Raw genomic sequence first — 72,089 nt, forward strand, 5'->3', positions numbered from 1 at the left:
ATGTGTTTCTGTATCAGGTAACTATAACGTCTGTTATATATATAATTGCTGTCTTTCCATTTATATGTAAAGAAATTCCAGCAGCGGAATACGGAGTAAATATCTCCCGATTGATACGATATTTCCTATCATGATTTCCTTGAAAGAGTATTGCTGCTCCAAGGAAACTTATAAACCAAGAGTTCCAAATTAGGAAGTTTGAATCATTTCTTCGTCAATATACGGACCAATCACGAGTTTGTTGGCCATTATGGAAAATCAGTTTCACAGATGATAGCTGAAATGTTCTTTATGTCATGACTACAATTCCGTTCCTTATTCAGGAATGTGACCTACCGAATTAGACTTATTACCGGTTTTGTACTAAAATGAGCAACATGCGGGTGCCACATGTGGAGCAGGATCTGCTTACCCTTCCAGAGCACCTGAGACCAACTCAATTTTTTTTGTTTAGGTTTGTTTTGCTTAATCTGTATTTTTCTATGTTATGTTTCGTGTACTATTGGTAGTCTTTTTGTCTTTTCCTTCTTCTACCATGACGTTGTCAGTTTATATTCAATTTATGAGTTTCAGTGTCCTTCTGGTATCATTCGTATCGACAAACGGGTAGTGGCTGTATGGCAGATATAAAAAAAAATACACTCCACAACTCAATATAATGAAATTTCTAGATCACATGAAACAGTGCATAACATTATTCTCTTCTTTACAAGCCATACACAAATTTGAGGAAATGTAAACAAAACGTGTCATAAAATTTCATGCTACAACTCAATGTCAGATTAAACCTCCTTAAAAAAAACAGTTTGGCGTTTTAATTTTGAGTCGCATTTTACCTAAGATTAATGACACCCCAAGATTAATGAAACCCGAAGCCAAAAACATTCCAACCAGTTAATTGAAGTGTCATTAGAAAGTACATTGATATACATCATATTTTTTAACTGGTTTGATCGATACCCGGCTTGACCTGTAAAATTCCCGATAGTGGACTACTCCTAATCGTACTCAATTTAACATAATCTATATTCGTATTCCTGATGATGCACATTAGGTTGATATTTTCTAGATGTGCTTAACTATAAAGACATAGTCACTTCCCGTATGCACAACACTAGAAATAATAGCAAACATTGTCTACTTCTTAGTCACAGTCATATGTCTTGATACATAGGTATGTCGCATGCAAACTGTAATTTTTTTTTCAAAGAAGTCAGCACTTCTCTGTTGACAGCAATTTACATGTATATGATTATTGTGATAAATTAACTGTTCATAAAACTCTGAAGTATTAGAAAGATCGAGAATTGTCTACTGAAAGAATAGATTGCCTTATCTGCATTTGGCAAGACCTTATCGAATTTTGTAACCTGAAAGCTTCAAAACTTCGTTCCATTTTTTATTTATTCGAGCGTTACTGATGAGTCTGCTGGTGTAGACAAACGCGAGAATGAGTTTTTTTAACCCGAACTTGAAATTCATAAGACACATCGGTGTAAGTACAAGTTAGGTTGTACATTCTTTTAATCGTACCGTACAATGCAATCACGTTCTTTTTTTACCAATTTCCATGCGTGTAACTATTATACTAACCAATAAAACCCTATTGTAAGAGCTAAAGAGTCATCTATCATTTACAATGGATTAGTGACTTTTGAACAGCGGTATACTACTGTTGCCTTTGTCAATTTACGAAAATTATCAACATATGGTGTTATCAAAATTTGTTACCGTGTATAATGTTCTATAGGTAATATGTATATTTCATATTCAAGAACGAATATACACCACTGTCCAAGGTTAAGGGGAAGGTTGGGATCCGCTAATATGTGTAACCCCTCGACAGTCTGTATGTATGTGCCTGTCCCATGTAGGGAGCTTGTGATGCAGTGGTTGTCGTTTGTTGATGTGTTACATTTTTGTTTTTCGTTCATTTATTTGTGCATAATTTAGGCCGTTAGTTTTCTCGTTTAAATTGTTTTACATTCGTCATATAGGGTCCTTTCTAGATGACTATACGGTATGGCTTTGATCATTGTTGAAGGCCGTACCGTGACATATAGTTCGTGTTTATTTATTGTTAAACACAATTTGTCCCTAAAATTAAATTTGGGACCAAAATTGGTTTCCATTTCATAATTCAACCGATATATATATATTTGTCATTTTTTTCAAATCCAAGCATATATAGATGCTTCTCAAGAACAAAATTTTGTCAAACATTTTACATTCCCAGGACCAATTTGGACTAGTATATCATATATAAGTATCTCAAAACTCGATATAGATCTTCCTTTTAAAGATGCATGTAAAACAGTTTGTTTTAAAGACTTTGTAAATATAGAAATTAAATAAGGCAATTATGTTTTATCATGCGTTATAAAGTGCTGACAACGGGACACACAAAGAGTGATTATCATATAGCACCACCGACTAGCCAGTTATTACTTACTACTAAAAAAAAAACAGATTCAATGTCATTAAAACCTCATAGAACTATATGTTTTCGGAAGTCATTCAAGTCACTTATTGTGCGTAACCGATAACAATCATTGCGCATACCAATCTAACTGCAGATTAGACTGTTTTACAGAATGTTGGTAAAAAGAGACATCTGAGCATTAATGGAGGTTATATGGTACATGTGGTAAGAGCCATGATTTGCCATAAACATTGAAATATTATTATAATAATATACCAATTTAATTGACAAATGAACAAAATAACTTCGCTTTACCCTGATGTAAAGTTCGTATAATATGTTACAAAGGTATCAAATACATGTTGCAATTCATTAAGTTTAGAAAGAAACGATATGAGCAGCAATCTCACCATTTAAGATAGTGTTCCATTGAAAAAAGAAGGATATGTTGTATGATTACCAATGAGACAACTATCCACCAAAGGTATATGAAGTGGATGAAGGCAAGTATAGGCAATCGTACACCAAATATGATGAAGAAAATCAACACAGTATAATCGACTTTTAAAGGCCTCGACAAGAAAAATTTTAAAAAAGAATTCCATTGAAAAAACTAATGGCCAAAAATACATCGGAATTCTCAAAAATTCTGAATGTTATTTTCATTTAAGATACAGTACCTGCAGATCTTATTGCAGTGTATTAAATATTTATTAATTGATTGTTGTGGTTTTAACGCCATTTTAAAGCGCCCTTTTGTTTGTGGTTTTTCGTGGCGGACAGTTTTTATGGGTGGAAAACGCGAAGTGCCCGGAGAAAGAAAGAATAGATTGCCTTATCTGCATTTGGCAAGACCTTATCGAATTTTGTAACCTGAAAGCTTCAAAACTTCGTTCCATTGTTTATTTATTCGAGCGTTACTGATGAGTCTGCTGGTGAAGATAACGCGAGATTGAGTTTTTCTTAACCCGAACTTGAAATTCATAAGACACATCGGTGTAAGTACAAGTTAGGTTGTACATTCTTTTAATCGTACCGTACAATGCAATCACGTTCTTTTTTACCAATTTCCATGCGTGTAACTATTATACTAACCAAGAAAACCCTATTGTAAAAGCTAAAGAGTCATCTATCATTTACAATGGATTTGTGACTTTTGAACAGCGGTATACTACTGTTGCCTTTGTCAATTTACGAAAATTATCAACATAGGGTGTTATCAAAATGTGTTACTGTGTATAATGTTCTATAGGTAATATATATATTTCATATTCAAGAACGCATATACACCACTGTCTAAGGTTAGGGGGAAGGTTGGGATCCGCTAATATGTGTAACCCCTCGACAGTCTGTATGTATGTGCCTGTCCCATGTAGGGAGCTTGTAATGCAGTGGTTGTCGTTTGTTGATGTGTTACATTTTTGTTTTTCGTTCATTTATTTGTGCATAATTTAGGCCGTTAGTTTTCTCGTTTAAATTGTTTTACATTCGTCATATAGGGTCCTTTCTAGATGACTATACGGTATGGCTTTGATCATTGTTGAAGGCCGTACGGTGACATATAGTTTGTGTTTATTTATTGTTAAACACAATTTGTCCCTAAAATTTAATTTGAGACCAAAATTGGTTTCCATTTCATAATTCAACCGATATATATATTTGTCATTTTATTCAAATCAAAGCACATATAGATGTTTCTCAAGAAAAAATTTTTGTCAAACATTTTACATTCCCAGGACCAATTTGGACTAGTATATCATATATAAGTATCTCAAAACTCGATATAGATCTTCCTTTTAAAGATGCATGTAAAACAGTTTGTTTTAAAGACTTTGTAAATATAGAAATTAAATAAGGCAATTATGTTTTATCATGCGTTATAAAGTGCTGACAACGGGACACACAAAGAGTGATTATCATATAGCACCACCGACTAGCCAGTTATTACTTACTACTAAAAAAAAACAGATTCAATGTCATTAAAACCTCATTGAACTATATGTTTTCGGAAGTCATTCAAGTCACTTATTGTGCGTAACCGATAACAATCATTGCGCATACCAATCTAACTGCAGATTAGACTGTTTTACAGAATGTTGGTAAAAAGAGACATCTGAGCATTAATGGAGGTTATATGGTACATGTGGTAAGAGCCATGATTTGCCATAAACATTGAAATATTATTATAATAATATACCAATTTAATTGACAAATGAACAAAATAACTTCGCTTTACCCTGATGTAAAGTTCGTATAATATGTTACAAAGGTATCAAATACATGTTGCAATTCATTAAGTTTAGAAAGAAACGATATGAGCAGCAATCTCACCATTTAAGATAGTGTTCCATTGAAAAAAGAAGGATATGTTGTATGATTACCAATGAGACAACTATCCACCAAAGGTATATGAAGTGGATGAAGGCAAGTATAGGCAATCGTACACCAAATATGATGAAGAAAATCAACACAGTATAATCAACTTTTAAAGGCCTCGACAAGAAAAATTTTAAAAAAGAATTCCATTGAAAAAACTAATGGCCAAAAATACATCGGAATTCTCAAAAATTCTGAATGTTATTTTCATTTAAGATACAGTACCTGCAGATCTTATTGCAGTGTATTAAATATTTATTAATTGATTGTTGTGGTTTTAACGCCATTTTAAAGCGCCCTTTTGTTTGTGGTTTTTCGTGGCGGACAGTTTTTATGGGTGGAAAACGCGAAGTGCCCGGAGAAAGAAAGAATAGATTGCCTTATCTGCATTTGGCAAGACCTTATCGAATTTTGTAACCTGAAAGCTTCAAAACTTCGTTCCATTGTTTATTTATTCGAGCGTTACTGATGAGTCTGCTGGTGAAGATAACGCGAGATTGAGTTTTTTTTAACCCGAACTTGAAATTCATAAGACACATCGGTGTAAGTACAAGTTAGGTTGCACATTCTTTTAATCGTACCGTACAATGCAATCACGTTCTTTTTTACCAATTTCCATGCGTGTAACTATTATACTAACCAAGAAAACCCTATTGTAAAAGCTAAAGAGTCATCTATCATTTACAATGGATTTGTGACTTTTGAACAGCGGTATACTACTGTTGCCTTTGTCAATTTACGAAAATTATCAACATAGGGTGTTATCAAAATGTGTTACCGTGTATAATGTTCTATAGGTAATATATATATTTCATATTCAAGAACGCATATACACCACTGTCTAAGGTTAGGGGGGAGGTTGGGATCCGCTAATATGTGTAACCCCTCGACAGTCTGTATGTATGTGCCTGTCCCATGTAGGGAGCTTGTAATGCAGTGGTTGTCGTTTGTTGATGTGTTACATTTTTGTTTTTCGTTCATTTATTTGTGCATAATTTAGGCCGTTAGTTTTCTCGTTTAAATTGTTTTACATTCGTCATATAGGGTCCTTTCTAGATGACTATACGGTATGGCTTTGATCATTGTTGAAGGCCGTACGGTGACATATAGTTCGTGTTTATTTATTGTTAAACACAATTTGTCCCTAAAATTTAATTTGAGACCAAAATTGGTTTCCATTTCATAATTCAACCGATATATATATTTGTCATTTTATTCAAATCAAAGCACATATAGATGTTTCTCAAGAAAAAATTTTTGTCAAACATTTTACATTCCCAGGACCAATTTGGACTAGTATATCATATATAAGTATCTCAAAACTCGATATAGATCTTCCTTTTAAAGATGCATGTAAAACAGTTTGTTTTAAAGACTTTGTAAATATAGAAATTAAATAAGGCAATTATGTTTTATCATGCGTTATAAAGTGCTGACAACGGGACACACAAAGAGTGATTATCATACAGCACCACCGATTAGCCAGTTATTACTTACTAAAAAAAAACAGATTCAATGTCATTAAAACCTCATTGAACTATATGTTTTCGGAAGTCATTCAAGTCAATTTTTGCGCGTAACCGATAACAATCATGACGCATACCAATCTAACTGCAGATTAGACTGTTTTACAGAATGTTGGTGAAAAGAGACATCTGAGCATTTATGGAGGTGATATGGTAAGAGCCATGATTTGCCAAAAACATTGAAATATTATTATAATAATATACCAATTTAATTGATAATTGAACAAAATAACTTCACTTTACCCTGATGTAAAGTTGATATAATATGTTACAAAGGTATCAAATACATGTTGCAATTCAATGATTTTAGACAGAAACGATATGAGCAGCAATCTCACCATTTAAGATAGTGTTCTATTAAAAAAAAGATGTGTTGTATGATTACCAATGAGACAAAAGAGGGACGAAAGATACCAGAGGGACAGTCAAACTCATAGATCGAAAACAAACTGACAACGTCATGGACAAAAATAAAAAGACAAACAGACAAATAATAGTACAGATGACACAACATAGAAAACTACAGACTAAGCAACACGAATCCCACCAAAAACTGGGGGTGATCTCAGGTGCTCCGGAAAGGTAAGCAGATCCTGCTCCAAATGTGGCACCCGTCGTGTTGCTTATGTTATTACAAATCCGGTAAATAGTCTAATTCGGTAAGTCACATTCGTGAAAAGGGACCAATGAGACAACTATCCACCAAAGGTATATGAAGTGGATGAAGGCAAGTATAGGCAATCGTACATCTAATATGGTGAAGAAAATCAACACAGTATAATCGACTTTTAAAGGCCTCGACAAGAAAAATTTTAAAAAAGAATTCCATTGAAAAAACTAATGGCCAAAAATCAACGGAATTCTCAAAAATTCTGAATGTTATATTCATTTACGATACAGTGCCTGCAGATCTTATTGCAGTGTATTAAATATCTATTGATTGATTGTTGTTGTTTTAACGCCATTTTAAAGCGCCCTTTTTTTTGTGGTTTTTCGTGGCGGACAGTTTTTATTGATGGAAAATGCGAAGTGCCCAGAGAAAACCACTGACCTTCAATAGGGAAGCTAGCAACATTAGTGAATTAAGATTGGAGTGGAGCGGGGTTCGTTTTCACTGGGAAGTGATTACTGTGAGTGAGTAGTAACTACTTAGACCACTCGGCCACCGAGACTTCGTGTATTAAGGAGATATATACATGTTGATCTATCATATAGATAAATTACGCTGTGTGTGTATCAATGGTAGCTGGTTAGTTATGTTGAATAATTTCTATCAATTCTTATTCGATATTTTTATTAGATCATATTCAATGTTACACGTTAACATTGTTTTTAAATATAACATGATCAGTACAATTATGTACACATAATGTACAATTAACTGTTAAAATCGAACAATTAATGTTACGATTCTAATGTCTTTTCTCTTTTTCTGTTTACTTTCCAGCATCTAAAAAAGAAAGAAAATAAATAGATGCAATTCCCATGTTTTACAACCAGAGGATTCCGAATATCTGGCAAAAATTAAAAGCAAAATGAGCAAACATCAATAAAAAAAGAAATACGCCATGGCAGCCGTAGATTTATTTAATCCCGGTTTGGACATTTATATTCGATCGTTTCATGATAGTGAGAGGTCAAATACGAACATAAATTACCAAATTATTTCTTTCTTGACTTTGTTGAAGTATCAGATATGTTGATTGATTGATCGTTAGATTACTGTTTGCTAAAGGTAGAGACACATTTAAACCCATGAACAATAAAAATTAAAATCCCAAAAAAATCAAAACGGAAAGTTCCTAAGAAAATGGCAAAATCAAAAGCTCAAACACATCAAACATATGGATAACAACTGGTATATTCCTAAATGATATAAAGAATAAGTGATCGATCAATTTGAAATGCTTAATCTGGAGATATTTTTTTTCCATCTAATATCTTATCTTATCTTCGCATATTTGTACAAGAACAACCTGCGCGCTATGATTTTTAATTTCAAAGGTCAAAACCTGAACTTATAGACCTATGATTGATATAAAGTCGCCTCTCTTCATTAAAAAGTAAAGATACATTTGATTGGCTGTTATAAGCTTAGCATTCATTGGAAAATATCTCTTGAATATTGGTCATGACAGTAAAAATAAAGTAACACTTACTATATGCACCAGCTTGAAGGAAACTATCATCAATGGCAATATCACCGACTTCTCCATCACCAATGGACCCTACTATGGTGATCTGAACAAAAATAAAAATATATTGCTAGGTTAAGACACCAATTTCATTAATTTGTAAGCCTTTTTTTCATTTATTTCTTTTAAAATCAAAACTATAAAAAAAGGATTGCACCTGATATAATCAATCTTTAATTACCTACTATATCATGTACTGCACTTCCATAGGACAATCAGTAAATAAAGGAAATAGTAGTATACTGCTGTTCAATAGTCATTGATGCATTCAACTGAAACAAATCCGGGTCACAAACCAAACTGAGGGAAACACATCAACTATAAAAGGGAACAGAAACCTTGAACTGCTACAAAAACAAACGCCAACATACATAGAAACGGACTCTGTGATAACAACTGCCGTATTCCTGACTTGGTACACGACAAAGTTATGTGCAATTTACTTCACATTATGTCTATAAGAGGTCGGTCAATTCAGTATAAATTCGATCGTAGGAGAACTATTAGAAAGAAATACCGAGGTGTACAATTTTCATTAATCATATAAGTAACTGACCTCGATCATGTTTGTACAGTATAAACTTCGATGTACATGTGCATAAAGTGACTTCCTGATCACATCTTCTTTCTCGGGAAGGTAGTTAGATTCATAATCAATACCTAAACATCGGGCATGGACCTTTCATCCAAGATTAGTTTTTGACAAATGGTTAGGATTTTTTATTATTTTTGATTTAGGTTTACCCATCAAATTTTATTTGATATATAATTTATATAATATAATACTTACAACAAGATTACTAAATTGTGGTATGTCCATAGTTCCAGTGTTCCATTTAACGGGATCTTGGGTTTGTGGTCCTATTTTTTTCCAGAAACTTGTCAGAGAAGATGTCTTATCCCCAGCAAATACTTCTAATGATCCTATTGCAACCCCTCTCATATGGTACTTGAAGGACAGACAATAAGGACATGCTGCAATAATAAAGCTTATAATCAAATCACTGCTAAAAGATCTAATAGAATAGATATGCATAGGTTCAACCACTGCAACAAGTGTGTTATGATATTTCTCAACTGAAGATAGTTAAATTTTAATATTTACGCGTGAGACTTGCGTGTATTTTGAACAACTAAAATTTAACTGTTGAGAGTGGACAAATATCATAGTATCATAATGGTTACAAATTCTAATGAAGAAAGATACAAATTAAAATTATGTTTTTTGCCAAATTCACCAATTTACAAAGATGTTGTTCTCCTATTTCATATTTGTGACGGTTAAAAAAGCTTGACAACTTCGCCAATATTTTGCCGCCTTAAGGAGGTTGGCTACTCAGTTTCAAAATAACAAGCTGTTCATAACACTAGAATATATTGATAGGGGATGATTAAAGGAACAAAAGAGCAAAAAAAAAAAAAAGGTCAATGTGCTTGTTTTCGTCATATTAGACATTGCAATTTTGGCTGGAAAATGTTCTCTCTTGACTTTTCATAGCTTTATCATTGACAAGTTTAAGGTATTAAAAACTATTAAAAAATAACAAAGATTTTACAAGACTTTTACAGATGGCTTATAAATATACATGTAAAAGATTTATAAAAAGAAAATTGGGGGTCAATGGGCAAAATTTTATAAGGCATTCAAATGGATAAAACCAAAGGATTTCGAAAATCTGACAAAAAATCCAAAACATGACAAGCGACCCTCCTTAAACTGATTCTGAACAATGAACAATTTGCTTAATCGCATATCATTTTCACGAGACATGTTTACAAATCTCATAGAATATGTTATACAACATTTAGACATTATCTGTGATACGATTCATTGAAAATAGTTGATTTTTGAAATTTTTGAAACCTCCTCGATTGATTCGTTGTAGTCGTTGCTTTGCGTGAGGTCAAGGCTTTGGTGATGACTTGCTTAAGACACACGCTGTCATTTCCGTCAAGCAGAAGGTATGAAGTAGTTAGAAAACATACTTGGCAGCTCAGAGTCCACACAAATATGTCAGAGTAGGGAAATATCTTGCTGCAAAGTCTGACTCCTGTGGTTTTTATTGTTATTGTCATCAGTATCTAATTAAAGTAGCTGACTAATTAGCAGCCAACAATCAATGGTGGGTTAAATCTGGTTGTAGTATCTATGCCTTAACCTCTAATTTATAAGACAGTTGTTACCCGTTCCATTGACAAAAATGTGTGAGCAGTACAAAGGTGCTTGATTTCTTGATTAACATCATATTTGTTACAAATATTCACCTGGAGGACGTGTTTTCTATGAAACACACATAATTCCCATGGAAACAAATTATCCCCCCCCCCACCCTTTCTTGCCAACTTGTTTGGTTATTTCTATGTGGCTGACATGAGACAGAAACTTCTTAGGAAAACAAAAAGAAGTTAGCAGTATCCTTTACAATAACCTTTGTCCAGTAATTCATTTGTTTTGTGAACATGAATTTAAATGAATGCCATAACTGGAAAAATTAAGTAAAATGCCAGCATCGATACCTTGTAAGTTTGTAGCTTCAGTTGTGAGTATAGCTTTAGCTCTAATAACCATCAAGGTGTCTGGGAAGGTAGGGTTACCAGCCTCTGTGAATATGTAATATCTTCCCTCGGCCGCTGCTGAGGGCCCAGTTCCCGGAGTGTTTGTAAAACCCTAAAACACAAATAGTTTAAACTTGATCAACCGTTAGATTTCCGTTTACTATGTTGAAGGTTTAAAACGTGAACTAAAGAGAAAATACATACATAGTTTGTACATATACATTAAAAATTGAACTCATCTTATCATTTCTGGAATAGTTTAATGTTAATTAAAGGATATGAAGGGTATATTTTAAAGAAACAGCAACACGATGACACAACAAAAGAAAAGACATCTAGACGCCATCATATTGGTAGTTTATAATTTTAATATTTCATAATATTTTTATCTTATCTAGATAAGGCACAGTTTCTTTCTTTTTCAGTAGTGTTATATAAAAGATAAAACGAGCCGTTGTCAGTCGCTTTAATTAAAAATCTAAATCAAAATCAATCCATTTAATAACATCCTTTCCATATTGACAATAAGCAGTTTGGAATTCGTGGTTTCAAAATGTTTGTTCTATTTTGAACCCCCTCAGAAAGCTGAAATAGTCTGGTCATGTGTCAATGCCCATAACTTTATATTTAATATAGACGACACATTGTTGGTCCAAGATATGCATAACTTTATGGAATAAACATGTATCTTGGCTGTGATAAACCGATGCGGGCCAGGACTATTTCACTAGAATTTAACCATTCATCTGTCATTATTTATTTTCATAGATTTTGTTTTACACATTTGCTTTAGGTCTAAGTGTTTCATATTATTTAAGTAAAAAAAAAATGTTAACACAGTCATATGTCTCACCTGAATGTATTTTTGAAAAAAAAAACAAAATGGTGCACAATGAAAAAAATCTGCGAAAAGAAACAAGATATTAAAATATTAAATCGTTTAGATACCAAAAATCATTGCTTTTAAGTGTGTTCTCCTTTAACTCAGCTATTCACAAATGTAGAAATGAATACGGACTATGTGGGCGGGGCCATATAATTTCATTTCGTATTTATTCGACGTATGAGTTTAAATATCTATTTTAAAATTGTCTTCTTCTATTAATAAACTATACGTATCATATCATGTACCACTGGTCGTAAATCAAAGGCTTTTTTTCTTGTGAATTAGACCAGTTATTTGAAAAACTTACAGTGTGTCGTGACCAATCAAAATCATCAAGGGATGAATCCTCAAATACACATGGTGCAACAGTCTCAAATCCACAGCTGTAGTTTGTAACTCCAAGATCTGTGCAGAAAAGTTTATCGATAATGAATTGAAATACACTAATTTAAAAAAAACTTCAAAACTAAGCCGTGTTAGTCGTCTTTGTCATGTTAGCTTTTCACTTCACTATTATCTTCGTGGTTTTCTTTTGCTTATTTCGATAAAATGGAAACTAATTATTCATTAACATTTTTTCAAAGTGTAATTTGATATATTTATTGATTGATTGATTATTTGATTGTTAATGTCACTTTGGCGCCATTTTCAGCTCTATTGCGTTTCTTCGTGCCGTTCAGTTTTTGTTGCCGGAGAAAGCTTCTGGGATTCTGATCCTATTTGATAACTATCAAATAAAATATTACAATAATGACATCATATGCACGAGCACGTGTCTGTTTAAAACTGATATTAAAATTTGAGAAAAGGCTTTGTAGGCTTTCATTGAAATAATGTATTTGAGTAGGGTGATAGAATCTAAAGAAAGGAGTTCTTTAATTGTTGTTCCTTGTCATTAATCTAAAAGAGCTGATTCACGGCCAAATATATATCGTACATTTGTGCCTGCTAAATTCCGAATAGCCACTTGTGATAAATAATCAAAATTAACACAAATTAACAGTAAATCAAGCATGTATGTACGGGAAAGTAGGTAGGCCAATATGAAATGACGGCAATTCAAATGCAACTTGAAAAAGGCATGTACAGACGCTGGGCTGTAAAACTGATCTTAAAAACCTCAATGACTACGTAAGCGTGAATTTGAAGTTTAGATATGAGCCAAAAGCTACCGATGAAAAAACCAAAATTCTGAAATCTTAAGCATGAAGAATGAAAATAACACTGTATAAATGAAATGTGTCTCACTCTAATTGAATAGAAAGGACAAGAACTGTCGCATGGTTTATGTGTTTACTTATATTTACAACATGGTCTTCCAGAACAACATTGTCCTTCATCTATCCACCCTTTACCAAACGCATCATCACAGGTAAATCCTTTTCTTCCACATGTGCCATTTGAAGCCAGACAATTTCCAGTGAGTCCTAGAGAGTATAGTATTTCAACACAATGTGATATCATAAACTCAAATCTCTGAATTATCCAATACGAAAATGGCTTTTTTTAGGAAATGACCTGTTTATAATTATGATGTTTAAGTAAAATTCTTGGAAAGTGCAATAGGTCAATGTCATTTGAAAACCAAACCTCTCATTATTATCGACTTTTTTAATATAACGTTAATTCTTCATATGAACAGCATTTTTATCTGATAGTATTAATTGAAAGAAACATCATATATATTTTTTTTTTCAATCCAATTTAATTGAAGGAAAATTTGTTACATCAGTTTCAGCCTTCCCTATATCGAGATACCGGTAACTAAAAAAAAACAACAGTAGTTACCGCTGCAATAACAAATCCAGGTAACAAACATTAATCTTGGGTCACATCAACTATGAGATGGAAAACAGAGATCCTGAACTACAACAAAAGCAATCGCAAACATGCCTAGAAACGGACTATCTGATACAAATGACATATTCCTGACTTGCTACAGGACATTTTAAGAAAAATGGTGGGTTGAACCTGTATGTATGACTAGCTTAACCTTCCGCTTATATGTCAATGTTGATAATACCGTTAAAATGACAACACTATTAGACAGGACAAACAAACGCAAGAACACTCAGTTTAGAGAGATACATAAATAAATATAATTATAGTACATTACAACATGTAAACCGCAGAATAACAACGGACACCTCCCATTAATTTACGACAGCACACCGGGACAAGACAAACACAATATAAAGTGCAAGTTTAAAACAGAGTTACGCTTATGTGCATTTCCTATTGTGTCTTTCAAACATCAACACTTGTTGACTTTATGTTTTTATTCCACTTTAAATGTATCCTCACCTCTATTGTATACTTTGACGTTTTACAAGTTTCATTTATTGATTGGATGTGGTCCTTCGGGCAAATAAAATTTTGATTAAAACAGGTAATACTGTATAATCAGGTTCAAACTAAACGTGCATGCGGATATGGTTTTGACCTTCGCCTTGAGTTATTCTCAGTTATGAACCCGTAACTAATTAGTTACGACAGCATCCACCTATATACGATTAAACATAAAATATTACTTACTTCCGCAATTAGAAACACTTATTATGCAGAGGATGATTACAATCAAACAACAAAATTTCGTCATGATTCTGTAATTCTAAACAGAAAAATTGTATATATCAATTATATATTCAAGCTTATTCACAGAGGAATTGTCACTCAGGAAAGGCGCTTTTGTACTTGTATGCGTTTAATGATCAATTTTGATTGTTATAGCTTCAAGCTCCTAAAATATGCTAATACAAAAGTTCGAAGTAGCCAATAAACAGCCATATAGACTGGAATGGTTTTTGCTATAAAGGCACTTATCCTTGATCAATGTTGAATACGGAGATAATTCAGATATATGCACTGTGTTTTTAGCTGCAAACAGCTTTGATATATGTCTTTATATGCGAATTTCACTTTCCTTATACCTAATTTGTACTTATTGTTTTAAACATAAACTCATCGCAATATCTTTTTACTCTCCGATATTTGAATGTCTGTATGTTGTTTTATGATTTTGTTATTTAATTAATTACTTAATATATAATTTTGTAAGATTATGTTGGAATCACATTTTCTGCGTTCTTTTTTTTTTCTCTTGTTCTGTTGTTTAAATCATAGAGTATTGTATGTATGCTTGGTATGAGTAATAATATTATAATGTGTGATGACTAATCAGAGCGATTTTTAGCCGACTAATTGGTATGGATTTTTCTCATTGTTTAACGCCGTACGGTTGTCATTAGAACTTTCATGGAGGTTTGTCTCGTTGGCAAACATACCACATCTCCTTATTTTAATATAAATAGTTTTAAACAATCAAATAATTTATTGAAAGTTCAGAAAAAATGTGTAAAAAACAAAGAGATATCAACCCCCCCCCCCCCAAAAAAAAAAAAAACCCAAAAAAAAACAGGTAACACCAGTACATAAACTAAAAACAATGAAAGTACAAAAACAGAAATTATAAACAATATACAGAAAACTTAAAATTGGGCAACAGTAAATAAAATAGTTTAGTAAAGTACCAATTGTGTCAATCATAAAAAATAAAATTAAGTATGGAAATGGGGAATGTGTCAAAGAGACAACAACCCGACCATAGAGCAGACAACAGCCGAGAGCCACCAATGGGTCTTCAATGCAGCGAGAAACTCCCGAACCTGTAGGAGTCCTTCAGCTGACCCCTAAACAAATATGTTACTAGTTCAGTGATAATGGACGTCATATAATACTCCGAATTATACACAAGAAACTAAAATTAAAAATCATACAAGACTAACAAAGGCCAGAGGGTCCTGACTTGGAACAGGCGCAAAAATTCATTGACAAATTTGATATTTGTTTTGAATAAATATCTAAGCAAACAACATAAGCTGACAATTTAGGTTCAGAGTGATTTTCGTGTCTTAGGAAATAACTGAACACTTACCACAATGTGTAATAGCAGAACTTATGATAATTAGATAACTTTTCAAATTAAGTGGCTACTTAAATAGCACATGCAATTAAAGTACTCGAGGAATGCTGTAGGTGTTGAACAATTAATGGTGACATATGTTGTTTAGATTTGTTCAATTTTACTGAATATGCAAAATGGTTTGGGCGTGCAACATCTTTCATCTTTTGTTATACATTTGCACTTTTTCATAGATAGTTTACGTAAGCGATTGTTTAACCTGTACATGTAGTCTTTCAAACCAGAAAGACAAAACTAAATTGTGTATTATTTCAATATCTACAAAATGTGATCACAATTGTACCCAATTTTACGCTTTCATGGTCGTTGTTTGATAAACGTCAAAATCTCTACATAATTTGATTGATATATTTATTGGTTGGTATTCAACGCCACTCTAACCACAATGTTTTTTTTTTTTCTTTTGGGGCTGTCAACCATTGACATTCGGTAGGGAAACTGACTTTAATCCTAGTCAATGAAAATTTGAGTCTTGCGCACCTTGAAAGTGGTGAGGTAATCAAACTCACAACGGTATCTTCGGTGTTGACAGACTAGTGATGTAGTAGATGGACCAACTAGATCATTTGGCAAACGGTGACTCCTACGTTGTTAAATAAGATAAGACAAGTTTAAAACCGTATTTATGATATCCCATATATCAATGAAATTATCTTATATATTTTCATATGTAGTCATGCATTGTGAGATCTTAATTGTGTGATAAACGTGTATTTTTAAAAACTTTACATTATCATGATTCTAGGGAATCGACAGTTACTATCATTTTGTGTTTGTTAGTCAGTTGTTTTAATCGTTCAATCGGTATATTTTTATTTTGTATCTTGGTGTAATTTGAATGAGTGGAGATTTACTGGCAATAGTCTTTTTATAACATAGCATGTATTTTAAAAGATGAATACGTTTCTATATAGCATTTGCAATTCGTTGGACATTGAAACTCATGGTTGTGCTTCATAGAAGTTGTGATCATTCTTTTCGCATGTTGAATCATCAATACAAAGACCGATTGGTGGTTTTCTGCTGTTATCTGCTCTTTGGTCAGTTGTTGTCTCTTTGACATATGCCCCATTTCGATTTTCAATTTTATTGTACAACTTTGCTTGGTATAGGTATGTATGATCTTTCTGTTATTTCATTAATATATCAGTTTGTCATGATATCTTTAGAAAGTTTTTTGTTATATTTGCAAATAAAAGTTAGTTAAAGTACTCAATGATACTGACTAGATGTGCAACATTGATTTGTAACATTTTTTGTTTTTCATCGTTTATTTAACCGATTATGCAAATTATGTACTTCTTGATGTTGCACTTTTAACATCTGGTATAACTTATTCAAACTTTCTTTAGGTTGTTATCTCCTTTGTTAGCCATTTAGTAATAAAACGAAATATTCAAAGTGCAATAATTTTGGAACAAATACGATAAGGAATAATAGTGTTGTGCCATTTGGTACATATACCAAAGGATAACTTTGTTCAAAGTAATACTATGTATTGTTTGATTGTATTTATCTATGTTAATAGAAAATGGGGATTTTGGGGAAAAGTTTTGCAGACTGTTACAGAGAGATTTTCGTTTAAAAATTTTAATCATAAATTACTCACTTGTTTGTCTATGGTGTGTTGACGTTCGTTGTTTACAAATAGTTCTCAAAAATCATTTACATTCTATCAAGCATGGCATCGGCAAATATTAGGGTATAAGGTGAAATACGGATTTTCTATAAACTTTCCATATGTTTAGCATTTAAACAACAAATGGGTACATTATCCTTAAGTACTTCTAGATCAACATAATCATTATGACTTTATCTGGAAAATTTTACATGTCTCTTTTTGAAACACATAAGAGCACATAAAATACATATATATATGTTTATTGATAGCTGTATAGTGCAATGTTATATTTTTCTGTTTAGTGTAGAGAAAACATGAAAATCTTATGTATATGATAAACCGGTATTTCTTTAAACTTTACAATACCGGGAGTGTACACATGTACAATTACTGTCGTTGCTATCCTTTGTTAAAAAGTAGTTTTTAATTCGTTCAATTGGTTATATATTAATTTAAGTTATTGGTCACCTGACGTAGTAACGATCAAGGGATTATTAACTATAAACACGTTTTTGTGTTTATACGAAGCACATAGTTTGTGTTTATGTTAAATATGATTGGATGGCATATCCCTGCAATTCGACGTTTTTTGGGAGTATGCTCAAGAGATTTGTGAAAAGCATGATTATCAGATTATATCATGGCATTTTTCATAACAGATACCGAAGGATCAAGGGCAGACATTGACAGAGGATTAACAATACATCTAAATGAATAATGACATATTATGATCTTTTTATCTTATGCTTAAACAATGGAGAATAATAACAGATTAATATATTTCAAAAGTGAAAAAAAAAACGGATACAACAAAATTAAATTAAAGTGCGCATAAAATAAGAATATATGTTAAGTGCTATGATATATTTTTCTGCGTAGTCTAGAGTAAAATATGAACATCTTAAGTGTGTAATAAACTGATATTTCCTTACACGTCACATTACAGAGAATGAACACAGTTACTGTCGTCCTTGGGTTGTGCGAATAAGCGGGTATATTTTCATTCGTCCCATTGGTACTTGTTTGTGTCAGAATGTCATCTTTCCTTTATTTACTAATATAATATGTTGTCCTTACATTACGGATAGGGATGTGGTTAACAGAAGTTGTGACCATTCCTTTAACATTAATTTTCAATCCTTAATACAAATATATTTGCGTGATATAGATATAGGGTATGGTTTATAGAAAGTGCGACCTTTTATTTGTTCATTAATATAATATTGTGTCCTTGCAGATATGGATTTTGTTTACTGTAGTTGTTATCATTCTGTTATAATGACATGTTTAATGAATAATACATTTGTTGCCTTGTAAAGATACATAGGAAAGTGTACAGAAACTGTGGTTTTCCCTTTATTCGTCAATATACTATGTTGTACTGCCATTGCGGATATGCATGTGGTGTACAGAAACTGTGGTTTTCCCTTTATTCGTCAATATACTATGTTGTACTGCCATTGCGGATATGCATGTGGTGTACAGAAACTGTGGTTTTCCCTTTATTCGTCGATATACTATGTTGTACTGCCATTGCGGATATGCATGTGGTGTACAGAAACTGTGGTTTTTCCTTTATTCATTAATATACTATGGTGTTCTGCCATTGGGGATATGACATGTGGTTTACAGAAATTGTGACCATAATTTCAATATATTTTGAAGCTTGTTATAGCTGGATATGCGGTATTGAATTTGTTTATCGTTGACGGCTGTACGGTGACCTAGAGTTTTTAACTTCAATGTCATTTGGTGTCTCGTGGTGTGTTGTCTGATTAGCTATTATACCACATCTTCTTATTTTATATTGATCATTAATACAAATAAAGTTGCCGGATATAGATATTGAATATGGTTTAGATAAACTGTGTTCTTTCATTAATTTGTTAGTACATCATTTTATGATGGTATATTATCAATAAAGTTTGTTATGTTTGCAATTTGAGGCTACTTTTTATTGAAGTACTTTAATGATACTGACCAGTTATGAAAACAATGATTTGTAACATGTTGTGTTTTTCTTTGTTAATTTAATTGATAATGCAAATTATGTACTCTTTGATGTTTCACTTGTTACATCTCGTTTATCTTTTTAAAACTTTCTGTATGACTTCCTGATCGACACAATCATTAGCATTTTATCAGGAAATGTTCCATGTTTCTTTTTTTAAGAGCCCATCAAATAAAACAATATGTGTAAAGTGCAATGTACGTAGTGCGTTGTGAAATATGAAAATGTTAAGGTGCTACCAAACACCTTTTCGAAAATTAATTAAGGTCGTTTAGTTTTATAAAATGTTTACAAAATATTTACTTTGACCCCTTAAGAAAAGTATAAAAATTTAAAAAATCTTGAACCAGAGACTTTCGAAAAATGTCACTAAATACATAACAGTTAGACAAACCCCTACAGAAAAAAAAGCTGAGGGCCAGTTGAGGGCTAGCTGTTTTAAGCAAAATAGTTGAGGGCTAGGTGTTGAGCATCTTAGCTCAACTCAAACCTGGCCAAGCACAGTATGTTTGATAGATGTCGCTCAACTGGCCCTCAACTGAAGCTGGCCATTAAGTTGAGGAAAAGTTGAGCAATTGATCTTTGGTTTTCATATAGTTGAGCAAAAGTTGAGCATTCAGACTTTGAATTTTTTGTAGTTGAGAAAAAGTTGAGCATTCAGACTTTGAATTTTTTGTAGTTGAGGAAAAGTTGAGCAATTAGAAATATGAGCTGGTGATATAAATGTTATGTGCCATCTGTTTTCCATTTATCTCTGTGTATAATGCAAGTAGACAGGAAGTACTATTATAAATGTACACAGAGTTTGAGGCCAAATTAAGGGAAGCACATGTTTTTATACATTTTTCTGTATTTTAACTTAACTATAACATAACTCATAACATAAAGATAAATTAAAAAAAACAAACAGTATTTTTTTTATCATAAGATATATCAAATATTCACGATTTAGGTAATTAACAGTTATTATAAGGGGAAAATTTCAAAGGGATCACACTGTCAAAATTTCCTAAACAACCTCAAACATTTAAAATTTTAACTGGGCTTGAGCATGCACATGGCAAGCAAAGATATCTTCTAGCTATCATGAATAAAATATGAATTTTACATGGATGTAGATCAAAAAGTTACAAATAACTGTATTGACATTGAATAGTGCAGTGTATTCTTCTGATGACATGACTCTTGGACTTAGAAAGATTGATGATTTAACACATATTTATGGAAACATATTTTGGTAAGTACATTGGATTAGAATTTCCACCATTTTGAATAAGTGTATATGCTCTTTTCAAAATAGTGATATTTAAAGTGTCTTCTTAACTTTTAGAGTGAAGAAAAATTTTAGACAATATATTTATGCATTAATTTATATATTATCAAAATGTGTAAGACAGGAGACATATTTATTTTATTATTAAGACAATTTGTTTTAGAAAGTATTACTAATTAAATAAGAATATTCTAATATAATGAATTTGGTATAAAACTAGAGATCTGGGGTATGACTGCAAATAAGACATCTATCCACAAATGACAGATAAATATATATAATTGTTTTTCTGGTTGAACAACACTTTCTGTTTTTAGTATTTCAATATATATCTTAATACTTCTCCTTGCATAAAGATTAATATGGCTGCAGGATTAACTAGATTTTATTTACTAGATAATAACTTTTAAAATGCAAGGATAAAGCTGTTATGTAGTCTGTTGTGTGTTAAGATCTTTCAGCAGTATTTTGGCTATATAAAATACACAATTTAAATTCTTTTTTTCTACAATGTGTAGTCGTCAGTTTGCATTGACCAGATACATGGAATGCTCAACTTTTAAAGACCTGGTACTCAACTATTGGCCACCTAGTCCTCAACTTTAAATGACCTGGCCCTCAACTATTGGCCACCTAGCACTCAACTTTTAATGACCTGGTCCTCAACTGTTGGCCAGATAGCCCTCAACTCTAATTGCTCAACGGTTGGACACCTAGCCATCAACTATGATATTTTCTCAACCTTGCTCAACTAATTTGCATAAAGTTGAGCATTTGATAGTTGAGGGCTACCTAATTTGCATGGCAAAAATCCAGGTAGCCCTCAACTGGCCCTCAACTATTTGCTCAACTGATGGCCAGCTAGCCCTCAACTGGCCCTCAACTGTTTGTTCAACTGGCGGCCAGTTGAGCAATGCAGTTGGCCATCCTATCATTTTTTCTGTATGGAAACACTTAGTTTGATCATTGAGAAGCTTTATTGTTCCCGAACAGTAGATCGTGGTTAAAACGTTCAGCTGAATTTAACAGAGCTATCTCCCTCAAGTGTTATATGATATCTTAAGTATGTGATAAACTTATAATTTCTAAACTTTACAATACCTGGAATCGACACTATCAATGTCGTCCTTGGATTCTGTGAGCAAGTTTTAATATCTCATTTGTCCCATTGGTACTTTTAATCGTAATGTGTGTGGATCAAATTGATTTGGCAAAGTATACACTCCTTGCTATTGTTACATATTGTTTATCAAAACTATCTTGATAGACTTCATCATAGGAATTTCATGTTTCTTTTAGGGCACAGAAAATATGAATATAATTATATATATATATAGTTCATGGTATTTTTTTCTATGTACATGATGTAGTCTTTTGTAAAATGTGGAAATCTTAAATGTGTGATAAACTGGTAGTTCTCTTAACTTTACATTATAGGGACACAGTTACTGTTGTCCTATACTTTTCATTTCTCCCATTGGTACCTTTTAGTGTGTCGGAATGCATTTTCAATCAGTAGAATGTTATTTACAATGATTTATATGTAACATACCATTTATTTTTTAAAACTTAAATAAGCGACAACAAAATAAGTACTTTTGGTAGTATGTATGATAAAGAAATCGTCAAAGGTGAAACTTTTTATCTTTCTTTAATCTTTTATAATCGATATAAATTAGTATACTCAATGGATAATACAACATGTAATACTCCTATATTTGCTTAGAACACAGAATTCTGAAGTCGTGATCTTTGTAAATTTCTAAATTCATTAATATTTTAAATTGTTACTTCATTGATCGGAAATGTAATTTATAGAAGTAGATGTGTTTATTCTTGTCACATGTTCCATCATTGATACAAATATGTTGGCCTAATATAGATGTGGTATATTGAGTACAGAAACTGTGATCTTTCCTTTATTCATTAATATAATATGTTGTTCTGATTTTGATAGGGTGTGTGGTTTACAGAACTTCTGATAGTTCTTTTGTCATACAAAAAGTTTTGCCTAATATAGATAAAGAATACCCAAGGCAGGCGGAAGAAGTCAATTTCAAATTAGGAGATCTTTGATTAGATGTAAGGGTGCCGTTTTTTCATAAATAACTTTAGAATGTATATTTAAAATGTAAATTTTGCAACATATTGAAATATATTCTAGGGAAATATTTAAAAAGGCTCACACATTTTCGCAAATTTGAGGTAAAATTTTATGTGGACATGGATATCATAGGCAAGCATCATTCTAGGATGGTCGTGATACGATTTGACTTCAATTTCGGTAACAAAATGATAAACAGCTAGTATAACACATAAGTATTTTGTCCAGGTTGTTATTATAAAAAATTGTACATTTAGAAAATGTAAAAATAGTCACCTATGGAAGAATAAATATTACATCTTTTTATATACTCCCATGTAAAATGAAATTAAATTACTTCAATGATAACGGCAGTTTATGCTTCAATGATTTGTAGCAGTCTTTGGAGTCAAATTGATTATGCAAATTATGTCCTTTTGATGTTGCAATGGTTACATCTGTTATATATTATTCAATATTCTTAATTATTTTTTGATTGACATGATCATTATATGGTTTCATCAGCAAAATTTCTTATATTTCTTTGAAAGAACACATGAAATAAATACATATATAACTATATAAATTGTCACGACGTCATACAGTACCTGAATATATTAGGAGTATCTTCTTCCGTTTAACGTACATATACATGAACCTGAAGTGTGAAATGCTGTTGAAGATTTTACTGTTTTATAAAAAAATAAAGCGCTAAATACATAGTTTTTACATATCTTATTGTATGTTTTTTAAATAAACAAATGTTTAAATATATTCAGTTTTATTTCATTCTGACCAACCACTACTACTGTCTATGAGTGGATGGATAGATTGCAGAATTGTTCCTTCATATTGAAAAACTATTCATATATTCACTGGATCTTGTGAAAATAGATTCCATATGTATCCATTAATGTTTAGATACATATTTTACAATTTGGTGTAAACATTCATTTTTCAGCTATAAATATATAAATGGTGCCCTGAAGCGTAATTTATTGGCTATGTATATAGTATGCGCGATTACATCATCGTAAGCCTTTTTTCATTAGTGTTTTAGAAGTACAAACCAGAATTTTGAACACTATAGTATATTAATGGTACCGTAAAAGGGGCAAATGTTTATAGGAACTATACACATTCCGTGTATCTGTAACTTGTATTGATCACTTGCCTTTCTTATAACATCATATATTGAGAAATTATATAAGGGTAACTTGACCTCGCATGTCTCTACGTTGATTGCTCATAAATAAAATCCGACGAGGACGTCTATCAGAAAAGGAAAATTGTATGACAACAACACTTAAAATGTGTTAAATAAAGAATACCGTTAACAAATGAAGTTTTATTTATCAGAATACATTATTTCACTGAAACTTGATTTTTTGCGATTTAAATTCAGCGTACTGTCCTGAATATTAACTTCTGGAAATTTAATAAATAAGTATTAATTGAGTTAGTAATAATTACTGATAAAATCATATCAAGTTTCATGCAAGAATGACTTGATTCAAATCTAACAGGTTATTTGGCACAACCTTTAGGAATTTTAGGTCATCCATGTTCTTTAACTTTGTACTTTATTTTGATAGACACGAGGACCTTGCAAGGTACAAACATACCAAATATAGTTATCCTATTACTCATAATAATTTGGTTGATTGATTGATTGGTTGGTATTTAACGCCACTTTAACCATTTTTGTTTTATTCTTTTGTGGCTGTCAACCATTGACATTCGGTAGGGAAACTGACTTTAATCCTAGTCAATAAAGATTTGAGTCGTGCGCACCTAGAACGTGAGGTATTTGAACTCACAACTGTATCTTCGGTGTTGACAGACTAGTGATGCAGTAGCTGGACCAACTAGACCATTTGGCAAACGCTGACTCCTGCGTTGTTAAATAAGACAATAAATGATTGTAACAGGATGCTGTTACGAGGTCTCCCAAACGAAGCTCCCATAATTCGTAATTCCCAGGGTCGCCTGACATTGGGCAAAGTCCAGTGAAAATTGGTTTGGTCCAGTAAAGTTAAATGCATTAATGATGCCTGGGGACTAACCCTGTATATCATTCAAATCATCTTGGCATGACAAACCTGAATAAATATGGTTTAAGGGGGGGGGGGATCTCATTTACAAGATACTAGAACATTGGGGGTGGGGGAACCCCTGGGGACTGACCCTTTACGTCATTCAAATGTGCGAGACATGACGAACAGGAATATATATGGTTTAGGGGTGGGGATCTCGACCATTTACAAGATATAAGAACTTTCTCAAATGGCAGGGGGTCAGGATGACCCCTGGGGACTAACCCTGAATATCATTCAAACCATCTTCGCATGACAAACCAGAATATATATGGTTTAGGGGTGGGGATCTTGACCATTTACAAGATACTAGAACATTGGGGTGGGAGGAACCCCTGGAGACTGACCCTATACGTCATTCAAATGTTTGAGACATGACGAACAGGAATATATATGATTTTGGGGTGGGGATCTCGACCATTTACAAGATATAAGAAATTTCTCAAATGGCAGGGAGTCGGGATGACCCATTGGAACTAACCCTGAATATCATTCAAACCATCTTCGCATGACAAACCAGAACATATATGGTTTAGGGGTGGGGATCTCGACCATTTACAAGATACTAGAACATTGGGTTGGGGGGGGGGGGGGGGGGGCCTGGAGACTGACCCTATACGTCATTCAAATGTTTGAGACATGACGAACAGGAATATATATGGTTTTGGGGTGGGGATCTCGACCATTTACAAGATATAAGAACTTTCTCAAATGGCAGGGGGTCGGGATGACCCCTGGGGACTAACTCTGTATATCATTCAAACCATCTTCGCATAAAAAACCAGAATAAATATGGTTTAGGGGTGGGGATCTTGACCATTTACAAGATATTAAAACATAGGGGGTGGGGGAACCCCTGGGGACTGACCCTATTCGTCATTCAAATGTTCAAGACATGACGAACAGGAATGTATATGGTTTAGGGGTGGGGATCTCGACCATTTACAAGATGTTAGAACTTTCTCAAATAGCAGGGGGTCAGAATGGCCCCTGTGGCCTAACCCTGTATATCATTCAAACCATCTTAGCATGACAAACCAGAATATATATGGTTTAGGGGTGGGGATCTTGACCACTTACAAGATATTAGAACTTTCTTTAATGCCAGGGGGTAGGGGCGACCCCTGGGGACTAACCCTGTATTTCATTTGATGTGCTTTATCATGACAAACCAGAATATATATGGTTTAGGGGTGGTGATCTCGACCATTTACAAGGTATTAGAACTTTCTAAAAAAGGCAGGGGGTGTGGTGACCCCTGGGAACTAACCCTGTATTTCATTTAATGTGCTTAATCATTTTGAACATTTTCAATTAAAAAGATTGTGTCTATCACAAATGATTTTCAATTTATAATCATTTGAAAATTTAAAAAAATAAAATCCCATAGGGTTCTGTTACAGTAAAACCCTCCTTTCTTTTTGCCCCTCAAAGTACCCCTTTATAAACCCTATTGCACAAACAAAACCCTGATTGCACCACTAGACATGTTAGTCTAACATGTTGTGAAACCCTAAGTTAATCTGACAAGCGGTTCTGGAGAACGGGTGCGGACAAATTCAAATTTAAAGGCAGCCAAGACGGAAGAGGAAGAGGATGAATAACAATAATAATAATAAGAACTGAGCAAAACAAATAAGTCTTCCCAAACTTCGTTTTGGGGACTTAATAAGACAAGTTTAAAGCCGTATTTATGATATCCCATATATCAATGAAATTATACTTTATATGTAGTCATGCGTTATGAAATCTTTATTGTGTGATAAACATGTATTTTTTAAAACTTTACATTATCATGATTATAGGGAATCGACAAAGTTACTATCGTTCTTTGTCTTTGTTAGTCAGTTGTTTAAATTCGTCCAATCGGTACAGATTTATTTTGTGTCTGGATGTAATTTGAATGAGTGGAGTTTTATTGGCAATGGTCTTTATATAACATAGCATGTATTTTAAAAGCGTAATACATTTCTATATAGCATTTGTAATTCGTTGGACATTGAAACTCGTGGTTATGTTTTATAGAAGTTGTGATAATTCTTTTCTCATGTTAATTCACCAATACAAAGACCGATTTGTGGCCTTCTGCTGTTATCTGCTTTTTGGTCAGTTGTTGTCTCTTTGACATATGCCCATTTCAATTCTTAATTTCATTGTATAACTTTGCCTGGTATAAATATGTATGATCTTTCTGTTATTTCATTAATATATCAGTTTGTCATGATATCTTTAGAAAGTTTTTTGTTATATTTGCAAATAAAAGTTAGTTAAAGTACTCAATAATACTGACTAGATGTGCAACATTGATTTGTAACATTCTTTGTTTTTCATCGTTAATTTAACCGATTATGCAAATTATGTACTTCTTGATGTTGCACTTTTAACATCTGGTATATAACTTTCTTATAAAATTTCTTAAGGTTGTTATCCCCTTCGTCAGCCATTTAGTAATAGTACGAAATATTCAAAGTGCAATAATTTTGGAACAAATACGATAAGGAATAATAGTGTTGTGTCATTTGGTACATATACAAAAGGGTAACTTTGTTCAAAGTAATATTATTTATTGTTTGATTGTATCTATCTGTGTTAATAGAAAATGGGGATGTTGGGGAAAAGTTTTGCAGACTGTTACAGAGAGATTTTCGTTTAAAAATTTTAATCATAAATTACCCACTTGTTTGTCCATGGTGTCTTGACGTTTGTTGTTAACAAATAGTTCTAAAAAATTAGTTACATTCTATCAAGCATGGCATCGGCAAATATTAGGGTATAGGGTGAAATACGGATTTTCTATAAACTTTCCATATGTTTAGCATTTAAACAACAAATGGGTACATTATCCTTAATTACTTCTAGATCAACATAATCATTATGACTTTATCTGGAAAATTTTACATGTCTCTTTTAGAAACACACAAGAGCACATAAAATACATATATATATGTTTATTGATAGCTGTATAGTGCAATGTTATATATTTCTGTGTAGTGTAGAGAAAACATGAAAATCTTATGTATATGATAAACCGGTATTTCATTAAACTTTACAATACCGGGAGTGTACACATGTACAGTTACTGTCGTTATTATCCTTTGTTAAAAAGTAGTTTTTAATTCGTTCAATTGGTTATATATTTATTAAAGTTATTGGTCACCTGATGTAGTAACGGTCAAGGGATAATTAACTATAAACACGTTTTTGTGTTTATACTAAGCACATAGTTTGTGTTTATGTTAAATATGATTGAATGGCATATCCCTGCTATGCAACGTTTTTTGGGAGTATGATCAAGAGATTTGTGAAAAGCATGATAATCAGATTATATTATGGCATTTTTCATAACAGATACCGAAGGATCAAGGGCAGACATTGGCAGAGGGTTAACAATACATCTAATATGGATAATGACATGTAATGATCTTTTTGTCTTATGCTTCAACAATGGAGAATAATAACAGATTAATATATTGATCCTTTAAAGTGGCTTTCAAGTTGAAGTTTAAAAGTAAAAAGAAAACGGATACATCAAAATTAAATTAAAGTGCGCATAAAATAAGAATATATGAAAAGTGTAATGATATATTTTTCTGCGTAGTCTAGAGTAAAATATGAACATCTTAAGTGTGTAATAAACTGATATTTCCTTACACGTCACATTACAGAGAATGGACACAGTTACTGTCGTCCTTGGGTTGTGTGAATAAGCGGGTATATTTTCATTCGTCCCATTGGTACTTGTTTGTGTCAGAATGTCATCTTTCCTTTATTTACTAATATAATATGTTGTCCTTACATTACGGATAGGGATGTGGTTAACAAAAGCTGTGACCATTCCTTTAACATTCATTTGTAATCCTTAATACAAATATATTTGCGTGATATAGATATAGAGTATGGTTTATAGAAAGTGCGACCTTTTATTTGTTCATTAATATAATATTGTGTCCTTGCAGATATAGATTTTGTTTACTGTAGTTGTTATCATTCTGTTATAATAACATGTTTAATAAATAATACATTTGTTGCCTTGTAAAGATACATAGTAAAGTTTACAGAAACTGTGGTTTTCCCTTTATTCGTCAATATACTATTTTGTACTGCCATTGCGGATATGCATGTGGTGTACAGAAACTGTGGTTTTCCTTTATTCATTAATATACTATGGTGTCCTGCCATTGCGGATATGGTCCAAGGACACAATTATCGTCCCTTGGTTTTCGTTGTCTACGAATATAGTCCCTAGTGTGAACAGTGTATAACTTGCAATTTTTTTTTTATACACTTTCCCAATTTATTTTTTGATATTTTACAAATGAAATATTAAGTAAGGGAATGCAATTACATGTTTAAAAAAATTGGTTGCTGAATCTTTATGTTAAGTAGTGATTTGGTCCGGTTAAAAAAGATCAAAAATTAGAATGTCTGAAGCTGTCAAACTGAATTTTAGCCCCCTTAACACAGAATTGTCAATATTTTGAGTTAGAGCTGGTAGAAGTTTCTATAATTTTGATATTATTTGTATCAATAGTAGTACACTACACTGTAAAAATCTTTTTGAGATAGAGCAGGTGCGATTTTTTTAATATGAATTTATTGTCTAAAAGAAATGCACTCCGAAATAACTGTGTTCTCGGGCCATATGGCATGTGGTTTACAGAAATTGTGACCATTATTTCAATATATTTTGAAGCTTGTTATAGCTGGATATGCGGTATTGAATTTGCTTATCGTTGACGGCAGTACGGTGACCTAGAGTTTTTAACTTCAATGTCATTTGGTGTCTCGTGGTGTGTTGTCTGATTAGCTATTATACCACATCTTCTTATTTTATATTGATCATTAATACATATAAAGTTGCCTGAAATAGATATTGAGTATGGTTTAGATAAACTGTGTTCTTTCATTAATTTGTTAGTACATCATTTTATGATGGTATATTATCAATAAATTTTGTTGTTATATTTGCAAATTGAGGCTACTTTTTTATTGAAGTACTTTAAACAAGGTACTAAAGAAAACTGGAAATCAACATCAAGTTTAGAAAACCTGCATTACTCCTTCCCACTATATTTCATGATGTTAGTTAGATTATTTTTTTATTTGATGATGCTATCATTTTTGTTTTCTTCTTAGCCTTGATTTTTTCATATTCAACCTTACATTTATGCTTTAAAGGCATATTGTGAATTATAACTTACATTATTCAATAAACTACAAACAAATGATAGTATGACTGAATCTTTTCATATTATGTTAACATGAAAACTTGAAAACTAAGCTTATTCCATGCATGCATGGACGAAGGCAACTAACGTTAACTTAGTTCATGCATGCAGCGAAACTAACTTTACATAGACATTTGAAGTTATTCTATTTTTCAAGCAGACTTAGTCCATGCACACATTGGCTAACCCAATTAATGTATGCATGGTTTGGTTAGACCATGCATACATGGACTTACCCAACGAAATTAGTACAATCATGCATGGACTAACACCACTTTTTCATTTAAATATATATAAAACTCCATTGCTTTAACAGCATTAGTCCATGCATACATGAACTAACCCAACTTATTAACGTAGTCCATGCATTTATGAAATCCTAGAAAAAAGAATGGAAACGGGAAATGTGACATAGACAACAACTCGACCAAAATATGCAAGTCAACCCAATGCTACCAATAGGTATTCAATACGGAAAATCCCACACCAGAGGTAGCAGCGAAACACTAATTAATGTGCACTAGATCAAGAAAAAGGACGCTATTCTACACTCCAAAAAATAAACTTGAACCAAAACAAAATAAACAACATACAAGACGAACAAAGGCTAAATGTTCCTAACTTAGGACAGACACAACAATGAAACATATTTTGTGAGCACTCAACCTTCTCCCTTCATTTCTATCCCACGTAAGTCTTCTTTATTTACTCAGCAGTTACAGTCTGATATTTTGTTCAATTTCAAATAAGATAACTATCATTTGATTTTATAAGAGGCTAGGATGAAATATTTTGTCCTGTCTTTTTTTTCTTAGGTGGATAAACCTTTGACCTGCTTTTTTCTTTATTGTAATCGGTCCTGCATTTTTTTTTATTTGTTTATCTTTACTTTTTTATATATATAGTTCATCCTAAATTTTTTTCCCGGTTGCTCATTCTGCATTTCTTTTACTCGAAACTCTTGTCATGCTTTTAATCAAATTTCACCAAAGCCCCATCAAAATTAAATTGTAGCTCCTTAAGGGGTTCTTTGTGTGATTTTTAAGGGGGACAAAAATGTTCATCCTAGCCCACCCATAAAAATCAAATGGTAACTCCTTTAGCTTTCTCATTTGAATTGTTTTACATTTGTCATTTCGGGTCCTTTTTATAGCTTACCAAGGGGTATGGGCTTTGCTCATTGTTGAAGGCCGTACGGTGACCTATAGTTGTTAATTTTTTAGTCATTTGGTCTCTTGTGGCGAGTTGTCTCATTGGCAATCATACCACATCTTCTTTTTTATATGGCAATGTATATTATTTAATACTTTAATCATAATAGAAAGTGTCCTTTGGGACATAAAGTCCTCTGAAAATATGTCCGCCAGGACATTCTTTAACAGAGTTATAGTATTTAATATTAAACATAAGTCCTGTATAAATGATTTGTTGCGGAATGATTGAGACAATGGTAAAACTTAATATGGCCCTGACTATTTAGTGATGGGGTTATAAAAACATTTTTTTAGATGTAATTTATGTTTAAATTAACATGTCAGTAACTCACAAACTTATTATACAGTTTGTGAGTTAAGGACCTATACACATCAATACCCTCTACAAAAAGTAGGTTTTAAGACAGATAAGCATTGTGCATTTGCGGAATATAGTTTTTTAAAAGACTTAGAGAGTATAATAAGATTAAAAGAAATATTAACACTGAATAATATTAAAATTGAGTGTATCATGAAGAAATTACTTGACCCCCCCCCCCCCCCCCCCAAAAAAAAGCACTCCCCACTCAGAATGAAAATCATATCATCAAATTGGTGCCTACAATAGTAAATAAGACCCCTTCTCATTATTTACACTAATTTTAAGCAGTGACCATAGTCTACCCTAATATGTTCTATTTTTAAGTCTGAGCAGTCAATTTTAGTTGGTGGGCAGGGAATATTGGACATAAATTTCGGTTGAGATACCCTAATGATCATTGTGGCCAAGTTTAACTGCCAAGTAGTTTCAGAGGAAGTTTTTTTCAAAAGTTTACAAGTATCTATGAAAATTGTTAAAAAAAATTTGCTTGAAAAAAATATATGTCTGTTTCCTGTTGCCCGACCGACCTGGACTCAAAACCCCCGACATGGATTTTTTCTTTAATTTCCGGAACAAAATCAAAATGACCTATTCATTTCCCCGAGTTTGTCATTTTAAAGAGTTAAAAGGTGCGGAAACTTAATAAAATGGATGGATAGTGCTCAATAATTCATTCTCAAAGTATTTAAGGGAAAGTTTACCCGTTCTCTGACAATGTGGTCTTGTCTACTTTTTCAATCATTTATGATTATTTCATTACTGTTTAGTGGTCACAACTAAACTGTTGAACCTTCATTGCATGAAGGAAGTATTCCCTTTGTCCAGGAATTCATTACAAGCCCGTATTTTACAATTACTTTTCCTTGAACCGTTTTCCTTTTTTCACAATCAAATAGAAGATAAAACGAAAAAATCGCGTAAATAAATATAAATTATTGTGTTATGCCATCCAATTATCAATAAATGTCGATTAAATTTTATTTTAAAATCGATATTAACAGGGGATTGCTTGGATATGAAATAGCATTTCATGATACACAGAAACATCCATTTCAAAGTGTAAATAGGAACAGGAAGTTGTAGCTAGAAGGGAGACAATTTAGGCGGGAAAGTGCTAAAACCTGTATTGTCAAATATTTCTGGTGGCAATAATTCAAATATTTATAAAGTTATCAAACACAACCTAAAAAATTAGTATTTAGTTTTGAATTGGCAAATATAAATTTTTCATTAATAACCCACAGTATGTTAGCCTTTTTATTTAAACATGTCTGCATTAACATTTAATCACTTATAGAAAGGGTAATCCATTTTATCCTTTGATATGAAATAAAATATTGATTTTTAATATGAAAGATGTAAATATTAATTAAAATTAATAAAAACAGTCCAATTTGGTCATTGGAAACTTTTAAAACAAGTGTTATTTAATTATAAAGCTGTATATATTATATGTTGTGTGCAATTTGTGAATAGTGGTTTGTTTTTCCTATTGTTGTTTGGTCTGTCATTGTTGGCATGTCCTGTTATCTTCTTTGTATTAAACAATATGCAGGTGATACTAGAATATTGCTGCTCAGAAAAGGAAAATTCATAGAGATATTGAGATTAACACATTTTGGGGTACAGGACCCCAACCAAACATGACATTGAACCGACTGCAAATCTGACACGGAGTGCATGTAAAAAAAAACGTGCAAAAAAAAAAAAAAAATATCCCTACCTTCCTACCTGGATTTATTTGCCTTGGCAACAGGAAACAGACAGGTTTTTGGCCTTAACAAAGATACCAGGCTTATTATTTCTTTTTACGCCAGATGCGCTTTTTCGTCTATACAAGACTCATCAGTGATGCTCGCTTTTAAAATAATTGTAAGTCCAAATACAGTGCAAAAATTCTGTATGGAATCAATTGATCGTTTTTGTCATGTTGAGGTGTATGTAGATCATATTTTGCTGTTCACTGTTTATCTCAATCTAAAATAATGTTCGAGATGATAACCCAAAACTATAAAATTTCCTTAAATTATGAATTCAGGGCCAGCAACCCAACAGTGGCTTGTATGAATCAAGTAAAAAAAAATAAAGAAATTTTGGTCATCTTGGTTGGTGGACTGGCATCAGATACATCTTTTAAAACTAGATGCCCCCAGGATAATATAGGCCATCTTAGGTTTAACTTTGCCCAGTAGTTCACAAGAGAAGATTTTTGGAAGGGTTAATTCAAGGGGACAACAAAGAAGATACGGTGTTTCTAGACTCTGAGTAATGAGAAAGCTTATATGACACTTATGTCAGCTAGTTTTTAAAACATGACTGCTTATTTAGTGGGCTTGATCCTTTCACAATATCTTTTTTTTGCAGTTTGATTCTATGTTTGGGCACAGTTACTAGTTTATTAAACCACCCTGGGTTTTACCATACTTGAACAGAAGTATCTTTGTTATCCATTAAACATATACAGACAAATTTTGAAAATGATAACAGTTCTGAGTTTTTTTAAGTTAAAATTTGCATACAGTGAATAAGCTGAAATTACCAGAAATATATGCAATTTATGTGACAACAGTGGAAGTAGAGAAGACACTGGGTTCTGCAGAACCTTTACAATATTATTTTATTTTAACCATCAATGTGGATATGTTTTTCTGACATACATGAAAATAAAACAAGCTTCAAACTATATTTAATACCTTAAAAATCATTCAGCCTAAGTTTGGCTGAAATTGATGTAGTTTTTTCAAAGAAAAAGATATCTGAAAGTTAAACAAATTAAAAAAAAACATCCCTAAGGAATTTAAGGGCAATAACTCATTAAGGAGACAATTAGGTCAGGTTGACATATTCTTATCTTATTCTTATGCAGATCTTAATTTGCTGGTCATTTTTTCCTTTTAATAAGACAATTACCAATACATGCAACTGACAAATTTCCTTAAAATATACAATTCAGGGACAATAACTCAAAAACCAGTTGTCCAATCATCAGAAAGTTTTGTGATAGGTAAAATTACCTGATAAACACATTTGCCTTCTTAAACGTTTGCTCTCAATGCTTAAGTTGTCAAGGTACAAGCCAAAAACAACATTTTTTCTTCTCACAAGAAAATAAAACACAAACTTGATTTATACTAGATACTTAAGGATAATTCAGCCCTCACAAAGATGATAAAAGCACACGTCTCCTTTTAGGAAAGGTAAGATAAAAAGAAATTTTGAAAAAAGTGAGTTTAAAAAGAAATTCACAAGTACTGATGAAAATAATAACGGAATAAAATTACTGAACAGAAAATAACAAAATTTACAAGATTCTATTGAAAGAGTTTCAAAAGAAATTATTTTTTATTTTCATATGAAAATGCCTGTCAACATTTAAGGTTTTTGGAGGAATTATTTAATTCCTTTATATTTATTCATATAGCTATATATATATATATATATATATATATATATATATATATATATAGAAGTGTCTTGCTAATATCTGCTGCATTTTAAAAAAAATAAGTCTTTGCTGAACAGGTTACTCATTGGCAATTATACTAAATTAATAAACTTGTTTTTATAATAATAGTTTTAAAATTACTTACTGCAAAATTCCTCTATTCTTTCAAAATGGATAGGATATAAAACCCTGGCATTTTCTTTACAGCTGTTAGTAACTTTAGAAAAAATGTCTTTCAATAGCCTAATTTTCTTTTTCCTTTCTGTCTTATATTGCTTTGGCAATGGTGTGGATGCCTTGGTTAATGGTTTTAAGAGTCGATAATTTACACCCTTCAGTAGTGCCCTGCAATGCTCTAAATATCTGAAAAACAAGAAATTCATATATGCTATATAAAAAGGGTCAAAGTTTCAAATGGGTAGGTTGTTTTAGGGATGTTTGAATTAGGATCTTAATTAAACACTATGAATAGATATTCATAAAAATTACCTCGTGTTTTGCTGGAAAATAACGAAGTTTCTGATTTTGGATAACCAGAAATAAATTCTTCCAACAATTCCATAATGGCATGTGCACAACTTTGACATGTGTGCAGGTTTCCTGTAAAGTTGTAAAGTTTCTGGGGCTAGGATGAAAACTCAAGGATGTGTTTATAACACAAAATGTATACCTCCTTAATTCTTATGGTTTTGCTGAAATATGACTAAGTACGACAGTAAAAAAAAATGAACAAAAATCTTTAAGGATGTTCGCTCCTCTTCTTTCTGAATTTTTGCCAGATATTCTGATTCCTCTGGTTTAATTCATATAGTACCATTAAAACAACCCCTACTTTTCTATCAATAATTTGATTACATATAGTTTGAAATGTCACCTTTGAAAATCTTATGAAATCCTTGTTCATTTTTCATCGTTTTTGAAAAAAAAGGAGTCAATGGTAATTAAGTGTATGAAAAATCTAGAGAGAATTATTTCCCGCCAAATTTTCATTGGCCTATACCTCAAAAACAAGCACATATCCCCTTGTTTTTTTCTGATACTTTAGTTTCTTTATTTATATACTATCAATTTATAACAGCCTTTTAAAAAGCTTGTTATTTTGAAACAGTGTAGCCAACGTCCTAAAATGACACAAATGATGTTCATGCATATTATCAGTTTGTGAACTGCAAATGTGAAAAGTGTCATCAATATGCAATAACGTCCCCCACGTTGCTCATGATTTATCTATCCAAGGTACAAGGCTTTAGGTATTATATACTAAATAAAAGACCTTTTTTGTTGTTCTTTGAAACTATTTATAAATATCTTAAAGGAATGAAGGCTTCAGAGCAAATGCAATGAGATTTCCATTATAATAAATGCACTAATAATGCAATTTTTCATATAATCAATGTCCAAGGTGTATAACTCTGTACTGATTTTCAAACTGGTCAAAGACATTGCTGATATAAACCTATGACATTAGTTTCATGAAATTCTGGTGGGAATTGTACACATTAGAGTGCTAATATTCATTTTCCATATAATAAATAATTCCAAAGGCATAACTCTTTCAAAAAAAATTGATTGTCACTGATTTTTTAGCTTGTCCAAGACATTGGGAATATAAACCTATGATATAAGTTTCATAAAAATATGTTAAGAATTCTACACATAAGAACACTTAAATGATGCAATTTTCCATGTAAATAACGTTTCTAAAGGACATAACTCTTTTAAGAATAATTGATCAGCACTGTGTTTTTTAACATGTCCAAGACATTGCTAACATAAACTTATGATATAAATTTCAAAAAAAGCTGGCAAGAATTGTACACAATGGAGCAATAACAATGCAATATTCAGTATTATTAATGTTTCTAAGGGGCATAACTGATCAGCTCTAAATTTGCCGTTCATTCAAGACATTGCTGAAATAAAAATATGTATCATTTTCATAAAAATTGGGCAAGAACTGTACATGTGAGAATGCTAACATGTCGTGAAAGACTATATTTCTATGCCCCCCCCCCCCCCCCCCCCCCAAACAAGTTTGCAGGAAAACATAAAGCCATTAAGGAGGGGTTGCACTTACTAGACCTGTTGCTACATATTGCAATACTGATAATAAACTATATGCAATTATCTCCCTTGAAATATTTTGGACCAGTATTGTTTTCATTCATGCTCATTCTAATATTGTGTATCATAACTGTGTAAAGTTTCAAAAAAATCAATACGGATTAAGCTGTTAAGGATGTTCTTTGGTGAGGTTTAAGAATGTGTGTCAGATGTTCAGACTCCTTGGTTTTTTTTCCTTCTTCATAGGGTAAAATATTTTTCCCCATAACACCCATTTTTCTGTTCATATAAGACTTCAATAACTCATAAAAGATTATTTACCAAAATTTCAGCCGATTCTAGATATTCTTTCTTTGAGACACAAATAATACCAATGCAAATATAAGGTTAACTTCCTAGTTAGCCTTTTCCCGCCATTTTTATACGACCGCAAAAAAATTTTGCGGTCGTATATTGGTATGACGTTGGTGTCGTCGTCCAAAGACACATTGGTTTTCGCACAATAACCTTAGTTTAAGTAAATGGATCTCTATGAAATTTTACCATAAGGTTCAATATCACAAAAGAAAGGTTGTGATTGATTTTTGGGGTATTTGCCTCAAAATTTTAGGAATTAGGGGCCAAAAAAGGGGCAAAACAACAAGCATTTTTCTAGTTTCATGACAATAACTTGTGTGTAAGTGTATGGATCTTTCTGAAATTGTACTACAAGGTTCCATATCACAAAGGAAAAGCTGGAATTGAGTTTGGGGGTAATTGCCCAAAACGTTTAGGAATAAGGGGCCAAAAATAAGCATTTTTTAGTTTCCAGACAATAACTTGTGTTCAGGTGTATGGATCTCTCTGAAATTGTACCGCAAGGCACCATACCACAAAGGGAAGGCTTGGATTGATTTTGGGGGTAATTGCCTAAAAATTGTAGGAATTAGGGGCAAAAAAGGGGCAAACAACAAGCATTTTTCTAGTTTCAGGACAATAACTTGTGTGTAAGTGTATGGATCTTTATGAAATTGTTCTAAAGTTTCCATATCACAAAGGGAAAGCTGGGTTTGAGTTTGGGGGTAATTGCCCTAAACTTTAGGAATTTCAATTTTGGGCCAAAAAGGGGCCAAAAAACAAGCATTTTTCTGGTTTCCAGACAATAACTTGTGTTCAAGTGTATGGATCTCTCAGAAATTGTACTGCAAGGTACCATACCACAAAGGGAAGGCTGGGATTGAGTTTGGGGGTGATGAATCATAAGGAAGTTCAAAAAATTTGGAGGGGGATATTTTTTTCTTCCCTTTTTTCCTTTTTTTTTCTTTAAAAAGTTCCATTTTAAGTTGGTTATTTCTGATTTATATATAGAAATCATCAAAAATTGAATTCTTTGGATTATTTGATATGCTGAATCTAACCATGTATTTAGATTTTGGATATTGGACCATAATAGGTAAATTAAAATTTTTAAGTTCTTAGACCACATTCATTCTGTGTCAGAAACCTATGCTCAGGCAGGGCTCACGCTACCAGGCGACTAGGGCAAAGAAGTTGCTTTCCCGTCCGTCACTTCACTTTGCCCGACCCTCAAAAGCGAAAACAAGTCGCCCTGTTGTTTACGATACTCGCTTTCAGTCGCTTTCGTCATCGGACATTTTCAATTTTTACCAAGTTGATAAAACATCAATTTTTTATTGATAATTAAAGAAATTAAGACATAAACGATTCATTTTCTTAAGAAAAGAGGTTTGAGCGTTGACTTTACAGTGTGTAGAAGGTTATTTAATAAAAAGACAACTTTTTATTACTGCATGCACTTCCGGTACTTGTTACTCAGAGAGCGTACATCAATCTAACTTTCAGCGGCAAAATAAGTTTGTTACTTCATTTGAAAGTTATAAAAGTTGCCTCCAGTAAATGTTTAATCCATTTATTGTTTTAAAAACGTCACATTCCTTTCCAAATAGCTTGTCAAACATCGTTTATTTTTGTAAATTTTCTTCGTCCGCCATTAACCGTTAACTAACTACGGATCGGAACCGGACCAGCTATATCCGAAATCTGTATTTTTACAATAATAACTACAGACGCATGAATGGAACAGCTGACAGAAGATTATTGACCCCAAAACGAAAAATTACGCATTCCACACGCATTAACAGACTTTTAATTAGATCTAATTGATTAATGTATATAATTCCATATAATTTATATGGATTGTTTCAAAATATTGATTAAAATTGCTTAACTACTATAAAATATCAATCTGAGACAACTATAACACATAGTAGTTTCAGTATCAATATAGTATGGCCCAGCTTAACTTTGTATATCTTTTGATGAGAAACACTGAATTTCATAAACATGATAAACAAGATAGTTTTTAATTGAATTGTAATTCATATATTATAATTTCTTTACCTTTTTGACATAAAAAAAAATTCTTTTTAGTGCTAGAAATTGAGTTGGTAGTTTTTCACAAGAACCTAAACTTAAACAACTTTGAATTTGAACTGTTAATTTAATTGTATACTCAGATATGAATTGAACAATATAAAAACATATAAAAAGAACATTATTTACATATGACCCTTTATACTATAGTAAAATCAAAACATTGTAGCGCAGTGTGCGAAGGAGCACTTCTCTTTCAAATCTCACCACTTCTCCCTATCAGTTTCAAAAAGAAAAGTCACTTCCCCCTATGATTCTGAAGTAGTGTGAGCCCTGCGCTGTGTCAAATATTTAATCACAATCCAAATTCAGAGCTGTATCAAGCTTGAATGTTGTGTCCATACTTGCCACAACTGTTCAGGGTACGACCTCTGCGGTCGAATCAAGCTGCGCCCCAGCGGAGCATTTTATTTAAAATTCAAATATTGCGAAAAGGAGCTCCATAACCTATCAAAATGTTTAGCTTATTCTGTTTCCAAAGAAAATGCCCTTCCAACTTCAAAGTATTTTTATTTCACCTGAGTAAATCCTTAAGGAGAAGTTGCACGAATGGGATACCTTAGGCACATATTGCAATATCAAACTAAGTGAATCAATTATCTCCCCCTTGGAATATTTTCAACCAGGTTTAGATACTTCATGCATATTCTTAGTTTGTGAAGTGCAACTGTGAATAGTTTCAATAATAAAAATAAAGTCATTAAGGAGCAGTTGCATTTAACCTGTTGCCACATATTACTAAATTAAACATAAGTATCTTCAATTATCTCCCTTGTAATATTATGGACCAGGATTATTTTCCTTCATGGTTATATTTAGGTTGTTTACTACAACTGTGTAAAGTTTCAACATAATGGATTAAGCTGTTAAGGAGAAGTTAATGTGCTTAGGAGACCTTTTCCTACATATTGCAATATTAAACTAATTAAATTCAATTAGCGCTATTATGTGTATTTTTCCATTGATCTTTGTATGTGATAACTTTCATTGACATTCTCATTTGACTCTCTTGATAATGAAAACTATCGCTAGTTTCTAAGGTCCTTAATAGCAACAGCATATTTATCCATATCCACAGCTAGTGTCGACAAATCAGAAAAGTTTAGCGGGAACTATAACAAACATACTGGATGACTGTGCTTAAATGTCATTTAAAAAATATTTTTAGTTTACTGTAAATTTATACTTTAATATAAAGCAGTTAAATTATGTTTCTTACAAATGAAAAAAAATGTCTTTTTTACATAAATCTGCTACAATTAAATGATTGTGTGTCTGTTTGTCTGCATGTATTGTACATATTTCTTCGTCCTGCGTGTATATTTCATCCCCCCAAATGTTTAGTCAAGGACACATCAGAATTGTAGGACTCTAATTTTGATATAGAATGCTTCAAGAAATAGAAAATTTTTGTACACAACAACAATTTGGCATATTTTTACTTGAAGTTCCCAATATAAATGACTGGACATTAGAAAAATAATCTAATGAAAGAAAGAAACAAGTACACAACAATCAAAATAAAAATCAAAAATCCAATTTAGATGACCAACCTACAAAATAGAGATTTCAAAGATAGTAAAAATGGTGTAAGCAATCTTTGAATACGCTGGCTGATCAGTTCAAATACCATTTTTCAAATGAATGAAAGTCATTTTAAATTATGACTAAACATATATCAAATAAGCCTATGCGAAAAAAAATAGTATTGTACCAACAAAGGGAAAATGTATTCTTATCGTATTAGTTTTTTTTTTTTGTTGCTGTAATTTGTATTAAATGATATTAAAAATAAATACACATACATATAATAACGATATAGATTATTTTTATATTTTTTAAACCACAAGTCGAGATGAGAATGAGAAAATGTATCTCTTTAAAAAATCATAAATAATCTATAATTATCTCCCTTTTAACATTTCATACCAGGTTAATTAATCTTCATTCAGATCCTTAAGCTGAGTACTGCATTTACAATTTTTTTTATTAATATTAATTAAGCAATTAAGGAGGAGTGGTGCTTACAAGACCTGCTGACACAAATTGCAACATTAAACTAGCTATATTCAATTATCTCCCTTGAAATATTTTGGACCAGTACTGTTTTCCTTCATGCTCATTCCAATATTGTGTACCATAACTGTGTAAAGTTTCAACAAATTCAAAATGGATTAAGCTGTTAAGGAGAAGTTGTGCTTACTTCAGACCTTAGGCACATATTGCAATATCAAACTTAGTGAATTCAATTATCTCCTCCTTGGAATATTTTCAACCAGCTTTAGTTTACTTCACGCATATCAACAGTTTGTGAACTGCAACAATGAATAGTTTCAAAAATTAAAAATCAAGTCATTAAGGAGGAGTTACACTTAACCTGTTGCTGCATATTGCATAATTAAACTTAATTATATTCATTTATCTCCCTCATTATATTATTGACCTTGATTTTTTTCCTTCATGCTCATTTGTAGGTTGTGTACTACAACTGTGTAAAGTTTCAACATAATGGATTAAGCTGTTAAGGAGAAGTTGTGCTTAGGAGACCTTTTGCCACATATTGCAATATCAAACTTTTAAGTAAATTTAATTATCTCCCTTTCAAATATTTAGGACCCTGATAATTACTCTTCATGTAGATCTTTTAGCCCAATTTACTGCAACTACAATTTTTTTTATCAATATTAATTAGCAATTAGAGAGAGGTGGTGCTGACAAGACTTGTTGCCACATGTTGCAATATGAAACTAAGTAAATTAAACGATCTCCCTTGACACATTTCAGACAGGATTTATTTTCTTCATGCACATCCTCAGGTTATGTACTGCACACAGGCACTTGTCTCAGAAATTTTTTTTCCTATATACCTTAATATAACATATTGAAAAATGTCAGCTGGTCGCGAAATTCCATTATATGCCGATTTCTCGGTTGTCAACTCCACTTAAACTTGTTATGTCGTAAATCTTAATTGATGTTTCTACACAATGGTGGATAACACGCCTACTTTTGTTGTCGGAATCATCCTTAGCAATCCTACCCAAGTATGTCAATTGTAATTATTTCGTCTGCCGACGCCAAATTGGAAACATACGTCTCGCAGTAAAAGGTATCTTCCCACTCTCTTTATATATCTCAGTTTCCATATTTTATGGGGAGGTCTTAATGTTTCTCGGAGTTATCTGATCTTATTTCATTTTATACGTAAAGTCCAGAGAGAGTCTGAATGACATTGGCGTAATGGGAAAATTTGTATTTAAAAAAAGAGACTCGTAATTTATTAGACATACCACAAATAACACTTGTGAGATTTTTTTCAATGGTATCTTATACAATTTTACAAACTGGGTGATAAGTTCTATTCAGACAAAAACTAACAGGTTTTTTTTAATATTTTTTAAAATTAATCATTTACTGCGAGTTTTGTGTTTCCAATTTGGTGTTGGTAGAGGAAATAATCTATTGTTTTATTCTATATAAATTCTAACACCACTTAAATATATATAATTTACTGCAAAACACACTTGATTTTGATCCTGTTCAAGTTCTGTAGTATTTACATCAGATGTATATCTATCAATTCATTAGCATTTAATTTTTTAACTTACTTTTTTAGGGAAGCTCTTTGTAGGACCATGCTTAGCCTCATATCCTGTAAACATCTTTTTCACCTCCTCAAATGTTGACTCTTCATAACTAGCAACAGATGTAACTGTTGTTATGCTGTCTGCACTGACATCCTATAATATAAAGTACTCTTTATAAGAAAAAAAAGTGATTTATTACAGTTCCTGTTTATATTCATGATGCAAGAGAAAATGAAACAAGTTACTATAAAAGTTAAATAATCATGTCTTAACTTCGACAAATTGGTTGCAGAGATGTTATGCTAACAGTCTAAACACATAATAATGAATTTACGTAGAAGTACCGGATATAAAGCTTTAAAATGTATACCTTTGCCCTTTATTTATGATGCAAACTCCACGATTTGCTTTTATAAACCTCAAAAATAATTCTGACCATAAAACAAAAACAGCTGCACAGTGGATGAAGATATTATAAAAGAAAGTTTTATTGATTATATTACATGATTACACATAAAAACGTGAACCACACACTTTTCTTGGAAACATGTCATTGGATATATAGCAGTTTGACAAACACTTATTAATGATCATTGAGAAGCTTTATATTTCCTTAACATTACAAAGTGATTTAATTTTTTAGTTATCTCCCTGTACTGTTAGGTAACACCTTAAGCTGGGGCTTGACCGTGAAAAAAAGAGGTGAAAACTTGATTGGTTGGACTTCCAGTGATAGTTATTTTCTTATATGCAAAATGTTATCTGAAATTTTGTTCATAGTACTGGATACAAGGTATTTCTTTATTTGAAACATAAAAAAAATTCTGCACAATTTTGTTTGTAGTGCAATTTTAACCCAGACTATGATCGAGGAAAAACAATGGTGGTATTACACCTTATGGAGCTAAATTTATGATTATTGTATAGGTTATAACATCTTTATCTGACAAGTTGTTTTAACATACTGGATCCTCATCTGCTAAAAATAGTATTCAAACATTCTCTTCTCACTTTAAGGGTCATATCAGTGAGGTTTGCTGCCACTCTGTCTCTGAAACCATTTCCAGGGTTTCTAGTGAATAATTCTCTGGCTTGTAGTACTTTGTCCCGGAAAAAAATAAACCACATTTACTTCTGAAAGCTGTAGACAGAATTTTATCATTATTTTTAAGAATCAGTTTCTTCCATCATTATATTGGGGCATACAATTAAAAAAAAATTTAAGCATATTGAAGACACTAATTTTTCCTTCACCCATCACCCAGACAATTGCAATTCTTATATTTTGTTCAGCCTACAATAATTAAGAGATTATTAATTATATTTTCCATCTGTCTGTGTCAGGTTAGAATGCTCAGTGTTAAGGTCATAAGAGTTGCTCTCAAATGTTGTACTGTGACATATAATTGATGGAGAGTTGTCTTCAAAATCTTATCTTAATTTCGTATCATCAATTATTGAATTGACCATACACAACGCTTCTTTTCGGAATAAAATAACAAAAAATAACATATGTATGAAAGATTTCAATGCCAATTATTGAAACAGCTATACATATTACGCCTACACAGTGGCCTTCTATCAGAAAAAGAGTTGCAATGAATATAGAATCATATCGGATGAAACGAGCGCCAACTTCTTTGACAAGTATTTGCACATGTTTTTAGTAAGCGTTCTTGTTTTGGTAAAATAATGAGACTTCTCTAATCATCAACCTACGAGCAAATCATTTCTTAAAACAACAATTATGTTAAGATTGAAGTACAGTCCGTGTAACGTAAAAGTTAACAATACGAACGATGCCCGAATCATGTACGGACGATGCCCGAACGATGTACGTACGCTTCCCGAACGGTGTACGAATGCAAACGAAACGCTGACCGAACGTTGTACGGACGCTGAACGAATGATGTACGAACGAAACCATGTCCCATAAACCTTACCATAAACGATAAAATAAGCGCCCTTTTATCGTACATCGTATGTTTTTGCGTACATCGTTTCATTTAGCGTATACCGTATCGTTTAGCGTACATCGTTTCGTTAAGCGTATATCGTATCGTATTGTATCGTATAGCGTACATCGTTTCTTGGCGTGCATAGTTTCGTTAAGCGAATATGTTTGTTTGTTTTTTTTTTAAATATAAAACATGAATGGCGTTCTGTTAAATATTTTTATATAGGTGATAATAGGCGTAAAATTTAGATTGGATGCATGTTTCAGTTTTTAATTAATAATTTAATAAATTATAACTCGATGTTAATCCAAAACTATTTACATAAAAAGTTTGAAAAATAAACACTGAATTAAATTTAAATAAATTAAAAGATACGATTATGAATTTTGTTAGCCGTAGAAAATGTGCGAGTAAACTGCAATCTGCAGGGTATTCAGTCACACTTTTTTGAAAAAAGCTTAAGGTATTAACATTTTTTTTTTATTACCTAAATGAACAATTTATTTTAGATGGAATTTGGAATAAATCTAATGTTCTTACAAAAGTATAATTGGGGTCTTAAAGTGTTGACCTTTTGTCCAAAAGGTTTGTTAAATATTGTTATGTATTTTAAAATCGACTGAATAGCAGTTTTATCTATATATCGTAATTAAAAAAAAATTAGATTATAGATTTTTTTTTATTCATTTATCAAATCAGTCGAAAAAAAACAAGTATTCGAGAAATTTCAAATAAGAACAATAGTCGTTATGTGCCTCATCAACCCTAAACAAAAAATCCCTACCAATGTACATACGATTGTGTATTATTTTAACTATAAATGCACTTGACTTTAAACAATCATCAACAATTGTCCGGCAAAAAAACTAAACCCTCTATTCTTTAATTTTCTCAACTATTTTCCTCTCTTCTTTATTTTTCCCGTTATACTCTAATTTTATATTTTTTTTCTTTATTTTCCTGCATCTCTTATACCTCCTTTATTCGGAGCAACCCCACCCTAAATAAACATATGATACACACGGTCTATAGGTCATCGCTTGTGCCGTGATACACATGTTTGCATAACAAAGAATGTCCCTGTTCATATTTATAACATTTTAAATGTCCTTCTTATAATACATCTAATAGTTGCCACTGGACATTAAACAGATAACTATAAATTCATCTATCATATTCTCAGTTTTGTTATAATGTGTAAATCAAACAACATGATAAAACAATAATTATTGCAGATTTTCACTGCCGAAATAATGGGGGAAAAATGTAAACAAAACCACCCAATCACATCCCTACGCCACAAAGTATAGCATGTTCACATGTAAATAAATTATTTTCATAAATCTATTTCAAAATAATTTTAAACAATCAAACAGTCATTTTTCTTATTTGCCAAAAAAAACCACCAAACAGTTATTTTCATTTCTTATTTTAAATAGATCGATTGTTTTCAATGGTCGGTGCCTGACAGCATCTATAAAATCTATCACCATGTTTGCCAGTAAGAAAGCTACATAGAACAGGAAAACAACAATGTCTTAAAAATACTTCCAGGCCATATTTTCCAATTTCTGTTGTAATGTGGTTTAATGCAAAAAGGGTAACTCCTGAATACTTAATTGTACCCATCAAGTATCTGGGGTTAATAACAAATCTATGGTAGTCTCTTTTTCTTTACTCGCAAAGTATTCGACTAAATGTTTTATTTATGAAAATTGCTCATTGCTGACGAATGTAAAATATTGAACCATAGATTTTCAATTGTTTAGTTGTTAGGGGACTGTCTGATCTCGCAAACCTGACATTTTATGGTCATCATTTTTTTGCATCCAATTGCACCAATTTACGCGACACCGTACGAGAGTCGTGACATTACATAAACTACTAGTATTTTTTTTTCTATAACGAAATACGAAACCACTTCTCGCAATTCGCTTTGGGGTAATTGTGCTTCTCTTTTGACAAAATATGGCCTTGTCTCAAAAACAAAAAGTATAATATAATATAGAGTAATATATAAAACTGGACTAGAGTGAAGAGTTGGGAAGTAGGAATTCCGAATTTTAATTGAATGTTCTAAATCTGTGTGTATTTCTGATATATGATTGTACAGACTCAAAAATTTCTTTGTTTTGCTGAAATGAAAGGTCACCGTCACCAGCCAATAGAAGCAAAATGGATATAGTAGATCTTTCTAATTTTGAAAACAATATTTCTCTTGCTTCGTTGATAAACGGGCACTTAAAAAATAGTGAATACTATCCTCAACAGGATGGCCACAGCTGCATGGGGGATTCGGTTTAATATTAATAAGGTTTAAATCTGCTATTGAAGAACTGCACGATAATTCTCAACTGTGTATCAATGATATTAAGATTTCTATCACCACAACTAAATTAGGAGTGTGTACTGTGAATAAATTATTATACTCAGTTTACTATTGTTTACAGCATTTTATTACATTTAATACCATGTTAACAATTAGGGTGACGGTGTTTGACAGTCTGAAGGAGACATCATCAAGGATTTAATAAGGCAAAGCTTTTGTTGTACTCAATCTTACTGAAGTTTTCTGTATTATATTTAATAGATATATATCCGAGATACGATAATGTGGTTTTCTTTTTTATATCACACCTGATCATCTATGATGGGATAATGTCTAATGAGATAATTTAACCAGAGACTGAATAACGTAGAAATTACAAATTAAAGGTCACTGTACGGCCTTCAACAATGAGCAAAATCCATACAGCATACTAAGATATTAAAGGCTCCGAAATGACAAATTTAGAATAAACTCAACACTGTTCAAACATCACCGCACGTCAAATTTTGAACAACAGAAAAACCTGATTGGACATTCGTGACAATTTGTCACGCCTTCATGAATTGGCGTATGTCCTATCAAATACCTTCAGAAAGCTTCCATTGAAATAATTTTACACACAAGAAACTGTGTATTTTATTTTCTTAATAAAAAAAACAAAATGTATTTTGCGTAATGTGCAATGAAGCCACGGATTCGTAATCTTCAAAAATAGTTCAGAAACGCTTGAAATAAAACAATTATGGCCAGTGCGCGTTTATAAAACGGGCTCTATTTGGAAATTTTGAGATACTATAAGTACTTGTGTTCTGTGTATAGAATTTTAGAGGTCAATACGAGTTTTAATCAGTTGGATTTTCAAATTTGACAAAATATATGTTTTCTTCTTTTTTTAAATTCATATCATGATTCTTTAATATTTCACATTATCTTCTGAATATATTTTAAGATGAACAATCTAAAATTTGTATATCAAATATTTTGAAATATTACTCTGCGTTTTTAAATAGCATTGAAAGTACAACATCTTATAAATGATAAACATTGATAGAGGCAAATGAGCCACTCTTTCTCATGTTGGGATGGAATATGTTCGTTATTTGATTTAATGAGTTTAACAATCGAAACCCCTGAATTATCGTCTCATGACAATCACGAACATTGGCGAAACAGAACTTCCAACAGCGGACAATGATTTCTAATTATACAATATTCTTTCAATGGATTTTTTTTACATGCAATGTAGAACTTATCAATTCAGATATTTCTTATCTCTTTTGAAATTAATTAATCGAATATGTAGTCACATGCACGAAGAAGTTTGAAATTTGAAAAAAAGGCATGACGGGAGTTTAGAGAGAAAAAAGGCAGGATGGACATCTTGCCAAAAAGAAAAAAAAGGCATGATGACTTATGTAAAACAAGTGAGGATAAATTATTAATTAAGAAAGGCAGGAAAGAATAGAACGAATAGAGTGTAAAATAAAAAAGCAGGACTACATTTACATTGAGTTTACATTTAAAGAAACATGCAGGACAACATTTTTCATCCTATTACGTGTCATTGATGATCTGATCACTACAACAGTTTTACAAAAATATTCGTTCCTGTGAAAACTAAGATTTGTTTAACTTTCAAATCATTCATCGAGGTCTTTTCTCAGGATATAACGGCCATCTATCTGTATGTTGGCTTTAAAGTCGACAAGATAACAGGTCAGTTTATTCAAGTGTATTTAAGATTTGTTACAATTCTAAAGTACAATGGGTAAATCAATCTCATCTTTGATGTGACATATGGGCATCCCTATAAGTAAGACAGTCCACTCGTGAACCATGGCATTAGATATTTTATGCATTTCATTGGATATTTTCTATCACAATCCAGGTCAGCTAATAACCTATATTATTTACGTATAGATCTGAAGACGAATTTGTATAAAACGTTGTGTTTGATTTCAATTTCTAGCTTTCTGCATTTTCTTCTGTCCACTAGCAAATGTCGGCCTGTACCACTGAAAATATATAACTTCCGGACTAGCAAACACGGGGCCGGGCAACCCAGTTACTAATCTTCCTGCTTTCAACTAAACGTCATGTTCTAGATTGTCCATAATTGATAATTTCTAGTCAATACATATTTCAATTCTTTTTAGAAATTTAATATTGTGCTTGCACAATCTAAAACGTGTTCTATATGTGTATAGAATTTACAATTGGAATCAAAAGTAATCCCTAAGTGCTTATGACAGGAGACAATTCTACTACTTGATTTTGAAGTTCTATTTTAATATCATCTGGGGAAGAATTATATGAGAATAGCATAGTAATTGTCATGTTAGGATTAAAATCAATAAGCCAATCTTTAGACCATGCTGAAATTTGTTCTAAATCGCTATTAAAGACATCCTCTATTGTGTAAGGACTATAATACTTAAATTAGAAAGTGATGTTTCATCAACACACAATCGAGTTTGACTTATCAAATAATCACCTATGTCATTTACATAAATAAGGAATAGTAGGGAACCTAATACAGAGACTTGTGGAAGTCCTGCATTTGTATTATGAAAAGGCGAATATAAACTTGAAACAAAAACGCTTTCTTGTATATTTGAAATATAACTAATTAAATGATTAAATACATTTTTAAATACAATTTTTTCATATACTTTTCCCACTGCTGATAATAATGAGATTGGTCTATAATTGGAAATCAGTGATTTGTCTCCGGTTTGAAAATATATATATGCTCAAAGTCAACACATTTTAAAGATGTTTTCAAAATAAAGTGGTTAAATGCATTTTTTTTTACATAAAGCACAAATACATTTGCATACATTGTCAGATCAAAATATCTTAAAAACCCCAGTTCAGAGATACCGTGTATATTCGACTGAATATACCAAATCGATAATTTTACATTCGTACTTATTACGTAATAAGATCTGTGTCCAGGTAAAAAGAACCAGCAGATGGTGTACATTCTAAAGTGTTTATCACCTTCCATTATACATCTGACGATGACATTTAGCTTTAGGGCCATTTTATTTTCGCATCGAAAAACAAAAAGTTTAAAATTTTATATAGATAACATTCTGTTGAAAAATCATTTGAAAGGTAAACTGATAAGCATAACGTCCTCACAATTTCTTGTTCAGATCCAGGGACACAGATGTCAGAATGAATAAGAAAACACTAAATTCTTAAACAATGGACATCAAAAACATTTTTATAGACCAATGTACTAATAGATTTACTTGTGTACTTTCTATGTTCTGGAAACTTCAACATCCCATATAAAATACTTAAATTTTAGTCCTAAGTTTTATAAATTAAATGTTGTTTTTTTTTTTAATTATTTGCAAGGCTACATATTGATAAGCAAGTATGACAAACCAATCAAAAAAATTGTTGTTTGGGATTATTCATGGTTGACTAGTTCTATATTAACCAGTGGCACGTGTCCTAATTATCAAGAAAAGGGAAAGAAAAGTATTAAACAGAAACATCCGGTTTTTTAAAACCATATTTTCAAAATTCACTGCATGATTTAAACAGCTTAAAAGTGTTTCATTTATTTTATCTTTGTACGTATACAAAAAATTGATAGAAAGTTAATCTTCAATGTTCATGACTTACGAGTATTATATTTCTTGTGAAATTGATTGATGAGTGGCTTTTTACAAATACCGAAAAAAAGAATATGGCGTAAACGTCAATTAATGGAAAAGCAACCCAAGGAGAAAAATAAAATTTAAGATGCAGCTATAAATAGTTTTGAGTTGGAGAAATCATTCAAGCCATATGATTCTATTTAAGTTTGTGCGTTTTTCGATTTACGAATAAGTCAATTAGAAAAAATTAAGTAATAGTAGCCAAAAAAGAAGACAAAAAAGATACATGAAATAAAGTAATAACATAAGTTTACCAATACGTACCTATATGCATTTAATAAAGCACCTTTTGAACTTATTATTATCATTTTTTTTAATTGTATTTTTATGTTTATGTATATTTAATGTTACCCGATATGGAGTTCTTTTAAAGGATAAAATTCACTTGAATGGGTATCTCTGGTGTATATACATGTATCACACGTCCTATCTACATGACTGTACAATATACGGAAATGACACGGCTGTGTATTGTAAAGTTACTGAAGGAAGATTTATAAATGTCAAATGCATATCCCGGGCGAAGAATTTACTGGTTTATCAGAACGGTTAAGTGTAATTTATGCCAGCTACATGTACCATCATATTGAAAAGGTTTGAATCTCGCCCATCTCTTCTTTTCTTATAATATGAATTGCGCCAATAAATGGGACTTAATTGTGCCATATGTACCTCTAAATGATTAACCTAATGACACGAAACATTAGAATACTCACTTCAAAGGATGTCTGATCTTTCTTTAAAAAGATGTGGTCTGATAGAGAGCCCGAAACCTGTCGTGGTTATGAAGATTATAAATTCCGCCAGGCTTTTATAGAGAAAAAGGAGAAATTAGATGGAAACATAATGCGCGCTGTTAAATCATATTTTGCAAGGCTGTTTACAGATGACTCGTGCACAATCATTTTAAACTTTGAATAAGATCACATACATGCATCAGATACATAAAATACTAGCCCTTAAATTAAAACGGTGGTGCAGAAATACCGCAAAGGACTTCTTAGTGCACTAAGACCAACGTGTTTGCACTAAGGACACTAAAACGGTGTTTTAAGATCACAAAGAACATGGATATAAGAATATATGCGTATATAACTCATAAATATTAAGTTTGGTGTGAATAGATTTTATTATTTTGAAGTTAAATGACTTTGTAATCAGCACGTGCCACACATACAAATCCAGGATAGTTTAAGAAAGTTTTTGAAAAATTTAAAACTTTTAACCACAGAGTGAAAATAATGTTAGCTGGTTGATAAACTTAGTCCATTCATAAATAAAATACGACTTATTCTACAACATTATGATCATAAACATTCTTTTGTTGGTAGAAATCCTGGATAGTTTAAGAAAGTAATTAAAATTTCAAAAACTTTAACCACAGGGTGAATATGTGGATGTCGCTAGCCGACACAGATAGCTATGTTCCGCTTTTGCGACAAAAGTCGTAGGCTCGACAAAAATGTAATAAACTGTTATAATTTGAACATGTGTATCTAATGTGCTGGTAAACAAGTTTATACATTCTAAAATATTTTTTAATAAAGAAATAGTAAAAAAGTGAAGTTTGCAAACAAGCGAGAGAAATTAAAAGAAACAAAAATAAAAAAAATAGTAGAACATACATTATTACATTGAACGAAAAAAAAAATAACAGACAGAAAAACAAAAGAAATACGACAGTAACAAACAGACGAAAAAATTCAGAGAAAATTGAAATATCATATAATGTTAAATACAAGCGGATTCAAAACGGGTCGAGGTTGAACGAATATGAATTTCTATCGATTACACAGTCAGGTGACAATCAGCGGAGGGTGGCGCGTGTCAATAAAACATAAAATAACTTTTTTAATTACTAAAGATATGATTATAAAATTTGAAATTATGTTCTTTTAGAAAGTCTCCTTCTATATGCCATGTTTTTTGTGTCAATTCTATCATTCCATCAGGTCCTTAGTGCAATATTTTGTTCTTATTGCACTAAGGAGGCCCTTTGCAGTATTTCTACTTGTCCGTATAAATACCGCAAAGGACCTCCTCAGTGCACTAAGAACAACAATTTGCAAACAAAAATATAAGTCTATAACATTTGCGCACCTAAATGCTTGTTTTATTGGCGCAAATGAATGCTGCAGTTTTTAAAATAAAGTGATGCAAAAAAAAAAAAAAAAAGAATTGGCGTAATTAAGTTGCGGTGGAAATTAATTCTTTTTCAGCAAAATTGGATATCGGCCTTCAAAACACCGTGTGTACACTAAGAAATCAGTATTCATCTTTAACGCTGTCTAGCCTGAGAATAAAAGTTTTGGCAATTTGTGTAGGATTTTAATTTTAGAATGTAATGAACAAGACTGTAAGAAGATCGTTGAAAACCTTAAGTGAATCGGAAAATGAGATATGCACGATAAAAGGAAAAAGTTTGGTGCGTCGATATGAAATTTCATAGAGGCATGTGATATTTGTAAAATTTTAAGTCTTTCAGTAACAACCATTTGTAGAACTGATTATTTCGATCCTTCAAATATGCGTAAAAAAAAATAAAACTCATATTATTTAGTCTCTTTCATATATACAATTGCAGTATGTTTTTAAATACTGTAGATTTGTATTTGATCATCGATTGCATGCATAACGTCCAGTGACAAATATTTCATGTATTCGCACAAAGAACAAGTCAACAACTTTTAGAATACGATTGATTGGTTATTTAAGGTAAATGATTTGCGTTAAAATTGGTGAAACTTGGACAGAAACTTACCTCTAAAACAAAGAAATAGAAAAAACGGTGAGAGTTATATTTTTAATTCTGTATTTTACACATACGTGGACTTAAGCACTTTTTACAGTCAAAATGACAGTTTTAACACCGACAACAGGAATCACAAGCGACGCTGGTACCATAGAAGTCTTCAACGAATTTATATATATCCCTGGCAATTTTCGGTTTATATCAGACTCTGACATTGAGGGGAACAAATACAATGGATGTCTCGTCTTTTTTTAAATACATTAGATATAAAACGTGTTTCTCATATCAAGCCTCATTTATAGAACATTATATATAATTTACTGTTTCATGGAAATATTTGGTGGAGGAGAGAGAGAGAAAGAGAGAGACTTATTTAGCGGTATTTGGTCTCCTGTTATTCATGTCAAAATGTGATGGAAGGAAATATTTCCCCCTTCGTTTTATATAGCAGGGTATTCCATAATGATATAAGTTGCAGATTTTTTTTCTATCGGTAAGACATGGTATACAGTTCGAAATCTACATTAAGTTATAGTACATTTAAAGTAAGTTTATTGCATTGCTAAACGTATGAAACAATTAGTATGAAACAAAATATATAATAAATAAGATAACTTATTTGCTTTGATTAACAAGTGAAATGTTTCCAATCCAATCTTTCAAATCTAATATAGTCCAAAAGGGTACAAAAGGATATAAATGAAAGGTTTTCTTACGGCTGGCGGTAAAATTCTTGCCAAAGTGGGGACATTCGTTTGGTTGTTTGGTATATACAGTACGCAACCAACTTTCAATCAATCCAAACTAATAAATGTTTTTTTTTAATCCCGCATCTTTTTATATACAATTATTTTAACTCAAAATAATAATTGAAATATCTTTCTAAAATAAAACCCTAACATATAGCAGACGCTTAACAAAACGATATACCATACGATAGATGAAATGCTTAATGATATCATATACCATACGATAAACGAAACGCTAAACGCCTAACCATACCATGTACCATACGACACATAAAACGCTTAACGATACCATAAACCATACGATATACAAAACCCTAAACGATGGCATTTACCATACGATGAACGAACGATGAACGAACGCTGACCGAACGTTGTACGGACGCCATACGAATGATGTACGAACGATGACCGAACTCTATACGAACGATTCCCGAACGCTGTACGTACGATTCCCGAATGAAAAAAGTGTTAACTTTTACGTTACAGGGACTGTACACATTGATATTATGTAAACAAAACAAAGATTTTCATACCGTGTCAAAAGAAAAATTGATCACGACCGCTTGGTTAGTACCTATATCTGCTGTACCGATGATACACGATGAAATTGATTTAGGCAATTAAAATAGAATTTAAACTTTAATAATTTATGTGATCTGGGTTGGAAAAACAAAAATAGGATACCCAAAGATTATACTTCACCTTTTGACCATTTTGGATCATTGTTTGAATATATTGCTTTCTGTGCCTTGGTCTTTTCATTCATCATAGATAAGTCTTTTAGTCTAATATTTCAATTTGGAAATAAAGTTATAAAACTTCATCAAAAAGGAAATGTTTATAGCTCTTATGATATTAGTTTTACTCCCTGACATGATATGTGAGGAAACTGAATTTGCAATGATATTAAAGTAGGATCACACAGCTGGGAGTAAGATTAGCAGGGACACGGTAGTCAAATTGCTATACCAAAATTAAAGTTGGGGTCCAAAATGTTCATGACAATGCCCTTGTATGGTGCTTATATAAAAAAAGAAGATGTCGTATGATTGCCAATGAGACAACTCTCCACAAGAGACCATATGACACAGAAACTTAACAACTATAGGTCATAGTATTGCCTTCAACAAAGAGCAAAGCCTGGGCAGTGTTCCAGCTAGGTCGTTTTCACAGGGCGGTCCGCTCACCGTTTACCGAGTGCCGCCCTGTGCCCTTTTTCTGACGCCCTGTGCCCTTTTTTAGACGCCCTGCCCTTTTTCGTAAGTCCATGCCTTTATTGCCGTAATATTTTGATGAAAATACAATTATTCTACCTGTCTTCATATTTATGACAAGTTTATTACCCTAAGCTAAATAACATTTACAGCCGGTGTAATAATTTGTGATTACAGATAATCCGCTTATCGACATCGGATAGGTCACTAATCCGTTAATTAAACTTCATAATTGATCATTGTACTAATTTTACTCGTTAAATTCGGTCAGTCAGCATTTCAATTTCTATATTTCTCAAAAGATGACAATTTGCGTTTGATGTATCCGTAGATCGTCTGTTGTTTATATATGTCAAAGATTTTTTTTAAGTTGATCTTTTAAACTAGTTTTAATCCAGAAGAAAGTAAAAACAATGCTTGACTGTACCTTTCATTGAATATCTTATATCCAAATTAAATTAATTGAAGCTGTAATCCATGATCACAAATTGACTGCTTTGTTTACATTTGTTGAAAACCATTTGCTCTTTTGGCGGGAAAATTTGGAAAACCCCTTTAACAAGAAACAGTTACATTTCATTGTTATTTATAGACAGTAAGATTTTCATTTTGATTAACTGCTAAGATTATTTCATTAAAAATGAATACTTTCTTGGGATGAAACTGATAATACTTTAATACTCTACATCTAGGGGTGTGTAAAATGAAAAAAAAAAGGGGGTCCCTTACAGAAATGAAAAGTTTGCTGCAATATTGCAACAATATAGCTGCAATATTGCGGCAAACAAATTTGTTTGCAAGAAGTGTTTGCAAGAAAGTTGCAGGTTGTTGCAGCTACCTGCAACATTCTCGCAATGTTACTGCAACAAAATTTGTTTGCAAGAAAATTGCAGCAAGTTTGCTGCAATGTTGCAAGAAAGAGTTTGTTTGCTAGAAAGTTGCAGGAACCTTTTCTTTTATTGTTTAAGGAATAACTATTTGCAACAACTTTGCAAGAAACGTTTCTTTAATAATGTCAGACATGATAGTTAATTTGCACCAATATTTCAAGCATTTCAAAATATAACATATGATTATTTTTTAAGATTTATGGTTCATTACACGACATGTTTCTTTGAACATTTGGTTATGGATACTTCTAATTATCTAAATTTGTTATCGTCATACTTTATTTTACTCAGAAATATCTGGAAATTTGAATAATTTATTTTTAAAAAATCTTCAAATAACAATGCTTATAAAGAATTCCTAAACTCACTGTACATCACATTTATATGATATTTTGTAATAAGGAAAGAATTTCAAGAATACTTTGGTATTTATTTCAACAAGTTTAATCTAAATAATTGAGACATAATAATTTTTGTTCTTATGTATTATATGCCTTTTTGTCACTTTTTTGTGACATTTATCTATGAACAATATTTTTATTTTTATATTTTCCATCAAATGAATTTAGCCTCACCTGCAGGTTGCATTTTGTTTAATTTCTAGTATCAGTATTTTAAAATTATGTATACACAAATAATTTATAAAATTGCATGCCCTCTTTCTCATCTCAATTAGTAATATGAGCTGGTGATAGAAATGTAAGTGCCATCTGTTTTCAATTTATCTCTGTGTAGTGGCAAAGACAGGAAGTATTATAAATTAATGTACACAGAGTTTGAGGCCAAATTAAGGGTAGAACTTTTTTATATATATATATATAATATATATTTCCATTATAACTTATAACATCAAAGATAAAAAAATAAAAAATAGATGATTATTTTTTTATTATAATATATAACAAATATTCAAGATTTAGGCAATTGATATTTATAATTAGGGGCAAATTTCAAAGGGATCACACTGTCACAATACCCTCAACAACCGGTACCTCGATCAACAAATTCAAAATTTGAACTGGACATGAACATTCACACAACAAACAAAGATGTCTCTATCATGAACAAAATATGAATTTTACAATAAATTTAGATCCAAAAGTTCCAATTAATTCTATTGACACTGGATAGTGCAGATGTAGCCTTCAGATGACATGACTCTTGGATTTAGGAAGATTGGTGTTTACACATATTTTGGATAACATCTTTTGGTAAGTACAATGGAGTAGAATGTGCACCATTTTGAATAAGTGCATGCTCTTAGTTCAAAATAGTGATATTTTAAGTGTCTTCTTAACTTTGTAGAGTCGAAAAAATATTAGACAACAGATTTATGCACATGAATATTATTAAAATTGTGTAAGACAGGAGATATTTTTTTTAATCTTTTTAAGACAATATGTATTAGAAAGTATTACTTAAATTAAAACAAAAAATCTTCTAATAAAAGCAGTTTTGGTATTAAATAAGAGATCTGTGGTTTGACTGCCAATAAGACATCTATGATAACAAATGAAAGCAAAATATAGCTTTTATATACACAACTAAACACCAAAATTAAAATTTTATAAAATAGACAAGACCAATTATGTTATAGTTCAATGAAAAACAAATATTAAAAAAAGCAATAACAACCTAGTACTGGCATGAGGTTAAATGTATTCTACAGTTATATATATATCAGTTGCAGATTCAGAAATTTGAAAAACATGCAATTTCTAGAAGGACTTGATAACTTTTAGACATTGACCCTTTTTAAGTGAAACAAATGCAGGAAGAAATTGCTCTATAGATCTCTTTATAAAGTGTTATTTTCATTTTACAAGTCCAGAATTTACAATATATAGTAGTAACTTTATATCTTTATAATGTAAGGTATTCTTTTTATATGCTAAATTCGTCAACTTTTATTTCAGTTAATTCAACTTTAAGGACAGCGAGTACAATGGCAAACGAAACTAAAAGATACACAGATGTAACACGACAACCTATAGAGGACAGAGAAAAAAATGTTTTTATTATTAAATCATATTTTTTTAAATGCTTAGTTTTCAATTCCTAATTTTTTCAACTGAAATTGTTGAAAGATTTGCTGCAATGTTGCTGCAATATTGCAAGAAATTAATTTTCCTGCAATATTGCTGCAACATTGCAGCTAATGAATTTGCCGCAATATTGCTGCAACAATCACAGCTACTGATTTTCCCGCAAACATTTGCCGCAATATTGCAGCAATTTGTTGCGGCAATGTTGCAGCAACTGTTTGCAAGAAAACTAATTTGCATACGAAAAATGAATATTTGCAGCAATATTGCCGCAAATATTTGCAACAACATTGCCGCAAATATTTGCAAGAAGCCTTATTTTTCCATAAGGGGTATATGTTTTTATACTACCGCAAAAAATTTTGCCGTCGTATATTGGTATGACGTTGGCGTCGTCGTCGTCCGGCGTCGTCGTCGTCCAAAGACACATTGGTTTTCGCACTCTCACTTTAGTTTAAGTGAATGGATCTCTATGAAATTTTACCATAAGGTTCACTACCACAAAAGGAAGGTTGGGATTGATTTTGGAGGTAAGGGTACCAACAGTTAGGAATAAAGGGCCAAAAAGGGGCTAAAAATAAGCATTTTTGTAACTTCCAGACATAACTTGTGTGTTCGTGTATGCATCTCTCTGACATTGTACCACAAGGTTCCATATCACAAAGGGAAAGCTGGGTTTGAGATTTGGGGGTAATTGCCCAAAACGTTTAGGAATAAGGGGCCAAAAAGAGACCAAAAATAAGCATTTTTCTAGTTTCAGGACAATAACTTGTGTGTAAGTGTATGGATCTTTATGAAATTGTACTACAAGGTTCCATATCACAAAGGGAAAGCTCGGTTTGAGTTTGGGGGTAATTGCCCAAAACGTTTAGGATAAGGGGCCAAAAAGGGACCAAAAATAAGCATTTTTCTAGTTTCCAGACAATAACTTGTGTTCAAATGTATGGATCTCTCTGACATTGTAATGCAAGGTACCATACCACAAAGGAAGACTTGGATTGATTTTGGGGGTAATTGCCTCAAAATTTGAGGTATTTTGGGCCAAAAAGGGGCAAAAAACAAGCATTTTTTCTAGTTTCAGGACAATGACTTGTGTGTAAGTGTATGGATCTTTATGAAATTGTACTACAAGGTTCCATATCACAAAGGGAAAGCTCGGTTTGAGTTTGGGGGTAATTGCCCAAAACGTTTAGGATAAGGGGCCAAAAAGGGACCAAAAATAAGCATTTTTCTAGTTTCCAGACAATAACTTGTGTTCAAGTGTATGGATCTTTCTGAAATTGTACTACAAGGTTCCATATCACAAAGAAAAAGCTGTAATTGAGTTTAGGGGTAATTGCCCAAAACGTTTAGGAATTAGGGGCCAAAAAGGGGCAAAAAATAAGGATTTTTCTAGTTTCCAGACAATAACTTGTGTTCAAATGTATGGATCTCTCTGACATTGTAATGCAAGGTACCATACCACAAAGGAAGACTTGGATTGATTTTGGGGGTAATTGCCTCAAAATTTGAGGTATTTTGGGCCAAAAAGGGGCAAAAAACAAGCATTTTTTCTAGTTTCAGGACAATGACTTGTGTGTAAGTGTATGGATCTTTATGAAATTGTACTACAAGGTTCCATATCACAAAGAAAAAGCTGGGTTTGAGTTTGGGGGTGATTGCCCTAAACGTATAGGAATTTGGGGCCAAAAAACAAGCATTTTTTCTAGTTTCCAGACAATAACTTGTGTTCAAGTGTATGGATCTCTCTGAAATTGTACTGCAAGGTACCATACCACAAAGGGAAGGCTGGGATTGAGTTTGGGGTGATGAATCATAAGGGGGTTCAAAAAATTTGGGGGAGGGATTTTTTTTCCTTTTTTTCCTTTTTTTTTCTTTAAAATTTTCCATTTTAAATTGGTTATTTCTGATTTATATATAAAAGCAAATAGTAATGATATGGTTTGAATAGGTAAATTAAAAATTTTAAGTTCTTAGACCACATTCATTCTGTGTCAAAAACCTATGCTGTGCCAAATATTTAATCACAATCCAAATTCAGTGCTGTATCAAGCTTGAATATTGTGTCCATACTTGCCCCAACTGTTCAGGGTTCGACCTCTGCGGTCGTATCAAGCTGCGCCCAGCAGAGCATTTTATTTATATATAATATTAAAAATATAAGTTTAACAGTCTGAAAAGACATGGTTGAATTGATTTTAATTCTGAAAAACTCAATGTGCTTTATTATAATTCATTTATTATTTCTTAGGGTCTTAAAATTTCTACTGGGCCCTTGGAAAAGTTTTGGGATCCAGGTTGGCCCCTGGAGAAAATGTAAGTTATTGTAACTTTGTTCCCGACCGTATTGCAGATCTAGTGTAGTATTTTAACTGACATGCACAATTCATTTCACTAATGAAATAAAAATAATTCTACAAAATGCCCCTGCGCTCTACATTGCAACTTAACCTTAGACCTACCATGCATCAAACATGTTCTAGGGAAGACTGACCTAGTAATATACGACTTGCATGGTCCCTTTAATACTGTTACCCAAAAAAAGGTTGAATTTCATCTAGTGTAAAAGTGACTAAACCCCCTCAAAACTCCTAGCTGAAACCCCTGCAGTTAACATAAGACAATGTTTGACATGCCCTTTTTGAAATATCAATCATAGTGCTAAAGTGCCCTTTTCATGATTGGCTCCCTGCCCTTTTGAAATCCTAGCTGGAACACTGAAAGCCCATACTGAATAGTAAGCTATAAAATGACTTGAAATGACAAATGTAAAACAATTCAAACAAGAAAACTAAAGCCATAATTTATGAACAATTAAATGATGAAAATAATGCAATTCAGTTATAATTCACATTGTGGCAAGTTGGGCCCCTAGTTTGAAAATGTTACTGTTATTCAAGTGTCAAAATACTATGGTGAAATTACAAAAGTCGTAAAAATCTTCTCCAACATTATCTTTCAATAAAGATAGAGGCAAAATTGACTTTAAAAACAGACATCACATTTAAAAAAAAAAGTGTAAATTAATGTAGTTTTTATATTCACCTGTTTTGGATCTATTAAAACAGGGAATATCGTAGTGGCTCCTAAAGGTGTTGATGTTCTTCTAATACTTTCCGTGATTGCACCAACCCACTTTTCGCTAATAGGTCTCACTAGATATTTGTTTGGTGGTTCCTCTAGCAGACTGGTTTGACAGTGAATTTACCTACAGGATAAAAAGATTATGATACAAGATTTTAAAGATTATAATATGCAATCACATCTTTAGATAAAGAAATAACATGAGTAATGATAAAATAATTTACTAAGAAAAATGTAAAACAATTCTAAATTCCAAGGGAAACAAATTATAATGATCTGTGTTGCAATTGTCTATTTATACAGTCTTCTGCATGGATCATACTTTTGTATTTTTTTACCTTATTAACCTTGGTTGTTACATCAAACCTTCGAAAATTTCAAATAATCAACAATGTTTTGGCTAATTACGTTCAAGTATGGTTGTCAATTCTACTGCATTCAAATTTTATCCAAACACCTAAGTGAATTGTCTAACTAAGTATGCAATTTGTAGACTATTGTAGTATGTTAGTTATAATATAAACGAAAAAGAAGATGTGGTATGATTCATTGACTGTCAATGAAACAATTAACTCTCCACAAGAGACCAAATGACACAGATCGATATTAACAGCTATTAGGCAGTTCTACTGGTTCATAATCCTTGACTAGTGAAGACGAGAAACTAGTGCAGTTTTTATTAAGTCTTAAACTGTTCTCACTTCTTAAATTTAGCAATTCATTATGACTGCTTCTCTTATCGTATACATACTCAGATTTAAACAGTTAAGAATTAAATTTTCTGACATTATTTGTTTAGCATAATGTTTCAATCAAAATGTGTATGTTTTGGAATAAAATTGAGAATGGAAATGGGAATGTGTCAAAGAGACAACAACCCGACCATAGAGCAGACAACAGCCGAAGGCCACCAATGGGTCTTCAATGCAGCGAGAAACTCCCTCACCCGGAGGCGTCCTTCAGCTGGGCCCTAAACAAATATGTATACTAGTTCAGTGATAATGGACGTCATACTAAACTCAAAATTATACACAAGAAACTAAAATTAAAAATGATACAAGACTAACAAAGGCCAGAGGCTCCTGACTTGAGACAGGCGCAAAAATGCGGCGGGGTTAAACATGTTTTTTGAGATCTCAACCCTCCCCCTATACCTCTAGCCAATGTAGAAAAAACAAACGTACAACAGTACGCACAGTAAAACTCAGTTTAAGAGAAGTCTGAGTCCGATGTCAGAATAGGAAACAAAAGAAAATAACAACAGAATACTAGCAGTTACTGACATGCCAGCTCCAGACCTCAATTAAACTGATTGAAAGATTATGTCTTCATCATATGAATATCAGGCACAATCCCTTCTGTTAGGGGTTAAGTATTATACCGTCATATAAAATATGTCTTTTTAACTTTCATAATCAACTAATTCAGGAAATTCTGAATTTAGATATAGCTAGTCATTTTCAACTTTATTCCAACCCCCCCCCCCCCCCCCCCCCCCCCAAAAAAAAATTGAATAAAAATATGACCCTAAGTAAAATTCCCCAACATCATATATTTTTTGAAATGACACTTAAAAAGATGGATCATGTTTTTTAAAGTAAAGTAGTGATTTGGTCCAGCTGAAAAAGGTTAATAATTAGCACTTCGGAAGCTGTCAAAAGATTTCAATACCCCCTTAACATAAAATTGTCCATATTTTGAGTTAGAGCCGATGAAGTTTTCTATAATTTTGATATAATTTGTCAGAAAAGTATTACAACACACTCTAAAAATATAATTGAGAAAGCGCAGATGGGATTTTTTTAATTTTCATTTAATGTCTAAAAGAAATGCATTGCGAAATAATTCGGACCTAAGAGGTGAAGTCAGGACAGGAAATATGAAATCTGTTCTTTGGCAACTTCCCTGAATGAATTGATGGTGTTAATTTGTCAAATGGCATGAAACTAAGGGAACTTTTATTTGATAGAATTTCTGCAAAAATGACCAATTTTGGCATTATATGGTCAAAATAAGCATTTCATAGCTTTTTCAATTTTGATGCATATAAGTGGCACTCTGACAGGTTTTCATCATTTGTTCATGTGTAAATATTTGTGTTTTTCTATGCTTTAATCCAGTTGTATAACTCATTTGTGAACTCTGAATCTACAGAAAAGAAGATAGTCTCAGACAGTATGTGCAAAATGTGTTGTATAAATGACCCTTGTCTAACGCCCTGTTTGGATCAAGTTAAATGTGAGGAGCTTGGTACAATACATAAAAGTTGAAGTCCATAATAAAGACCTAACTAAATTTGTATTAAAAGCACTTAACAATGTCTTTTGTACCTGTTTCATTTCACATAATATCGTTTCTTTTCTTCTGTAGGATAGCAAGTGGTTCAAATATAAGCCTGTTGAGACTGAAAATCGCATGCAAGTTTTTCACTAAAAAGTGAAAAATCTTTGTATCAGACCATACTGTCTGCAAAAAAGTTGAATGCAAGTCTTTTTGTGCTTAGATTTATTGTATAATGTCACTTGAGTATAGAAATGATAGAAAAGACACACATTTTTATTTCCTATATCTTCAATATGCATTTTTAAATGTAAATATGTGCTACGGCCTAAATTGACCCTAAATCATTTTCAGTCTTACTGGGCCTAAGACCCTTTTAAACTAATATGATATGGTATTTGTAAGTTTTCTGTTCATTTTAAACTACATTAAATACATATGTAAGGATTATTTATAACCAAAAAGCTTCACAAATTTAAAATTGCTGGAAAATATTGCATCTTCATGTAAGCCCCACCCCCTTCATTGGAAAACCTCCATTTTTAGGCACAGGCTCATATCAATTTGACTTTTAAATAATTTTGCTATCAGCTAAGTCTGATAAATCAAATGAGTACTCTATTGCTTTCAATACATAATATATTATATATATTGAGGCATTTAAAAAGTATTTTTTTGCAATACATTAATTTCTAAAGCCCCTAATGTTAAAAGTTGAATTTTTCAATTTTAATGACTAAATTTAACACGCAAAGTTGAATATAGAATTAATCATATTGTCTATAATACATATTCTATTACTATGAAACTTTGTAAGCAGTCTAATAATTTATTAGGCTGTGGACATACCACGTTTTATGAAGATTGGTCAACTTTTTCTATCCTATTAGGTCTGAGTACACAGTTATCGTCCTTAGTGTGGATAGTGTGTCACTTGCCAATTTTTTTTATACCCCTTCCAAATTTATTTCCCCATGTTTAATGCCCCGAATAACAAGTGGGGGGGGGGGGGGGTGGAAATGACACTGTTAAACAATTTGGGTCATGAATTTTAAAGTAAAGTAGTGATTTGGTCCAGCTGAAAACAGTTAAAAAATAGCACTTCAAAAGCTGTCAAAAGATTTCAAAAAGTAGTACAACACACTCTTAAAATATTATTAAGAAAGTGTAAGACATAACAGTGTCCGGTGAAAAAGTTTTTTCATATAATTTTGGTATTAAATAATGCCATGAAATAGTGTCCACTGATAGGACAAGTTTCCATAGTAGTTGCTATCAAATAGTGTCCTCCAAGGGAAGTAATACAAAGGTCATTAAAAAGTTTTATTATTTTGAATTTTAATAAAATCTGAACAATTGATTAGAAATTGATAATTATATACAAATGTAAACAAACAAATAATGCCCCCCGCCCCCACCCACTAAATACGCCTCTGGCACATGGCCCCAGACTAAAAGCAAACAATGTGAATAGACCAGCAACAGACCCTATTTTAAAAGCCTAGAGACGAGTTTCTAGAACAATACTTTTAGTACCAATTCAACAATCCTAGACAATATAATAAATACTATTTATATCTGTTGCAGCAATAAAAGGTGGCAATGTGGACATAGTATTTGCATCACCAGAAATCCTGAAAGGGAAAACACTCGATGATCTACGGTTACTGGAGAGCCAGATTTGCCTACTGGTTTTTGATGAATGCCATTGTATTTCAGAATGGTTTGGTTTTTTTTTTCTTTAAAAAAAGACATTTTAAAATTTTCAGTATAAGTGTCTCATGTATATAATTAACTGTATTCTGAAGCTAATTCATGTAAATTCACAAATATTATTATATTCTGTTTTGCTTTACAGAAATTACTCAAACTTGCATTATTGTGTTGATTTTCACATGTTTATGACCATGGGGTGATTTCATTGCAAAATTATTGATGACTGCTGTATTCTCAATTTCTGTAGAGATATATCTGTCAGATATATCTCTTCTTTTTTCCTTTACCATTTTTTTTAATAAATATTCTGAAGAATTGTTTTCTAATAGAAGACCCTTAACATTTGTTTAATTGATTGTTCCATTCAAGGATGGTACATGATGTTTCAATATAATTTTTTTAGGGGCCTTGATTTCCGACCAGAGTACCGCAAGGTTGCTGATATCATCAGCCTCTTTGCAAGTTGCCCTACTCTACTTCTTACAGCAACAGCAACAGATAAAATCCAAGAAGACCTGTACTCTCTCCTTGCATAAGATAATGACACCAAGGTAGTTGCTGTCTTGCCTGACAGGTATTTGCCAAAAACTGATGGATGAGCAATCATTATCATGGTGAAATAAAAGAACATAAATAAAATATTATAGCTCAAAATAGTAAACATACTCAATAATGTAATAAATATTACCTAGGGACAAAACTTTTAACTTGAAGGGAGGGCCCTGTTTTTTCTCAGACAGATTTTTTTTCAGTTTTTCGAATTGGCACAACAATTTTTTTTTCTTCAAATTTAACTTTATTTTATATAGGTAAAAATCCTGTTTCAGAATTTTGTTGGTCCCTCCTTAGCCTATTTTTGTTTTCTCAAAATTCAGGATCAGATTATTTTTTAAGGAGCCCCCTCCCTTTCCTTTCAGGTTAAATGGTCGGTTCCTTAACATCAAATTGAATTCAGGGTTGAAACTTAAAAATTTGTGCTTGGTAGCATGCTAAACCTATGCAGTGCACATCTATACTCAACTTTTTGACAAAAACTGATATCACATATTTTTCTTACCTGAAATAACGCAATCTTCATTTGTACCAAGTTTGAGCTTCAGATTACTCATTTATTAAGCTTGTTAAGCTTTAAGTGTGTTTTGTTTAAATGTGTAATTTTAACTTTCTTATTGACTCCAGTTTCTCTTGCTTTGTCATTGTCTCTTGACGTAAGACTTAATGTTGAATTTTGCTGCTCTTTATGTTACTTTTATTTTATCTTTGTTAACTCAGTAAACTGTTTTTTTTTTGCAGGCCAAATGTATACTTACATGTAGAGAAAAAGGTGAAACAAGATATTGGTGATAACTTGGCATGGCTGCTTGATCTAATAAAGGATAAATTAGATCTTTTTTTTTTACATGCTTCTCGATTCTTTTCCTCATTGCAATGGGACGATCCGTGGATGTGCCGAAAGAAATATCCCCAAAACCAGTGTGATATCTTGCTAATGTTGTTCGCTTACAGCAATCATTCTTCAACAAGCAATTAACGAGATGCTTTATATCATCATTTCTTTAATCTCTGATCTACTTCTACAGTATTGTGTACTTGATATGCAAATTCGGTCCATAATCTTCCCTAGTTGTTTTGCGACACCAACCATTTCGCCATGTCTTGCCATGGTCTTTTCTGAAATGTTTCCCCCAGCATCTTTCAGTGATTCTGAAAAAAAAATGTTTATTTAATAATTGGTTAATTGGTTATACTAGAATTTTATTTTAATGTACTTGTTGATTAGAGTAAAAAGTAATTATGAACATCTATACATTAAATAACTAATGTATCCTTGTTGCTGAGAAATATACATTGTTCTTAAAAAAGAAAAGAAAAACCAAAGTAACCCTAAGGAGGATTTTGTTCAAGATTGGTTCTCATCCCTTCAGTAGTTTCAGAGAAAAAGATAAAGGGCAATAACTCCTACATCGCTTCACAGATCACCTTGTCAATTTTGATATCTGCCTCGTTTTTTTGAGTTATTTGAAACAAGAGTGCACACTCTGAAATGTCTCACCTGCTTTACTAACCATCATTGGTTTTATGTTGATCATGTTGATAGTCCTAAAGATAAAGTTTTACTAAAAGTATCACATTAACTTGAAATTATCAATGATCCATGAAAATGAGGTCAAGGTCATATAAACCAAGCCAGACAGACATGTACATCTTACAATCATCCCATACACCAAACATAGTTCACCTATAGCTTATAGTATACAAGAAAAAGACCAAACCATGAAAACTTAACATTGACCAATGAACCATGCAAATGAAGTCAAGGAGAAATGACACCTGCAAGACAGACATGTACCACTTACAATCATTCCATACACCACATATAGCTGACCTACTGCTTATAGTATCTGAGAGATGGACTTAATCACCATTTTCCCCTTTTCATTGCTATTGCACTTCTTATTGTTACACCTTATCATATCTTCTTCAATGTCATTTTTACATGTACACAGTATTTATAAATGTCCTTTTGTGAGGTATTGGCATTTAGTATAGACACAGTATTTGATGGTTGGAAACACATTTCCACTATTTTTTCTGCAACTTCTGACATATACAGAAGCAAGTCATCTTGTTGGGTTTGGAGATCAGTGGGAATATCATCAATAGAAGCGCATTACATGAATGTTAATGCTGAGGCCACAATGTATGCTGTCGTTGAAAATCTAAGTAACTTAGTTGCTCATTAAAGCAAGCAGACACTTTCTCCTTCACATTTATTTGTCTGTACGAGTTTCTTATGTATGACAATGATCCAGCACTTCTAGCACTTTTTTGGGAGTAAAGAAGCCTAAAAGTATCCTGAAAAAATTAAAACATGCATATTGAAATTAAAGAAATTAGTTTCTCGTTTCTTGTTTTGTTTATAGATTAGACCGTTGGTTTTCCTGTTTGAATTGTTTTACACTAGTCATTTTGGGGCTCTTTATAGCTTGCTGTTCGTTGTGAGCCAAGGCTCTGTGTTGACTACCGTACTTTGACCTATAATTTTTAACTTTAAATACATTGTGACTTGTATGGAGAGTTGTCTCATTGGCACTCATACCACATCTTCTTATTTATATGGATAAAGAATATAAGACAATTGAAAAAATATAAGAACATATCTAACAATTTCAAGTCTCCCACAATGCTCATGGTATATTTCCATTACAGAGGGTGGTTAAGGGTTATTTTCTTGCAAAGAGTTTTTTTTTTGCCATTTCTATTTCATGTGCTTCCGTTCATGAAGCTCCTTCTTCACAGTGTTTCGTGAAATAGGTAAAAACAGCAATGTGCAAGCATTTTTTTTTTATGTTCTGTTCATCGTAAAACGGTTATTTTATTTCACGTTTTTTCGTGCACATACCCCCTTTAGGACCCTCATTAAAGTTCTTTCAATCTTGGCAATGAAATAAAAATTTTGATAAGCTAGACTGGCAACTTCTACAGATTTTTTCATACCAAATATAATCAAAGTGTGTGCCTTATTGCAAACATAATTAATCAAGTTGCTCAACCTTAAAAAACATATTACCTGTAGCAAAACTCACCGCTTATGCCATTCTTGGATGGATAAATGAAGACCCTGTAATTGCTGCCAAGGATCAACTGCATTGATGCGAGCATCTTGAGTTTCAAAGCCCCTTTTTACACATAGTCCATCTCCAAATAGAGGTATTATCACAGGATTTTCATCCCTTGTACCAGGAACATATTGGTGGTAGTCTTCCATGACATCAACCATTTCTGCAATTCTTGCTTCATCTTTATTAAGGACTCCCAAAGGGATCTGAAATTAAAATAAAAAGCGTGACAACTATGTTACTAAAGCAATGTAGCTTTTTGTTTGCCTTGCTTCAAGAAATAATGTTACGTACTATTGAAATATTTATGAATATAAACACAAAAGGATGTGGTATAATTGCCATTGAGACAACTTTCCTTTTACATGTTTATACATACCAAATTGCTTCTTCTAGATGAATGTTGCTCGTATAAATGGACACAAGAATCTTCATATTCCAAATTCTGGAAGCAAGGAATATTGTCAACCAAAACTTCTTTCACCTGCTGTACATAATCTAATCTGAAATAAAAGGCAAAATCAATTTTAAATTAAGACATTGACTATTTAGAAAAATTAAATGAAGTTTTTGAAAATACTTATGGACACTAAATTGACATTGTATGACGTTTTAACTGATTTGTGTACTATGCTGATTTTTTTACTATGTAAGCAAAGACTCACTGAAATATGCCTGGTTTTGCTGTTTGAATTGTTTTACACTAGTCATTTTTGGCCATTTATAGCTGGCTGTTCGGTGTGAACCAAGGCTCAGAGTTGAAGGCCGTACTTTGACCTATAATTGTTAATTTTAAATACATTGTGACTTAGATGGATAGTTGTCTCATTGACACTCATACCACATCTTCTTATTTACATGTATACTGATTGTCTAACATAACATGCAATTAAAAATCTGACCTGTCACAAACACTTTACAATGTGTTTTATCTAATGCAAAGCAAATAAATTATGGCACTATGATCTATAATTGCTTATATTTACTACTTTAGGTCATACATGGAGAGTTGTCTCATTGGCAATCTACCACATTGTCTTATTCTTATATATATATATATATGTCACTTTTTCTTTGGTTTTATAAGAAATGTCTGACAAAGAATCAGTTACATAGATAGATGTATTCTGTAATGTCTGACAGAATTACCTATTGAGTAAACATGGTAATTGACCTTTTCTATAGGTCTGTATAAAACTTAGGGTAGGACTCATGTAACTGCATTTAAACACTTCGCAAGTAAAATATTCATACCTTATGGTTTTAACCTCTTCCTCATTGGGTAAAAACACTGAACATGGTATTTCAGTGACTTCTGCAGGTGTTGGCTGTTTATCATCTAGATGCATAATAGGAATGCGATCAACCGCTGCATATGCCTGCACCATATTTTACATGATGTTCCCTTTCTCTCTGCTGGTTTGGTTTGCATGTAAATGTTTGTTAACATTGTCAAAGACTAAACTGTATAAACATAGTTCATTTTCTGGAACTTCTTGCTATAAAATAACACAAAAGTGGCTATCACAATCATATTTGGCTCAATACATATTGCCATCCATTATTGCATGAATATCATTGAATATTATTACTCGTAGAATATATACTGCAATCGCTAACTCATGCAAAATAACATCCTAAATGTAAATCGACCCAACTATCACTAAAGTTATAAAAGATACAATTTTGGTCCCTTTTTTAATAATGGTAGGGGCCAACACCCCTATATTAAATAGGAACCTTCCTCTTCTTGCAAGTGACCATGTAATAAAATCTCATTCAAATCATACAAGTTAATTACTCAAGTTATAGTTTTTTGGGGGGTACTTTTTTGCTGAGGTTGAGTCTATGAATGAATTTCGAGAGTTACCCCACCCCCAACTGGACATGCAATGCCCTGCCTAAATCTGCCCCTGTTTTATATGGATCTGTCACTTTATACTACAGTTAGAGCACAGAAACCAACTAGAGTCTCTTAAGAGCCTGTGTCGCTGTATCTACTGTGGTTTTGGAAATCATGTAAAATAAGGTTAAAATCATAATAAATAGTATTAGATACTCTAATAATGATTTAGGCCAAGTTTGGTTTAATTTGGCCCAGTAGTTAAGTTAAAAGCAGAAAATTTTTGAAAAAAGTTTACAAAAATTACAAATAAATTGCAGAAAATGACTTTATAGGACAATAACTCCAATAAGATGTCAATTGACGATTCTGGTCATGTTGACTTATTTGTAGATCTTACTTTGCTGAACATTATTGCTGTTTACAGTTTATCTCTATCTATAATAATATTCAATATACCGTATAGTGGGTTATTTTTGCGGGTGTAAAATTTCGCGATTTGGGGGCAACAAAGTATACGAAAAATTTTGGCGGTTTTTATTATGGTGGATTCGTAAATCCCAATTAAATATT

The 72,089-nt window shown here is 32.1% G+C and overlaps 1 protein-coding gene and 1 long non-coding RNA gene across 2 annotated transcripts; both read right to left on the reverse strand.

Moving 5' to 3' along the window:
- Positions 1–7,653: 7,653 nt before the first annotated feature.
- On the reverse strand, positions 7,654–12,367 carry LOC127705709 (MAM and LDL-receptor class A domain-containing protein 1-like). Its single transcript, XM_052210086.1, has 5 exons — positions 12,269–12,367; positions 11,037–11,187; positions 9,310–9,494; positions 8,484–8,565; positions 7,654–7,774 (listed from the first exon to the last, which is right to left on the reverse strand). The coding sequence occupies exons 2-5, from the start codon at positions 11,086–11,088 to the stop codon at positions 7,761–7,763; spliced, it is 333 nt and encodes a 110-aa protein (XP_052066046.1). The 5' UTR covers positions 11,089–11,187; positions 12,269–12,367; the 3' UTR covers positions 7,654–7,760.
- An 893-nt stretch (positions 12,368–13,260) lies between these two features.
- LOC127705739 (uncharacterized) lies at positions 13,261–44,588 on the reverse strand. The gene is made up of 5 exons (XR_007983971.1): positions 44,325–44,588; positions 43,381–43,512; positions 35,421–35,638; positions 14,497–14,572; positions 13,261–13,388 (listed from the first exon to the last, which is right to left on the reverse strand). It is a non-coding gene; the product is annotated as an uncharacterized LOC127705739 (long non-coding RNA).
- Between the last annotated feature and the right edge of the window lie 27,501 nt (positions 44,589–72,089).

The sequence above is a fragment of the Mytilus californianus genome, unplaced genomic scaffold (assembly GCF_021869535.1).
Source record: "Mytilus californianus isolate M0D057914Y unplaced genomic scaffold, xbMytCali1.0.p SCAF_6, whole genome shotgun sequence".
Lineage (NCBI taxonomy): Eukaryota > Metazoa > Mollusca > Bivalvia > Mytilida > Mytilidae > Mytilus > Mytilus californianus.

What these genes read in the sequence shown, in the direction of transcription:
- LOC127705709 (XM_052210086.1), bottom strand. Translation starts at nt 11,088, where the DNA reads ATGGTTATTAGAGCTAAAGCTATACTCACAACTGAAGCTACAAACTTA. An exon ending in TGAAGCTACAAACTTACAAG is followed by an intron (nt 9,495 to 11,036) that starts GTATCGATGCTG and finishes TTATTATTGCAG; the next exon opens with CATGTCCTTATTGTCTGTCC. An exon ending in CACAATTTAGTAATCTTGTT is followed by an intron (nt 8,566 to 9,309) that starts GTAAGTATTATA and finishes ATTTTTGTTCAG; the next exon opens with ATCACCATAGTAGGGTCCAT.